The 72089-nt window shown below is 36.9% G+C and overlaps 1 protein-coding gene across 1 annotated transcript; it reads left to right on the top strand.

Moving 5' to 3' along the window:
* The first annotated feature begins 14340 nt into the window (after window positions 1–14340).
* Window positions 14341–70816, top strand: ACTR3 (actin related protein 3). The gene is made up of 12 exons (XM_007192024.3): window positions 14341–14608; window positions 35829–35884; window positions 37920–38044; window positions 42870–42980; window positions 46143–46238; window positions 47684–47791; window positions 51142–51285; window positions 53528–53701; window positions 63510–63602; window positions 63811–63936; window positions 67598–67681; window positions 69588–70816. The coding sequence occupies exons 1-12, from the start codon at window positions 14565–14567 to the stop codon at window positions 69681–69683; spliced, it is 1257 nt and encodes a 418-aa protein (XP_007192086.2). The 5' UTR covers window positions 14341–14564; the 3' UTR covers window positions 69684–70816.
* Window positions 70817–72089: the final 1273 nt, after the last annotated feature.

Raw genomic sequence — 72089 nt, 5'->3', positions numbered from 1 at the left:
AAACACAATCATAGATTTTCATGATAATTAGGCCATATTACGGGGATAGAAGGTCAACACACACAGGGTAGTAACAAGGGGTCAAATAGGCTTAGAGAGTTGCAATTCATTATCTGTATGTAGGAATCCATTCCAAATAACCAGTCTGAAAGGTAGACATTAGAATTCCAAACGGACTTTTCTTTTTGTCAATATCTTTGCCATTTTATATTTTCTGGTTATCTGAAGTTAACTCCTACATCTGCTTGGAAACTGCACTTTGAAATCATTGATATCAGCTTGACTACTTGCCATCGCTTTCTCAGGAGAGCCAATTATAAAGAGAAGTTGTAACTATTTGAGTTTTCTGTTGATTTCAAACTCTGTAAGTAGGATGTTCCTGTTAGGCACCCAGAAGGCACTTATCTGCAGTGAGGAAGGCAAAGATGATGGGGAATAAACAAAAAAGGAATCATCCAATCAATGAACAGAACGAAAGCTTAAACATGAAGAGTAATGTAACCAACAAGTTAAGTCTTACATTTTCTGTCCTTGTGTTATTTATCTTTCGTGGGCTTGAGTAAAGCTTTTCTTATTTATGGGACCATATGAGAAAAAGATAAATAGATACTTTAAAGCGATCATACTACTCTACTTAAAAATAATCTCTCTGGATCCACAAATGCTTATTTGGATAACTGAAATGAAAATTGTTCCTTGTCTTTAATTAATTAGATTGAAAGTTTAAAACAATTTTTTTTTATTAACCAAGCTCTTTTTGGTGGAATCTAAATTAATATCCATCGGAGATGCCTGGTTCACTGATTACACAGGCACCTTGCAATAATTAATATTTGGAAGAAAGCAGTGTATTTTGCATACTCTTATTCATCAAAAAATGTGCATTTTGGAAAACAATAAAGGAAGCATGTACAATTTTAGAAATACTAGTTTATATGATCACACACACACACACACACACGTGAGGCCCAAAGCCTATATAACGAGTCTGTTGTAGCTGTAATCTAGATAATTAATAAAATTCATTCACCCAGAAATGGAGGCATCAAATGTGTGCAGGCACAAGGCTAGGCTCTGAGAACATGTAGATACACATAATTCCTAGCTTCAGGAAGTTTATAAGCTAGAGAGGAAGTCTAAGAGGCTGCTATAGAAGCTATGAGAGGTGACTCTTGCCGGGGACCACAGGTGGCACAAAGCAGGGAGGGGTCCTTAGGCGAGGAGTCATCCACAGGTTTTCAACCTCAAGGTTTGCAAAGCTGAGGCTCTGGATCTTGGATAGCCCAGTCCCAAGCCTTGGCCTACTGCCCATGGCAAGCTCCAGCCTGGCCTCCACCTTGAGCTAACATCACACTGCTGTACACACAGCCACGCCTCCCGCCTACCTCTCGCTCCCAGTTCTCAAGGGCACCCTTTACAAACTTAATGCCACCTCCCCCTCCCCCGCCCCTCCCCCCCCCCACTTCACTTCCCACATCAAACAGACCGTCTAGTGCTGCCCATTACGTTTTGCAGAAGTACCTCTGAACATCTGCCTGTGCTGCAGTGCAGGTACCTGCCATTTCTTAATTTGTTCTTTCACAACGGTCTCCCATCGGGTCTCTCCATCCCCTGTTTTGATCTGCCCTACTGCAACTTTCCACTGGCAAAGAGCTATCTTTCTAAAACATGCTATTCTCTTTCCCAGCACCTTCTGATAGATCCCCACCGTCCACACACAGTGGCTCTCAGACTTGGATGTGCCCCATTATCACGCTAGGGAACTTTTCTTTCCAAAAGATTCCTCTTGAACCAAAATTTCCGGGAAGTGCAGCCTGGGCAATCTGTATTTTTAACAAGTTTTTCAGATGGCTCTTTACTGTCAGCCTGGTTCTAGTCGGGGGACCAGGGTTTTGGAACTGCAAGATGGAAGTCCAAACTTATCACACAAAGTCATTCACATTGACTCTTCCCCAGTACACATCCCATACCACGGCCACAGCTGTAATCCACTTCTGAAACTCTCAGGGTTCTCCTAAGCCTCTGTCACTGCACATGCTGTTCTCTCCAGAATTGCTTTTCACTCCTTTTCTACCCTGGAAAGCATTCCCTAAGCCTTCTTCTTTAAAGCTTTCCCTGATCTCTCAGCTGAGTGAGGACTTTTAAAAGTCCTCCTCTGCTTTTAAAAGCCCTGTGCAGGGCTTCCCTGGTGGCACAGTGGTTGAGAATCTGCCTGCCAATGCAGGGAACATGGGTTTGAGCCCTGGTCTGGGAGGATCCCACATGCCGCGGAGCAACTGGGCCCGTGAGCCACAACTACTGAGCCTGAGCGTCTGGAGCCTGTGCTCCGCAACAAGAGAGGCCACGATAATGAGAGGCCCGCGCACCGCGATGAAGAGTGGCCCCCACTTGCCGCAACTGGAGAAAGCCCTTGCACAGAAATGAAGACCCAACACAGCCAAAAGTAAATAAATTTTGAAAAAAAAAAAAAAAAAGCCCTGTGCAAATCACTGCTCATGGTGTACTTTATTTATTTATTTTTTAAAAAAATAAACATTTATTTATTTATGGCTGCATTGGGTTTTCGTTGCTGCACGCTGGCTTTCTCTAGTTGTGGCGAGCGGGGGCTACCCTTCGTTGCGGTGCGCGGGCTGCTCATTGCAGTGGCTTCTCTTGCTGTGGAGCACGGGCTCTAGGTGCACGTGGGCTTCAGCAGTTGTGGCACGTGGGCTCAGTAGTTGTGGCTCGCGGTCTCTAGAGCGCAGGCTCAGTAGTCGTGGCGCACGGGCTTAGTTGCTCCGTGGCATGTGGGATCTTCCCAGACCAGGGCTCGAACCCGTGTCCCCTGCATTGGCAGGCAGATTCTTAACCACTGCACCACCAGGGAAGCCAAGCCCTCATGGTGCACTTTAATGTTCACTTGTCTGTTTCCCTTCCTGTACTTGGACTTCTTCAAGGGGTGGGGCTGCAAATTACTCATCTCTTTAATCTTAGTGTCCAGTCTTGTTCCTGATTCATAACTGGCACGTAACATAAATAAATGAATGGATGGATAAAAGAATGAACAGAGTTCTAGTCACACTATGGTAAAAACTGGCTGTGTATATAGACCATTATCCTTTATGAACTAAATAATTATATATCTTCCAACAGAATACTATTAAGTGAAGCTAGCAGAAGTTCTTCAGCATTTGAGATGAAATGGAAACCAAAATAAATGCTACTGCAAAAATATAATTGCTTTCCCAGTGCAGGATTGAGGGAATCATTAAACATTTAGATTAATGTATTGTTTGGCAGATGGCCAACGTTTTTATTTTTCATTTGCCTTTGTGTTCATTTATGGGCTGGCAAGATACACACACACATGCAATGCATCTTTTTTTTTTTTTTTTTTTTTTTTGCAAAGTCAAAAATATTTTTCAGGGCTTCCCTGGTGGCACAGTGGTTGAGAATCTGCCTGCCAATGCAGGGGACACGGGTTCGAGCCCTGGTCTGGGAAGATCCCACATGCCACGGAGCAACTGGGACCGTGAGCCACAATTACTGAGCCTGCGCGTCTGGAGCCTGTGCTCCGCAATAAGAGAGGCCGCGATAGTGAGAGACCCGCGCACCGCGATGAAGAGTGGCCCCCGCTTGCCACAACTAGAGAAAGCCCTCCCACGGAAACGAAGACCCAACACAGCCATAAATAAATAAATAAATGAAAAAAAAAAAAGAAAAAAAAATTGTTCAGTGTATTTCTATTTTTTCTGCTTTTAGTGTTGGTAGTATTTTTGTTTCAATGAACGTATCATAAACCCTCAACCACTAAGCAAGAAATTAACACTTAGTTGTATCAGTTTATAATTTAATGTAAATGTAAATGGAATTTTTAATGGCTTTGGTTTGCTTTTGCTTAGATTCATTACCTCTCTTTGGGTACCATACACTTATTCTTCCCTTTGTGACTCCTCCTCCTCTTTCTGTCCATGTGGTTCTTTTCGGTGGGACTGCTTGGGGGAGGGGGGCATGTGACCCAGGCTTGCCCAACTGGAGTCACAGTGAAGTGCTCAGGGAAGACACCTAACCCAAGGCAGCCAATGAGAGTTCGTGCCAGTTCCTTTGTCGGGGCTATAGGGGAAGATGTACTCTGTGCACTGGGATTGATAAAGTATTAGAACATCAGCCATTTTTGCCGTGGAGTGAGTAAAGCTGCCTAAGAATGAAGCCAACACAGTGAGAAGCAAAGCCAAAAGACAAAGAGAGGCAATTTCTGATGATATTTTGAGCCTCTGCATATAGCTGTAAAGGACTGTAGACAGTTTACCCCTTGGGATTTATACTTATTTGAGCTCCACTCACTCTAAAGAAAAAAATTCCTTTTTATTCTTAAGCTGATTTGAGTTTGCTTTCTCTCATTTACTACCATAAGTGTCTTGACCATAAGACATTACGTCTGATTTTATAGCATCACTGAATTTGTTGTATTACACAAGAATTGTGTGAATTTTCAATAAAGCTCTTCTCTTCTATGAATCTCTAGAGATATACTTAAGTAGAAGTAATTTACTAGTTTGTTGTGAGATCTTAAATAAGTCACTTAATTTTCTGTACCCCAGTTTCCTCATTTGCTAAACTGGGGAGTTAATACTAAGTCCCTTCTGCAGAATTATTATTCTGTGGAAAAAACACTGATACTTTAGAGCAATTGATTGCTATTTAAGGATCATAATTCCCCAACCATAAAAGCTGTTATGGCACATAGTAAGTGTCAGGGGCTGGGGGTAGTGGGTAGGGTGGAAAAGCAGGAGGAGAAAGTTTGATAAACTTCATTTTGGATAAACCCCAAACAGCCAAATAATTTATTGGGTTGGCCTACTCAATATTATTTATCATATTATCATTATTAGCTTCTTCTGTAATTTGGAGATGAGTTCCAGAAATGTGAGAACCGTCACAGGTTGTCAGATTTACCAAAGGATGAAAATAGATGTGTCAGAAAAAAAAATGTATTCATAATTCAGTTTCTTCTCATCAAACTGGAACCAAATGCACAGTTTTAGATGGAGAGGAGAAGCCTAAACATTCGTCAGATATGTGGTTTAAAGAGATGGCAATGCCTGAGACAGAAGTAGGAAAAAGTAATGACTATTTAAAAATCTGGGCTGCTCTAAAACCAGAACCAGTTTTTTTTTTTTTGTTTTTTTTTTTTTTTTTTTTTTTTTTTTTTTTTTTTAGAACCAGTTTTAATAAAAACCAACATGATATGTTAAACTAAATGTAATTACACACTGGTCACATTGTAACTTCAAAGAACTCAGAATGCATTTCTTTTTATCTTTTACTTAAAAAATAATCATGGTTCCATTTCCTGAAACACTTTTTTTCTCTATTTTTTTTCTCCAACTGACACATATGTTTACATGACTTCCTGTTCATTGACACCTAACAAAAGTCACTGCTACCTACAATGTGTTTGTGTTTTCTCTCTCAAATTTGTATTGTCTAATTTTAGGTGTTAATACTTAATGACCTGCTCCTAAGACACACTGAATTTCCTCAGACTGAATCATCCTAAAAGTTTTCTATGACTATGTTGTGACAATTGCATTGGATTTCCAGTCTGGGTAACTTCTCAGCAATTTTTCTCCTACCTTATTAATTTTTTTTTAATTACAAAATTAATGTATATTCATTGTAATGAGACAGAAAATACAGAGTTATAACAAAAGTTATAATGAAAAAATTAACCTCCTTCCTTCAGTCTCATCTCTCTTAGGTCTCCATTGCTTTGTGTGCAACCTTCCATGTAGTTTCTATGTTTATACCACATAGAAACATATATGTATATAGGGCCCACCCTTCCTTCCTTTCCACCTCCCTTACTACTCCTTTTTTTCCATAGTTTTCCAAATATTAGATCACACTACAAATCAAAGATCACACAAACTGACGGCCCACAGTCAGGGAAAACATTTTGTTGGCAAAACGTTAAGGAAATTTAACATGAATGACCTAGACTCACATACCTACACGGTAATCATATTATTGATGTTGCACAGGCCTTCCAATTTAACATGGTCCTTTCCATTCCCTGTTATTCATACCTCCACTAATCCACCTTTTTATATTACTGGCCTAACATCCATAAGCATTTGAGTTTATATCCTCCTGATATTACTTAGCTACTTGCTTTTTGCATTTAACATTATGTCATGGTATTATCAATTAGAATTAACTTCAGCTGCATATAACCGAAAATGCCAAATTACAGTGGCTTAAACCCTAAGGGTATCTTTTTCTCACATGTAAAATAAGTCTGGAAGTGTGTGGTCCACAGCTTACATGGTACTTCGGAGTCACAAGGGACCTGAGCTCCCCCTATTTTTCTCCTCCACCTTCCTTGGGACGTGGATTCTAGTCTCAAGGTCAGTTAATCATCCTTAATGGCTAAGGAGCTCTAGTCTAGTCACTTGATCTGTGTTTCAGGCAGTAAAAAAAAGTGGAGGGCAAAAACAAAATGGTCAGCTTCTCCTGAGTCAGCCCTTCTTTAAAGATATTTCCCAGAATTCCCACTCAAATACTTCCACTTAGATCTCATTGGCCATAACTTTGTCATACAGCCACACCTAGCTTCACATGAGGTGGAGAAATGTTGTCTTTTGGCTGGGCACACAGGCACCAGAGTAAAATCCAGGTACTGTTACTAAGGAGAAGATACAGATTATCAGTCTCTGCTCCATATCCCTGCAGGTTAACACGGACATATGGAAGAGACTGTGAAGGCCCTCAATATCCAGGCTCCTCTTCTTCTGAGTTAAAAGAAACCTCAGATTTAACCTGGTCGCAGAGGCACTTGAACTGAAGGCTATGTTTCTAAATCTTCACATTTTTAAATAATTCTTCATGATCATAATCTTCTCTCCCTCCAACATCAGTACTTTTATTTTTTTAGGATTCACCAAATGGGATTCCTAGGACTAATGTAAACAAATTTTAAGTTTTAATAGATGCTGATGGTTAACTTTGTAGGAGGTTGTGACAATTCATTCTCAGGAACAGTGTTCAGTTGCATATTCATTTTCCTATACACTTCTCAGCGCTGGATATTTTTTTCTCCTTTTAAATGTTGTGAATCATGGGTGAAAAATGATATCTGTCATTGTTTAATTTGTGGTTCCCTTACTACCAGGAATGAAAAGCCTCTTTTCCTATGTTAATTGCCCACTTAAATTTCTTCTGTAGGGAGTTTGTGTTAATACCCTTTGCCAATGTTTCTGTTGGACTATTTGCCTTTTTCTTATCATTTTAACTATGAGAGATGTTAACCTCTGTCATATGTGATGTAAACATTTTCTTCTAATCTCTAAATTCTAAAAAAATCTCTAGCCATTGGAAATTTGTTTACGTAACCAAATCTTTCCATGAATGGCGATGGGTTTCTACTTTTACTTAAGTTTCTCCCACCTTGAGCTAATACAAAAATTCTCCTGAATTTTTTTCTAATTTTCTAATATACTTATAGTTTTTTTTTTTTTTAATTTATTTATTTTGGCTGTGTTGGGTTTTTTTTTTAACATTTTTATTGGAGTTTAACTGCTTTACAATGGCGTGTTAGTTCCTGCTTTATAACAAAGTGAATCAGTTACATATATACATATATCCCCATATCTCTTCCCTCTTGCGTCTCCCTCCCTCCCACCCTCCGTATCCCACGCTTCTATCTGGTCACAAAGCACTGAGCTGATCTCCGGCTGCTTCCCACTAGCTATCTATTTTACATTTAGTAGTGTATATATGTCCATATATACACTACCACTCTCTCACTTTGTCCCAGCTTACCCTTCCCCCTCCCTGTGTCCTCAAGTCCATTCTCTAGTAGGTCTGCATCTTATTCCCGTCTTGCCCCTAGGTTCTTCATGACCATTTTTTTTTTTTTTAGATTCCACATATATGTGTTAGCATACTGTATTTGTTTTTCTCTTTCTGACTTACTTCACTCTGTATGACAGACTCTAACCCCATCCACCTCACTACAAATAACTCAATTTCGTTCCTTTTTATGGCTGAGTAATATTCCATTGTATATATGTGCCACATCTTCTTTATCCATTCATCTGTCGATGGACACTTAGGTTGCTTCCATGTCCTGGCTATTGTAAACAGAGCTGCAATGAACATTGTGGTATATGACTCTTTTTGAATTATGGTTTTCTCAGGGTACATGCCCAGTAGTGGGATTGCTGGGTCATATGGTAGTTCTATTTCTAGTTTTTTAAGGAACCTCCATACTGTTCTCCATAGTGGCTGTATCAATTTACATTCCCACCAACAGTGTATGAGGGTTCCCTTTTCTCCACACCCTCTCCAGCATTTATTGTTTGTTATACTTATAGTTTTGTTTTTATTATTAGACTCATTCAGTCAACTATTTGTTGACCACTTATTATGTGCCAGGTCTTCTTCAAATTCTAGTGGGGAATGAATGCCTTCTAGTTAGGAAAGACGGACAATAATGCAATGAACCAATAAAAAAGTGAGGCATTTCACCAGAGAATTAAAACATGGTGACATGGTAGAGTGAGGCGGGCTATTTCAGATTGAGTGGTCAGGAAAAGCTTCTCTGAGGAGATGGGATTCAAACTGATTCAGGAATAACTACTGCTCTGGGGAGAAGTCCAGGGAGAAGATGCAGGTGGGAATGGCCTTGGGATGTGTGAAGGGCAGGAAGGCTGACGTGGCTAGTGCCTCAGGCTGAGGAGACGTGCTGGAGGGGGAGGCAGGTGCTGGCAGGCTTGGCGGGCCAACGAGGAGTTTGGATTTTATTCTACACTGAGGACTTGCAGTCCATCTGGACTTTGTTTTTATATGTAATATGGTATGTGTGTGGGGGGAGTCTAACTTTTATTTTCTTTCACATTGAGAGTTATCTTTTAAATAAACTATTCATCGTTTGCAGGTGGTGGGGTGGGGACTAGGGTGATATCCCACAGACCCTCACCTCATTTCAAACACTGTAAGGATATCATCATTATATGAACTATACGTTCAATTGAAATTAAACATATAATGAGTCTAATTTTTTTTTGTTTTTGTTTTTTTTTTGGCCGCGCAGCAAGGCATGTGGGATCCTAGTTCCCTGACCAGGGATCCAACCCGTGCCCCCTTCAGTGGAAGTGCAGAGTCTTAACCACTGGACCACCAGGGAAGTCCCCATAAGTATAATATTTCTATCCCAGGGATGTGACCATTCAATAAAATCCTTCTAGAACTACTTTTTAGAAACATGGTCAGGAAGTCTTCTCAAAACCCAGTTTTAGGGCTTCCCTGGTGGCGCAGTGGTTGAGAATCTGCCTGCCAATGCAGGGGACACGGGTTCGAGCCCTGGTCTGGGAAGATCCCACATGCCGCGGAGCAACTGGGCCCGTGAGCCACAATTACTGAGCCTGCGCGTCTGGAGCCTGTGCTCCGCAACAAGAGAGGCCACGATGGTGAGAGGCCCGCACACCACGATGAAGCGTGGCCCCCACTTGCCGCAACTAGAGAAAGCCCTCGCACAGAAACGAAGACTCAACACAGTCATAATTAAATAAATAAAAGAACGTGAATTTCTTTAAAAAAAAAAAAAACCCAGTTTTAATACTTTATAGCCACACAAAACTTTTGATCAAAAACCATAGCCCTGGGCTTCCCTGGTGGCGCAGTGGTTAAGAATCCACCTGCCAAGGCAGGGGACACGGGTTCAATCCCTGGTCCGGGAAGATACCACATGCTGCAGAGCAACTGAGCCCGTGCGCCACAACTACTGAGCCTGCGCTCTAGAACCCGCGAGCCACAACTACTGGAGCCCGCGTTCCTAGAGCCCGTGCTCCACAACAACAGAAGCCACCGCAATGAGAAGCCCGCGCACTGCAACGAAGAGTAGCCCCCGCTCGCCGCAACTAGAGAAAGCCCACGCGCAGCAACGAAGACCCAACGCAGCCAAAAATAAAAATAAACAAATAAATTTATGTAAAAAAAACCCCCACCATAGCCCTAGTTGACTGGCCATTTTATGCATTAGACTTGGTTCTGAAAAAATAATTTTGGGCCAATTCTAAAAATCAAACCTACCCACAAAGGGCCAAGATTTGTTACCAATGAAGATATTTAAAGGAATGTGCAACAGGCTCTGAAGGCAAGTCTGAAGGAAACCTTCCAAAAATATTTTGCATGATGATAGCGTTAAAAGAGTAAGCACACAGGCCCCAAGATAAATTCTGTGAAAAGGAGGACCAACTTTTGGATGTTTAGGTCTGTATAAGTAATAAGCAAAAGAGTCATTACTTTATAATTCAACCATATTCCTCTTGATCTGTTCATAAAATCATTATATAATTTGTAATATGCTTTTTTAAAAATTTAAGCTTTACAACAACCCTGTGGGTTAGGTATTCCTGCCATTTTTACTGATGAAGAAACAGATTAATTTAAAAAGCTCATACTCAACTCAAGTTTCTTGATTCCAAGTTCGTGTTCTCTCAACATACGAAGTTATCTAAGATCACACAACTTGAGAAAGGAGAAGCCACAGTTCACAGCCATCATCCCCTCTGACCACTAGGCTGCATGGACATCTTGACCATTTATCTATCTGCTTTAATCAATGCTCTCTGTAGATTTGACTGGTCTGCCAACTTGCAAATAGTCACCCGTGCAGCAAGTACCTAAGCTGAAATAATAATGTTTAAAAAAATAATAATGTTTAAAAAAATAACGTTTCCCACGTTAAAATAATGGAGATTGAGTGACATGTGAATTTCTTGGACATTTTAAGATTCAGAGACATGTGCTAAATTGGCCTTAAGACACAGGAATGACCTAGGAAATCTCATGGTAACTGGTAACCAGTATATCAGTCAAAATTAAACAATGCTTGTGGCATTATAACTAAAGAGCCCTGAAAAGGGGTCAGAACTGGGTTTTGGTCTGGACTCCGTTCCCTAGTTTGTCTAAGACACTGGGAAAATCACTTAAACTTTCTGGGCTTCTGTATCACTTAGGGTTCTTAAATTTGATGCAAGTAATGGGAACGGATTGCTGCTAACTTAGGCAAAAGGGGATTTATTGGAAGGATATTGTAAGACGCACAAACGCTTGAAAGGCTGGGAACTGGGCTTGGAAACTAACAAGAACAAAGCACCTGCTTGACCTGAACTAAAAGGGAAATTAGGGTGCTAGCAGGGAGTAATGGATTTAGGGCAGTCAAACAAACCCCACCCAACCACCACTGCTTTCCTTTCCACGTCTTACAAGATCATCTCCAAGAGGGCTTCTAGTTCAGACATCCTCTGCTTCTCTGTATTTGGAGAAGGGTGGGCAGGAAGCAGGGGGTGCATATGCAAACAGGGTGGTCAGGAACGCTTTGGCCAGATGTGCCTCCGAAGTACAGACGCTGACAGCGTGGCACGTAGGAAGCAGGAAGTAGAAGGGGTCTTGAGCAAGCAAAGCCTTTGGGTAGACGTTATGAGGAACCTCCACAAATGACACTTCTCATAAGTGTTGCAAGCTTCCAAACGCTGCTAACAGTCACAGCCTTATAGACAAAGGACAGTCCTGACTACGTGAAAGAAACCGTGGCAGGGTTCCTCACGCCTACGAAATGAGATACAGCACCTAGCACTGACGTGAACTTCATATTTGAGTGTAATACACAAGTAAACATTAAACAGCCTCTCAAATCAAACGTTGAAAACTGACAGACGACAGGTCAGATACAGCCTTCAAAGAATTAGTTACCAACAGATAAAAATACAGATTTCTGACTTTTCTTGAAAAAAGAGAGGTTTTGGCAACACCAGGCCTACATTCCCACATAGCAACAGTTTTCTACTGTCTTCTGTGGGCTCTCCGCGTTGCCATACCCTCCACATAGTCCTCTTCACTTATAATGTTGCCTGCCCGGGCTGTGGGAGCATTCTAGTTTCTGAACACTGATGTACCTACTTCCATGACAACCCACCCAAGGCCAGCATTTGCACAGCCATTCTGAGGATCTACCACTATGGGTTTCCCTGAGTGTGATAACTTCCCCGAGTTCAAGTTCCTAACCTCTGTCTTTGGGACCCCTTAGGTAAGATCCCTTTAGTCCTGACTTACCACCTGTGATGCTGGAAACAACCATTTGCTCTACTGCAAAACCAAGCCACATCTTCCTCCTCTGTCAGAGCCAATCTTTAGGCATCTGCTCTCCCAAATGACCTTAAATACCTGATGGTGGAAAAGGCAGCAATGAATCCCCATAGAACATCTTCTACATGTAGGGAAAAACAAAACAATGCATCTGAACGAAGAATCACTTCTGTCTGCCTTCTTGGAAGACAATCTCTGAGGAAAGCCTCCCCTGAGGATTATCTGTTTATTTATTTTCTATGAGTAGCTGGGGATGTGCTGGGCACCAGGTGATGGTAATGATGATGACGCCCCTTAGTAAGTCTCCTTTGCACGTATCCAATCCCATCTGGATGCTACTCCTCACACGTTTCTATCCCTGAATGCCAGCATCATGTATGATATATGGCCATTCACTTCACTCTTTACTCTGTGGGATCCACTCCCTACAAAGCAGCCAGAACATTTCCTTGCTTTAAGTCTCTTTGATGGCTTCCAAATAGCTTTCAGGCTAAATTTTACGACACTTAGAGAAGTCTACAAATCCTTGCATCATTTGATTCTTCCTTCTCTCTCAGGTTTCATCTCCCATTCTGTCTTCCCTGGCTCACTTCACTTTGATCACTTGCGTCTTCTTTCAATTTGTGGAAGAAGCCGAGCTCTTTCTCACCTCAGGGCCTTGACTCCTGCTGTTCCCACTTCCTGAAGGGCTCCCCTTCTTCCTCGTCCTCTCCTCTATTTCCTACTATCCTCCAGCCCTCAGCTTTTAAATGCCACTTTGTCCGAGAAGCCCCCCCTACCTTCTACCTCCCTCCGATTCTCCCACTCCTCCTCCCCATTTCTCAGAGTCCCCTGCTTTCTGACTTCTATAGCTCTTAACACAATTTGTATGTTTCCCCACTAAACTGTAAACTCTACAGCACAGAGACCTGATCTATTTTATGCCTACGGAATATTTAGGGTCAGCAGAGTCCCTGCCATAATAGAGTGGGTGAGCAATCCTTATCTGCCAAATGAATGAAAAACCTATACCCCATCCCCCGGGCTGGTCTAAATCTTCTGGAGTAATTAGACATTCTTTCTGAGGAAAAATATTTCTATTTCAGTCACATATAAGCACATCCACATGGTTTATCAGAAGGTAAGCCTGGTGGAGAAAAAAGCTATTCACTTTATAGTTTTCCCAGGTTGGGGGGCGGGCGGGTCCCAGACCATCACCTGGGAACTCGGTAGAAATGCACATTACCAGGGCCCCCTCCACACCAAATCATCAAGAGAATTCACGGCCCAGCATTCTGTGCTTTAACAAGCCTTCCACGTAATTCTCATGCACACTTTGAGAACTCTGAAAACCACTGTTCCAGGCTTTCCAGTTTTTAGCTTTTTTTTTTTTTAATTAAAATCTTTGGTCCTTAATCTTTGGTTTCATCCTGCAAAAGTAGAACAATAGCATCTTAAACTACTCCAGAGGGAAATCTTTGTCATCGCCCAAAGCCGTCAAAGATGTATTTGTGTAGAGTATGTTACGTAGACCATATTCTCGGGAGGTCTGCCTTCCTCGTGGGCACAGGCCTGCCCTCCGGAGGGCCTGCAATCTAAACCGTGTTGTAACGCTTGTAACACGCGAGGCTGTAACAAACGCACAAGTGTAACTGAAAAAAAAAAAAAGAACGCACAAAGGCAGAGGAGCTACGGCGCAAGCCTTTGTTCAACCCTCCACCGACTGCTCACCCTCGGTCTGATATCGCTCTTTTCCACGCGCAAAAGCAGCCACTCAAGTTAGCAAAAAAGGATGTGTGCCGCTGACAACGTTTTCCATTAGGCCGTTTTCCCCGGGGCACCGAAGAAGATATTCGCGGCTGCGATAGACGGTCCCACCCCTCCCTCAACCAAGCACAGAAGTAACTGAAACTATCAGCCCCTTCCAGCTTCAGAAGGAGACTTGGAGGCTCGGGCCGACTTCCCCGCCCCTACCTGGACGAACACCCGAAGTGGACTTCCTCACCGTCGGGACCGGAGCGGCGGCCGGAGGCGCACCTCACTGCGCATGCTCTCTCGCCCCGCCCGCCCGGAGCCGGAACGGGGAGCTCGCGGCCTGGGCCTGGCCTGGCCGGGGCGTCGGCACCGGCAGCCATCTTGGCTTTCCGGGGAAAGGCGGCGCGAGGGGAAGAAGTTGTAGGGTGGGGGCAGGAGCGAGGAGGAGGGGAGAAAGAGGGGGAGGAGGCCGCGGCGGGGCAGGGCGGGGACTGCCTGCCCGCCCGGGTTGCGGAAGTGGTAGCTGCTGACCGAGTCTGCTGCTCTCTTGCTACTGCTTTGGCTTCCCGGCTCCCCCGTGGACGGAGAGGGCGGCCTGGCCGTGGATGGTCAGATAGCCTCTACCTCTCGCCGCCCATCCCTGGCCCCAACCGGCACGGAGCAGACGGCGGCAGCGGCAGCAGCAGGCGAGGAGGAAGATGGCGGGACGGCTGCCGGCCTGTGTGGTGGACTGTGGCACGGGGTAAGGGGGCTAATGGGCGGGGGTGGGGAAACTGAGGCGGAGGGAGGAAAATGGCGGGGCCGGCAGGAGGCCGGGAGATGAACGATGCGGCGAGTTGCCGCTGCCGGCGGTGTCCACCCCGGCTCCGCCGGCTGGCGAGGGGTGGGGCCCGGAGCCAGGGCCTCCCTCTTCCCTCGCGTTTCACCTTCTGGGAGCCGGGCGGGTGCGCGGGGCCGAGAAGCCCCCGGGGAGCGGCCTCCTCCACCCGACCCCTCCCAGCCCTTCCCCCACCGCGGTGGGCAGCGCCGCCCGCGGAGCTGCGGGGACGGTCGCCTCCCCGGGGCCCGCGGTCGCGTTGGGGTGGTCGCGGAGCCCGGCGCGCCCGGCCCTCCTTTCCCCCTGTGCCGCCTCCTGCCCGTGGGTTTGGGGACCGCGGGGCATCGAGCGCGGAGACTGGCCTGGCAGAGGAGCGAGGAAGGAGAAGCGCTCCTGGTAGGTTTTGCAAGACTGCTGTGACAACACTCTGCCCGGGGTGTGGGTGGGGAAAGGGAAGAGTCGGACTCGGAAAATGGGAACCTAGAGCGGGGCTTTCATTTGACCACCCGCCTCCTCTTGCTTTTCGGGCCCCGGTCTTTTCCATCTCCCACGACGTTCTTACCGGTCAACCAAGTCACAGTTTAATTTGAGAGAAAGATGTCATGTGTTACTTCTCCTGCCTCGAAAAAGTCCCCCAGTGAGCAAGCGCGCTGCAACTTCCTTAGTTTTGTCAAAGCCGCTTCCTGCTTTCAGTCTTTTATACCCTTATAAGGTAGTTTTTCGTTTCCAACCTGAACACATCTTATTAGAATTTTCAAAATTAAACAGTTTTCACATAGGCTGAGTTACTGGTCCTGGGTGTCAGTTTATGGGAACCTAAAAAATGTATTTGTATTCCACGGAGAGAGAGGAAGGGAAGCACCCAGGAGGGTTAATTTAAGTTGTATACGTTCATTCTGTGACGGTATCTTAAGGCGCGAGGAAGGTGATAGAGTTGTAAAGGGATGTGCTTGCTTTGCAAGGAGTTGTTTATCATAGATCTGTAGTGTAGTTTACTCAAATACAGGATGGCGTGAAAGTGGTCGTTCCTTTTGTGTTCATAGGCATTTTAGAGAGTTACAGCACACCTTATACTTACGTAGAAAATATTGCCTGTATTTTAATGTAGAGTGACTGCTTTACGTTGCAGTATCGGAAGTGTTTTCTTTTGTCCGTGTGTATACCTTGCTGATATATTATTACTTCTCTCATTTCCCAAATACTCCACATTTTTTGTTTGGGGGGTTGTTGTGAGAAGTGGACTGCCAGCCTTTTCCCCCCCTTTTTTACTATTCAGCAAACTATTGTTACTTAAAGGATGGTCTGCTTCTCACTCTGTTTGCTCTCTGTTAACATTTCTCTGTAATCTTCATGCTCATACCTTTATGCAAGTGTGGCAGTTTCTAAAATCCCAGCCGTGCATAGGGAAACAACCGATTTATTAATATGTTAATATAATAATAATATAGGAAACACCGGCCTCGTTTAGCCTTGAAACTTCCATGTAGTTTTTCGATGGACAGCTAATTAAAGTTTTTTTTTCTTAATCCAATTTCATTTCCCTGAACCAGTATTTTTTTTTTTTCCCTCCCTTCTTAGTCCAGCTGGTGAGTAGTTTTATGTGTAGGGTGAGTTTTAAAATTAGATTTGGCAGCCTAACAAAGAATTTTCAAGTATGTTTTGTTAAAGTGAAAAATATTGCTACATAATTAATATTCTATGCTTTAGTAATCATTGCCTTGTCAGTAAAATTAGTGTAGGTAATTGTTGCTCTAATAAATAACATGGTAACATCTTAAGTAGGGTGTTAACTCTTTCTCACTTCATTTTTTTCCCTTTCACAATAGTTTTGGTTATTTTTGAATTAATGTGCTGGGTATTTCATTGAGGTTAACTATCCATAAGTGACCTCTTTCTGATAGGGCAGCCTTGAATTTAAGACACAGACTGAGTGAGCGGGAGGCCTGGGGGACAGGGGTTCAGGCTATGCTTAGGATATTTTTGTTTTAATATAGCAGTTATTCTTACATTATTACATTAGGTTAATCTCACCGGGAGAGGTTGTTAGCTGGACACATGATTTAAATGGAACTGATTAGGATACTTCTCATTTCCTTTTACCATCTGTCAGTCTCTGAAATTCCACCTTTAGAGATCCATTTATTTTGGTTTTCAAAAGGCATTTTGGTGTTTCCTGTTGCCTATTATGCAAATCCTGGAAAGTTACACCTTCAACTTTATTAGCACTTAGAGGAGATAGCTCATTGAAATTGGGCCTGTGATAAGCATCTCTAAATAAGGCCTTAATAGAGAGTTTCATGTTCCAGAATACTGAAAGTTCCCAGATGCAAATTGTGCACCTACAATCTGTGTGTTCCTTTGTGCTTTAGAGAATGCATTCGTCAATCACAGTTACCCACTTAATATAAGTGAAAAATTATAACTGGAATCAAGTTGCTCATTCCATTTCATTATATAAGTTAGGCAAACTGTGACTGAAAAAAGTGGCCATCTATGAAATTTGGTGGTCTTAGGTAAGAAAAGCTGTAAGAGTTTTGATACATGAAGCTTAATCCCTAAATTTAAAATTAGAGATCCTCCAGGAGAGATCTTTTATTTCAACATAAGATAAGGAATCACCGGCCCAGATCATAAAAGAGATAACTCCTTTTGAAAAGAATTTAGAAAAAAATACTCCTTTCATATTGATACCATGTCTACATACTTTTTTGGTGGGCGATCTGTATTGGAATAGTAATGTAGAATAAAATTTGTGGACAGAGATTCTTATTGATAGAGCTGGTTGCTTAAGAACTAAGGTACAGACTCAAACGGGCTACCCTTGGTGAGGAAAACTTTTTTTTTTAAAGCATTTTTTAAAACGTAGTAATTGTAAAGTTAAGATTATCCTAAATTATCTTTTGCATGTTTTCTCTCAGAATTCTTCAACATTCAAGCCATATAAAGGAACTCCTTATGTACTTTTATTATGTTGTAGCTTGTTTACAAAGCTTTGCATTGTGAGATTTCTCTTCCCTTTTATATCTTTCCTTTTTTTTTCCTAATAAATACTGCACTGGTAAATTATTTTCATTGATTATAATAGTTATTATAGCCTTATTGTAGAGCTCTTGGATATATTCAGATCTAGAATGAGTTAAGGAATTTCTCTGAGTTAAACTTCTTAGCAATCTTAAAATGTAAGGATAAATATTTTGTTGGAGTCAGTGGATGAGGAGCTTAAATTATTCATCCTGTCGTCACATTCTAGCTGTTAGTACAGGTAGGATGATCTTGTTTGAGAGCAGTGGGGAAGAGCTGAGTGGGTGGGAGAAAATATAAGTGGGAAGTTCACGTTTCTTACATGAATTTTGTACATAATATGTAATAATACTATTTCTCCAGTTGTCTGCAAGGGCAGAAACATTCACAGTATCTAGTTGTTACCAAAAACATTCATTAAAACTCTTATTCCGTCATGGGTCTTGTTTTTTTTGCATGCTGTTTGCAGTAAGTATAGCACACTTGCTCCTGTTGAGAAGTTAGATTCTTACTTAGTCTTGCCTAAAATATCTTTCTCCTTTCCTTTCCTGCCAATCTCTTCCTGCCTGCCAATTTTGTGTTGGAATATTGACTTTGGATTGGGTGCATATTGAATCTAATGAACTTTTCAGTCTTATTGTAAAAGAGTTTGGAAATTTTACTTTTAAGCACAGAAGGGAAAGATCCACTAGTGGAGGACCTGCTGGTCAGGCTTTTTATTTAACTTATTTAATCTTGTGACAGCTATTTTTGCCTCATATTACAAGTGAGAAAATAGGATCAGAGAATTTAAATTACTCTTTTAATGTCATGTAGGTGGGTTGTGAGAGTTGCTATTTGTATTTAAGATTTTTTTCTTTTTTTGTATTTAAGCCCTGTGTTCTTTCTGTTACACCATGGGCACTTCTTTTCAGACCTATGCACATTGCTTTATTTGTATTAGTGAGGTTAACTCTTTATTCTTTTTTTTTAAATTTTATTTATTTTTGGCTGCGTTGGGTCTTTGTTGCTGCGCTCGGGCTTTCTCTAGTTGCGGCGAGCGGGGGCTGCTCTTTGTTGCGGTGCGCGGGCTTCTCATTGCGGTGGCTTCTCTTGTTGCGGAGCACGGGCTCTAGGCGCGCGGGCTTAAGTAGTTGTGGCTCGCGGGCTCTAGGGCTCAGGCTCAGTAGTTGCGGTGCACAGGCTTAGTTGCTCCGCGGCATGTGGGATCCTCCCGGACCAGAGCTCGAATCCGTGTCCTCTGCATTGGCAGTTGAATTCTTTTTTTTTTAATTTTTTAATTTGTTTTATTTACTTATTATTTTTGGCTGCTTTGGGTCTTCGTTGCTGCGCGTGGGCCCTCCCTAGCTGTGGCGAGCTGGGGGCCGCTCCTCGCCGCGGTGCAAGGGCCTCTCATTGTGGCGGCCTCTCCCCTTGTGGAGCACGGGCTCCAGGCGTGCTGGCCTCAGCAGCTGTGGCACGCAGGCTCAGCAGCTGTGGCTCGCGGGCTCCAGAGTGCAGGCTCAGCAGCTGTGGCGCACTGGCCCAGCTGCCCTGCAGCATGTGGGATCTTTCCGGACCAGGGCTCGAACCCGCGTCCCCCGCATTGGCAGGCGGACTCCCAACCACTGCGCCACCAGGGAAGCTGTGCCAGGCAGATTCTTAAGCACTGCGTCACCAGGGAGGTCCTTCTTAGATGATTTTTAAGCAGTCCTCTCAGCACCTGTTATGCAGGAATTCTGAAATAGGGTGTTGGCAGTGGGAATGGAGCAGAAGAGATAAATTTGGGAAAGATTGCTTCTTTTGTTTGTACCTTTCTTCTGGCAATTATATTGTTTTGTATGGTTTATTTAGGGTTAGCAAGGGCTTTGTAGTCAGAGCTGTTTTTGAGTTCAAGCTCTACCATTTACTAGTTGTGTGACCTTGTACACTGCAAACTCTACAGGTCTTAATTTTGTAATTTGGAGATCATAGTATCTATCTTATGGGGTTTTGTTTTTTGTTTTTCGAGATAATGCATGAAGATGGTTCAGCACAGTGCTTGGTGCATAGTAAGAGCTCAGTACAATGTAATTATTACTGTTATCAGTTAGCTCCCTTTTTTATTGAATTGAAAAGTCCTTAAGGAAAGGAACACATTGTCTTATGCTTATTTTCTTATTTCCTGTGGGCTTTGTCTACCACAGTTCTTTGCTCAGTCAAAATGTTTTTGCTGATTTGAGAGATAGAGGTATAGCTAGGACTTGGCAGTTGTTTCTAGTGTATCGTAAATAGGAATCAATGAAGATTTCCGATTCTGAGTTTGAGTGGGACAATAAGGAGTTGGTTTTAAGAAGCTGAGTAAGATTGGAATTTGGATTAATGATCCATAATTGGAAATGTTCTAGGGGAAGTTAAAAATAGAGGAGCTTCAGAAGTGAAGGTGGGGGTTTGACAATAATCATTATAATTTTTAAATTGAAGCTAATAAAATGACAATTTAAAGAGAGAACAAAAAGACTGAATATTAATCTTCCTTAAAAAATCTTGGTTATGTGATCTGGCTTCTTGAGCATCACAAAGAGAAGAATGAGTGAGCACTGTGGCTTGAAGTGGTGAGTGATTTCATCCCACTCTTTAGGAGGCACAGTCCTTAGGAGAGTTTAGCTCAAGGTAGGGCTCAGTTTCCCTCCACAGTGTTCCTCCTTGTCCAGAATGCGCCCCCTCCTCCAACATGTGGAAACGGCTAAACGCCTGGATGAGGAGCGGAAGTCTGGGATGGTTGAAGTGTACCTGTAGGCAGTACGTTTTCTGAAACAAAATTCCCCTGTAAGAAAAGCATTTGAGTGCCCACCTGTAATTCTTTTGGAACTTGTAGCCTCTTTTATGACACTGTGGATCTGTGATAGCCACTAGCATAAAGAGGTAAGAGCAAAATAATAATGCTACATTAACATGCTTTATAGCTTACCAAGCACTTATAAATTCATGAATTATTAAGTAATGGTGCAACATAAGGTGATGTTATTGGATAAATATTTTAAATTTGGTTCTTCAAAATAGGATACTGATTAATACTGTTTTTTGTGTTGCTTGTTTTATATCTTTATGTGGGCCTTTATATCATAAAATGTATAAAAGGTACCTGCATAACTGATTAATACCAGAGCAGAAAGACAAATAGTATCTTAATTTTTCCAAAGGACTACTTTGTGGAATTTTAATAATTTTCTTTCAAAAAAATTTTCAAAACCTTTCCAAACTGTTCATTTAAACACAAGTCATTCTTACATACTCCTTGCAACCAGGAAAGGAACAGCCTTGAATTTGTGTGGTCACATATATTCTTTTTCCCTGCTTCTCCTCCTCTCCTCCCTACCCCTAACCCATACCTCAAAGACTATTTTCTTCATCTGTTCTGATGCTTAGCATTCCATCTTTAAACATTCTCCTTTAAGGCTTCTTGCCCTTTGTGAAAATGCCATACTCTTGCGAAGGATGTCTTTAACACTTTTTCAGTTACAGGGTTTAGTGTGAATGAGGGGTTGCTACAAGGAGGGTAAAAGTCTTAAGAAGGGGAACTAGGATGCAAAATACCTTACAGTTTAGGGTTGGGTTGGAAACTGTAAAAATATAAACTATGTTTTTAGTATTGGTCTATGATAAAACCCAAGTGTTTGCTTAAAGTTCTAGAGTTTAGTATAATTAAAATACAGTGCGCTTTTCTTCTGCTTATAAGCATTTAAAAAATTCGGTTACTTTGAGGCTATTAAAAATAGCGTTTAATGTGTATTTGTGACACACTTCAGTGAATTAAGAGAAGTGCCTAATTACTCACACAGAATTAATGGAGCTGAAAAAGAATTTGAGAAATAATTTAATCCACTCTTTATTTACAGATTAAACAGAGGTCCAGGGTTGAGAAATGTCTTTCAGGAGTGTTTTTTACGTGTCAGTTGACAGCATTCTTGAATTCTTTTAAGTTTTCTTAGGAGTTCATGTTTATGAGTTATAGTAATTGAAATTTCTTCTTAATAGTCGAAGTAACATGTATGTTTTTTGTAGTTAAAGTAGTCTTGTTTGAGATGTGGTGCAACACATGCATCAGAATTCTTTAGTGTTTCTGTTGTAATAAAAATGCGCAGTGTAAGGCACAGATGAAAACCTGTGATTTTATGTTCCCCAACGTAACGTTCAAGACCGTTTTCATAAAATTGATGATCTTTTCACAGAAATGTGCTTCTTTATTGTTTTAGGCATTTAAATCTTAGATACATCTATTTTAGGTTTTGGATTTCAGTTATTTAAAGACTTATTACGTGGAATGTATACAAATCAGCCTTTTCAAGGCCTTTTAAGAGTTTAACAGTTTCAGAAACCCTGCAAAGTGGGTATGTACTGTTGTATAATTACCATTTTAAAGATGAGGAAAGTGAGGTATGGTGAGCTTAAGTAACTTGCTTATGTAAATAGTTAAGTAGTAGATATAGAAATTGAGCCCTGAGGCAGTCTGACTCCTGGGCCCACTACTATACTACCCCAACTTGGGATATTATTCAATAAGGGTGGTTAAATTGTTAAACCCAGGTTTTGAAGAGTGTTCAAATTTTAAGCTACATATTTAGAAAAATAAATTTCTACTTTTAGAACTGTTAATTTTTAACAAATATGAACTATATAGGGAGGTCTTTGTAACCAATTCTTTGATTTTATTAACTTGAAACACATGTAAGTTAAATGACATAGAATTATTTATTTAGTCCTTTGAATATTATAAAGACATATATTGTGTCTAGCGTGGTAAAACTGACAATAGCTGGTTAATTCAGGACAGCTCAATTAAGGAAATGATGTTTAATTACATATAACTTTAAAATGCAGGTGTACATATTCATTAAGCTGCAATTTGAAAATAAATAATCGATGCATTAAAAGTCATTCCTCACTAATGATTGCATAAAACATAGAGATGAAACAGTTGAACCTAAGAATAAAAATACCTTAAGAATATAGGACTATAAAAAATAATTTTTATGTTAGACTCAGAGGACTTAGTACATATTTGACCTTTGACTCTGCAAATAATGAATATATAGATTAAAGGAAACACATGGTTATTAGAAAGCAGATTTTTTTTTTTCTAAACGAGAATGAACAAAATTGTTATTTCTGGAGTATATGATGAATTTGGATACATTTTATTGAAAAAGCACAGGTAAGAGCTTGTATGTTTCCTGTTTGAAGGTATTTCTTTTAAAACTTTGTTTCATAATGGTCAAAAAAGGTAGCGGTAACAGCAAAAGAAAGAGACTTGGGGGGAGCTTTTTTTCCTACCTTTTCTTGATGAATTTGTTATTTGTATAAAAGACTAGTTGAGAATTTTATTGCTTCCATAATGCCTTTCAAAGGGATGTGCCTTGCTTGTTTAAGTTGCCTTACTGTCAGGAAAGTTATTTTAGAAACGAAACTTTGATTTTTTTAATAAAATGAAACAGGATTTAAAATTGAGAGCAAACTCTTGAGAAGTAGAAATGAGAGATGTAACTTGTGGTTATATCAGTGAGAAATTAGCTGCAAACAACAAAATAACTTTAGCTAACATAAGCAAAAAAAGGGATTATTGAAGGGATATGATGTAGATCACAAAATTGATGAGAAGGCTGAAGAACCAGGTCCAGAAAAGCAGAGAAAAAGGAAGGTCAGGTATCAAGAGTCTGCTACCAGTCATGCTGCAGGAGGTCTGCAGAATGCTGCAGCTAGACACTAGCAATACCAAGTCTAAACCATTTCTTCATCTTTTGGTTATTCAGTCAAGATTGAAAGTTCTGACCTAGGCTCAGATGGGCTAGACATAGATCATGTGATACACAGAAGCTGACAGGAGTGGGATGGGCCAGCGTCAGTTCCCTCCTTCTGTTAAGTGATGTGGGGTTTTGCCTCCTGTGGGTCCCTCAGGATAGGAATGGTGATTCAATTCTGGCAGAAAAAATGAGTGTTCACTGTAGGGGAAAAGATGGGTATGGAGAAGTCAGTTGCCCATTTTTCTTTATGTTGCCTTAAATTCCTTATTATTTCATTTTGATAACTGCATTATCCATTACTGACTAGCAATTTGAATTAAAATTTTTTCCAAAAAATTCAGCCTGAACGTGTTGAAAGAGCAGTTTTGTTTTTTTTTAAGAATAATGGATGATGGTGTGAATAGTATGGGATTTTTCATTAGAACAGAGGTATAATAGTCTAGCAATTTGGCATTATGGAGTATTTTGGAAAACAGGACCTATTTGATAATGACAGGCTATTTCTTTAAATTTTTTTTTTTTGAAATTGTAAACCAGGATTATAATTTAAAGAATTTGAGCTACACTTTTTTTTTCCCCAAGAGGCAATGGGATGTGTATGTATATGTGTGTGTGTGTGTGTGTGTATACACACACACATATATATAAAACTTGGAAGGGAGGAAATAGCTTATGCATTTCATTTGTTTATAGTTGGAGAAATTGGTCTTCAGTGAATAGTAAGCATCATCTATGCAAATGAACACTTTTGCAGGACTTTCGTTGTGGGGAACGTAAAGATGAATAGGAAATGCTGCTTGCCTTTAGGAAGCTCGCATGTACACAAATGATTATGACAGTATGGTAAATGCTCTGGTAGGTATAAAATGAAATTTTTTGGAATCATAGGTGAAGGAACATGTACATTTTCTAGGGAACATGAAAAAAAATTTTCCTGATAGAGATAATAATTGAAGTAGGCCTTTAAGGATAAGTAAAATATTGATAGGCAGAAATAAGACTAGTGTACCAGGTGAGAGAACAGTGGGAGGAAATAGTGAGGTGGGAAGTGTAAAGGTAGAATTTGGGTGTGTTAGGTTTGATATAGTACAAGGAAGTAGTAATGTTTGAGATGGTACAGAGAAGTAGTGAAATGTTTGATACGATACAGGGAAATAGTGAAAGAGTCTGACATGTGGAAGGTGCTCAGTAAGTGCTTCTTGGGTTGAATTAAAGTAGAAAGATGTTGGAGCTGGATTATGGAAGGCTGGAAGGCCTTGAATTCTGTACTAACTTGGTTCATGTTGTAGGTAGTATGAGGCCACAATCTGTTTTAAACCAGGTTTATGAGAGTAGGAAGTAGATTTGATGACTTCGTTATGGTGATTTATGATGATAAAAAAATAACAGCCAACAGTCATATAGTGTATACTGTGTGCCCTACACTGTTCATTTGATTGCATTACATATGTTAATTCATTTGATACCTGATCCTATGAGATAGTTACTGTTATTCTCTTTTACAGATGAAACTGTGACACAGTGTAAATTACTTGCCAGAGATCACATAGGTAGCATGATAAACTGTACTGTTAGTTCTTTCTGTGGTTTTATTGTGTATGTAATTGCTCATGCTTTAGGGAGACAGTACAAACCAGCATTGACTGGAGGCTGATAGATACTTAAGTTCAAATCTAGCTTTGCTATTTCTCTGAAGTGGTTTCTTCTCTGAGTTGCAGTTTCCCAGTATGTAAAAAGAGATAAAACATCCAGGGTAATGATAAATATTAGGGATAATGTAAAGTGCACAGCAAAATAATTGGCATACAGTAAATAATGGCGGCTCTAGTTATTATTAAGGGTGTTGAAAGTAATTAATTACTTATTTCACTGTTACAGTGTTCTCAGTTCTATGCTGAACACTTTGGTATGTACAGAAAGCTGTGGCATGGTTTTATACTGGAAGCTTGCAGTTAAGTTACAGAGATGAAACTAATGTATGTGAAATAATTAAGGATGGAATTTTATTTTATTTATTTATTAAAATATCTTACAATTTTATTTGTCAGTAAAGCTGGGGAGAAAAGTCAATGGGTAATTATAATAACCTAATTGAGGCAGAACATCTAATGGTCAAAGCATTCAAGAATGAATGTTGAGTCATCTCCTCAGGCAAAGAACCATGAAGAGCTGAGTGTTGGGTGAGGACAAGGGTGTGGAAAGAAGGTGATTATAAATACCAGCAATGTGACCTGCTGCACAAACCAGGACTGAAATAGTTTTTTTTTTTTTTTCTGGTTATGTAGGCATTGCCAACATTTTTTTAAAATGAATTTTTATTGGTGTATAGTTGCTTTACAATGTTGTGTTAGTTTCTACTGTACAGCAAAATGAATCGGCTATACATATATCCCCTCTTTTTTGGATTTCCATCCCATTTAGGTCACCACAGAGCATTGAATAGAGTTCCCTGTGCTAAAAGAGTAGGTTCTCATTAGTAAGGATGGCATTTTAGTATTTAGTTGTTCAGGGAGATTAATAAGGGCTGTAGTATTTGGAGGTTGGTTTATGAATTTGATCAAATCCTTGGAAAAGTGTAAATAGGATATGATAGATGGAAGGGTAGGAAGACTTTGTCAGGGTAAGATGTGTAAGCTAAGTTGAAAGCTTTATGATGGCAGGATGTCTTTTGTTCAGTCTCCAAGTTATGGCCTCATGCATAGTATTTAATAATGCCCAGCAAATATTTTATTGATGAAGGGAAGTCAAGAAGGAGTTTCAGAATATTTGAGGGAGAGATCAGTTAGGAGATTGCCCTACCGGGAATTGAGGTATTCCTATTGGGAGCTTTGGGACAGCAAGTATTTTATTTATTTATTATCCTGCCTTATTTCAGAAGGAGCTTAAATGGGACACAATTGTTTGGAATGATTTGATGGGCAGTTGATTGTGTAGATCATTAAGCAGAAGACTGATAAAAGTTAAATTTATGCAGTATTAGTCTGAGTCTAGTATTTTATTTTGTTTTTAACAGCTCTATTGAAATATAATTCACATGCCATAAAATTAACCCTTTTAAAGTGTATAATTGAGTGATTTATAGTATATCACCAGGTTGTGCAACCATCTCCACAGTCAATTTTAGAACATTGTTATCACCCCAAAAAGAAACTTCATACCCATTTGCAGAAACTCTCCATTCTCGTCACCCTCAACCCTTGGCAACCACTAATTTACTTTCTATCTTTGTGGATTTGCCTATTTGGCTATTTCATATAAATGGAGTTATACAACTTGTGGCCATTTGTGACTGGCTTCTGTCGTGGGGCGAGTATTGACTGCTGTAGTCTACATGTTTAGTGGTGGACGCTTGGACTGGTTAGTAGCAAAGAGGTTGGGAAAACATCGCCAAGAGTCTTTGAAAGAATAATTATGGGAGTGGATAGAGGGGAAAAAAAGGAGGACTATGGATAAAGGAAAATGATCTGGGGAAGGAAATGTTTACTGAATACTTAGTGAGTGCCATCCACTGTTATCTTAATTGTCATGACTGCCTTGCAAATTTGGTTTTATTCCTTATGAATAAAGTCTATAATCACAAGACAGTAAATGGTGGAACAGACATTTCACTCATAATTTTCTGATTCTGTGGTCCATGTTCTTTCCTCCCTAAGATTGAAAAGGAATTATTAGATTTTAAGTTTTAGATCTGGAAGAACTGGGAGAATATTTCTGTTGACATTTAAGAATCTGGGTTCTTCCACTCAACAGTCTTGTCAGTCTTTTTGTGTTAAATAGTGACTTTCATGTAATGAGAAGAACATTGGAGGGAACTGGAAATGGAAATGCTTTTTTAAAAATTGCTAGTTATCTTTATAGCTAACATTCCCTTTGAATTAGCCGTTACATTCTTGTGCTAAAAGTTCCTCACACTACAAGTACGAAGAGAACTATATAGCTAAGCTGAGAATTGAGGTATCATGAAAGTTGGCATTGGGATTCATTTGTAGACCTACGTTTTCACTTAAAATTTGAAAATTATATGCTTGTTATGTAAAAATCTCTATGTGTGCTTTACTTTGTTTTTATAATATGTTCAGGGTGGAAGCTGGTCATTCATACTGAGATAAAATTCTTTCAACTTTAAATTAGTGGTTCTCAATACCAAGAAATTTTGGAAAATGGGTTGTACTAAATTATTAAGGTTGTATCCACCCTAAAGTTCTAGGGTCTTATATTCATTTTGTTGCATGGTTTAAAATTGTTGAAACATTGAAAGTTAAAACTCTACTGCTGTTTCTCCCTTAGGTAGTCTGTAGAGTCACACACTATATTTAGCGTAATAGCTTTGGTACATGTTTGTTCTTTTCTGGAATGATTTTTGTCCTAGCTTTTTATTCCAGTTCATTTTTGAAATGTAATTTTTTTTAAAGATTCTGTTCTCATTTAGTGGTTCAATATCCATAATTTATTGGGATCTTCAAGTAGATTTTGCTGTGATAAGTTTTTTCAAAGCAAAAAGAAGTGAACCATCGTATTAAATAAAAAAGTACTCTGTCAAATCAACTACATGCTTTCAATAAATAAACATGAATTTGCAGAATTAAAAATAATATCCAACATGAGGGATGCTACTGCTTTTAACTGGTTTTACTACTTAAAAATATTCTTTCCATAAATAAATTTCTTCCTTTTAGAAAGGTATACTGAATAATATAACATATACCCCTGTTTATCAGAATCATTACCTGGTAATGATTCATCTCTTTTTGTTTTTTAAAAATGAAAGAACATTATAAATGGCTCTCCTCAAATCCACTTTCCCCCTGCACAGAGGCAGTTAAGACCACAATAAAGTAACCATTTCTTGTATAAAATTCTTTTTTTTTTTTTTTTGCTGTTCATTTCTATCAATCTGAGCTTTCCCTCTCTCCTAACTTTATTACATTTCCACTACTGTTCTTCTAATCACTTTGATAACTTCAAAAGTGCTTTTGAATTCTCTCCTTTACTGTATTCCTTTCTCAAAGCAATTTCCAACTTTGCTGACCAAAGCCAGCATTGTAGATCTTTTCTCATTGCTACCACAGTCCAGGGAGATTTTCTGTATATTTAACCTGCTTGCCTGGGCCACAAAGAAAAAATTTGGTTTAGTTTTTCAAAGTATTATATTGCCCTTATGAACTTCATAAACTTAGGATAGCTTTGTCTTTTTCATTTTATGGTCTCTTTTTAAAGACCACTTAGAAAATGGCACTTTCTTATTTAAGTATAAGAAAGCATAAAGAAGTGACATAGATTCATGATTTCACTACCTGGATAACCCAATGACATGTTTTAAATTAAAGTAACATACATGCCTCTCTATGCATGAATTATCTCTGGAATACATAAGTGATTGCCTCTTGGGTTAGCAGTGGGGTGGCTAGGAGATAGGCCTGGTAGGGAAACTTACTTTAGTACTTTTTATGTGGTAGGGAAACTTACTTTAGTACTGCTTCTTGTTTTATTTGTTAAAATTTTTATCACGGGCTAATGTTACCTATTCAAAAATTCTTTTAAAAAATAATTTAGTGCATGGTTAGACCATTTGAGATAAGTGTTAATTTGAAAAACAAAATTCTCCCATCCTGCTATCTGTAGATAATCAGAATTTACTATTTCTTGTGTAGACTTCCAGAAGGCAAAGTGTATGTATATGCTAGCATTATATAATAGAATTATTCTTGTGTAGTTTTATTTTTTCTCTACATATATATGTAAATTTTTGTTTACAAGTGACATAAAAATATTTGATATGAAAGTATCAAGGTATTCACAAAATGTATTTTCCCTGTTTAGGACTAGATTTGAAAGTATTCTCGAGATATTTCAAAGTAATAAAGTGTAGTGTAATTAATATTAAAAATAGACACACGTGTACATAGGCAGGAAAACACATACACACACACCATTTATTAAGGAACAGCAAGTTGGAAGGTATTAGGACTGTACTAATTTTGCCTGGGAATCATACTATGAAAATCAGATGTGTCCAAAAGGACTGATGAAAATGGAAGACTTGAAAAGGGCCTTTGAGGAAAAAAAGGATTAGGATAAAATAAAACAAAAGCAACAATGAAAAGAAGGATGGAGCATTTATATTTTGTAAGAGCTAGGATTTATGTTTTTTCTTCCTAAATATAATTATCAAGGTTTTGTAAAAGTGATTCTTTCTACTTCAGACATAACAGAGTATATTGCAGGGGTTGAGGATTATGAAAGTGAATTGTGGGTACTTAGATGAGTCTGGGAAGGGAAATAGGGATCAGACCATACATAGCATGTTGAGGAGTAGTCTTCCAACCAGTGAAATTCATTGAGGTGTTCTAAAAAGTAGAGCCTTGATTTTTGTACTATTAAACCATGCTTGACGTTAAACTGTAAATAGGCACATGTACATTTAAGATTGTTATGTCTTCTTGATGAATTTATCCTTTTATTATTATAAAATTTCTCTTTATCTCTGGTGTTAACTCTTTTTCTTAAAGAAGTTTCATCTGATATCAATACAGCCACTTCAGACTTACATTTACTATTTGCCTTCCATCCATCTTTCTTCATTCTCCATCTCTAAAGTGCATATCATGCAGACAATATATAGTTGGGGCTTTCTTCCTTTCTTTTTCTTCCTTTCTCTTTCTTCTTCTCTCTCTCTCTCTTCCTTCCTTCCTCCCTTTTAATTGGAGACTGTAGTGTATTACATTTAATGTAGAAATTGGTATAGTTGAATTTTGGTGTACCATTTTATTTATTTTTTTACTTAGAGTTAATAATTTAAAACTTTATGCAGAGTAGAAACCATGCATCTCTGTAGATCTGTTAACTCTCTTGCCACTCCCTCTACCCTACTGTCCTTGTATGCTATAGTTATCATAGGTATTACATCTGCACATATTATAACCCCACAAGATAATTTGATTTTTGCTTTAAATAGTCAAAAGTATGTTAAAAAATTAAGCAGAAAAAAGTCTCATTTACCTAGCTGAATATTTCTGATGTTCTTCATTAATACCAGTTTCCCTCTGGTATCGTTTCCCCTCAGCCTGAAGAACTTTATTTAGCTCAGGTTTGATGGCAGTGAGTTTTCTTTTCTTTTTTCCTTTTTTTTAATAGATCTTTATTGGAGTATAATTGTTTCACAATACCGTGTTAGTTTCTGTTGCACAACAAAGCGAATCAGCCATATGCATACACATGTCCCCATATCTCCTCCCTCTTGAGTCTCCCTCCCATCCTTCCTATCTCACCCCTCTAGGTCATCGCAAAGCACCAAGCTGATCTCTCGGCTGTGCTGTACTGCTGCTTCCCACCAGCCAACTGTTTTACATTTGGTAGTGTATATATGTCGATGCTACTCTCACTTCGCCCTCCCACCCCATGTCATTGAGTCCATTCTCTATGTCTGCCTCTTTATTCCTGCTCTGCAACTAGGTTCATCAGTAGCATTTATTTATTTATTTATTTTTAGATTCCATGTATATAATCCTTTGTATTTCTGCAGTGTCAGTTGTGATTTCTCCTTTTTCATTTCTAATTTTATTGATTTGCGTCCTCTCCCTTTTTTTCTTGATGAGTCTGGTTGAGGGTTTATCAATTTTGTTTATATTCTCAAAGAACCAGCTTTTAGTTTTATTGATCTTTGCTTTCTTTGTTTCTATTTCATTTATTTCTGCTCTGATCTTTATGATTTCTTTCCTTCTACTGACTTTGGGTTTTCTTTGTTCTTCTTTCTCTAGTTGTTTTAAGTGTATGGTTAGATTGTTTATTTGAGATTTTTCTTGTTTCTTGAGGTGAGATTGAATTGCCATAAATTTCCCTCTTAGAACTGCTTTTGCTGCGTCCCATAGGTTTTGGGTCATCGTGTTTTCATTGTTATTTGTTTCTATGTAGTTTTTTATTTCTTCTTTGATTTTTTCAGTGATCTCTTGGTTGTTTAGTAGTGCACCGTTTAGCCTCCATGTATTTGTGTTTTTTACCGTTTTTTTCCTGTAATTGATTTCCAGTCTCATAGCATTGTGGCCAGAAAAAATGCTTGGTAGGATTTCAGTTTTCTTAAATTTTCCGAGGCTTGATTTGTGACCCAAGATGTGATCTATCCTGGAGAATGAGTTTTCTTTTATTTGAAAAATGTCTTTATTGCACTTTCATTTTTGAAGGATATTTTTGCTCTTCAGAGATTTCTGGGCTGACTATATTTGCACCACCTTCAGACTTAAAAAATGTTATTCCACTGTCTTTTGGCCTCCATAGTTTCTCATAAGAAGGTGCTAGTAATTTGAATTTTTGTTTCCTGTTAATGAGCCATTTTTCTCCGGCTGCTTTCAAGATTTTTCTTTATCTTTGATTTTCAGTAGTTTGATTATGATGTGCCTAGGTATGGTTTTCTTTGGATTTATTCTGCATCTCTCTCTCTGTCCCCTCCTTCTGGAACCTATGTCACCTTTCAGATATTGTTCCCCAAGTCTCTGAGGATCTATTCTTTTCACTTTGTGTCTCTCTTTTTAATATTTTTCCCCTCTCTTGTCAGACTGAATGATTTTTACTGATCTGCCTTCAAGTTCACTGATTATTTCCTCTGTTCTGCTGTTTAGCTCATCCAGAGAAGTTTTTATACCTGACATTGCATTTTTCAGTTCTGTAATTTCCATTTGTTCTTTTTGATAGTTTTAGAGTTTCTGTGATATTTACTATTAGTCATTACTATTTCATTGTGATAGTCACAGCTGCTTTCAAGTCTTTATTTGATAATTCCAACATTGTGTCATTTCGTCTTCTGTTGAGTGTCTTTGCCTTGGAGAATGGGTTACATTTTCCTGATTCTTCATAGATGGAATAATTTTGGTTTGTATGAATATATCAAGCCTTGCATATCTGTTTTCTTGATGAATATACGCTGTGCTTCCAGTTTTGGGCCATTATGAATAATGCTTTTGTGAACAAATGTTTACCCTTCTTTATGGGGACATATTTTCTTCGGTATATACCTAGAAGTAGAGTTGCTGGGTCATATGGTAAGTGAATGTTTAAGTGTTTTCCAAAGTGGCTGTTTTATTTACAAATGATTTTGATTTTTTTCTATCATTCCAACTAGGAATGTATGAAATTTACCTCAGGGTACTTTTTTTTTTTTTAATTATTAGCACCTTTAATTATTATTTATTTATTTTGGCTGTGTTGGGTCTTCGTTTCTGTGCGAGGGCTTCCTCTAGTTGCAGCAAGCGGGGGCCACTCTTCATCGCGGTGCGCGGGCCTCTCACTATCGCGGCCTCTCTTGTTGCGGAGCACAGGCTCCAGATGCGCAGGCTCAGTAGTTGTGGCTCATGGGCCCAGTTGCTCCGCGGCATGTGGGATCTTCCCAGACCAGGGCTCGAACCCGTGTCCCCTGCATTGGCAGGCGGATTCTTAACCACTGCGCCACCAGGGAAGCCCCCTCAGTGTACTTTTAATTTGCCCTTTTTTTTCTTTTTTTACCCCACAGAGTTGAGCATCTTTTCATTTATAGCCATTTATATTTCTCTTTCTTTGAATGGTTATTGTCTTTTACCTTTCACTCTTCCTTTCTTCCCTCCTTATTTCCCTCCTTTGTTGACATCACCTTCTAGATATCCTTTATATATTAAGGTGATTAACTCTTTGTCTCTGAGTGCAGATAATTATTCTCTTTTGGTCATTTTTCTTTTGGCTACTTTTGGTATGTTTTTGTGAAGAAGTTTTAAATTTTCACATAATTTGAGTATCAGTCTTTTCTTAATGTCTGGATTTTGAATTATAGTTACTAAGACTCCCCTATTACAGGGTTATAAAGAAGTTATCCTGCATTACCTTTTAAAGTTTATGATTTATTTCCCTACCCTGTTTTAATATTTCATCCATTTAGATATATTTTGTTTTAACATGTACGATATGTACAGAATTTACTTATTTTCCCCAGTAGCTGTCAAGTTTGCGTAGCTTTTTAAGAAAATTGTTGTAAAATATACACAACATAAAACTGACAGTTTTAACCATTTTTAAGTGTACAGTTTAGTGGCATTAAGTACATTCACAACTATCACCTTCAGAACTTTTTCATCTTCCCAAACTGAAACTCTGTACCCATAAAACAGTAACAACCATACCCCACCTCCATCCCTGGCAGCTACCATCCTGCTTCTGTCTCTGTGAATTTGACTATTTCAGGTACCTCATGTAAGTGGAATCATATAGTATTTGACCTTTTGTGATTGGCTTATTTCACTTAGGATGATGTCCTCAAGTTTCATTCATGTTGTATGTAGCATGTGTCAGAATTTCCTTCCTTTTGAAGGCTAACTAATATTCCATTGTATGTATATACCACATTTGTTTATCCATTCATCTGTCAGTGGACCCTTGCATTGCTTCCACCTTTTGTCTATTATGCATAATGTTGCTGTGGACATTGGTGTACAAAAATCCGTTGAAGCCCCTGCTTTCTTTTTTGTTTGTTTGTTTTTGGGTATATACCCAGAAACAGCTTTGCTGGATTGTGTGGTAATTCTGTGATTAATTTTTTGAGGAATTGCCATATTGTTTTTTGTAGCAGCTACACCATTTTACATTCCTATCAGCAGTGTACAAGGGTTCTGGTTTCTCCATATCCTCACTGATATTTTTGTTTGTTTGGTTTTGTTTTTGATGTTTTGGTAATAGCCATCCTAATGGATGTGAAGTGGTATCTCATTTTGGTTTTGATTTGAATTTTCTTAATTATTAATAATATTGAGCATCTTTTCATGTGCTTGTTGACCTTTTGTATATCTCCTTTGGAGAAATGTCTATTCAAGTCCTTTGCCTGTTTTAAAAACTGGGTGGTTTATTTTGTTGAGTTGTAGGAGTTCTTTATATATTCTGGATATTAACTCCTTATGAGATATATGATTTGTAACTCTTTTCTTCCATTTTGTGGGTTGCCTTTCACACTATTGATAGTGTCCTTTGGTACACAAGAGTTATTAATTTTGATGATGTTCAATTTATTTTTTATGGTGTTGTTGCCTCCTTGTCGTGTCATGTCCAAGAAATCTTTGCCAAATTTAATGTCATAAAGCTTTGTCCCCTATATTTTCCTCAAAGAGTTTTATAGTTTTAGATCTTATATGTAGGTCTTTGATCCATTTTGAGTTAAATTTTGTATGTGGTGTAAGATAAAAGTCCATGTTCATTAATTAACGGATATCCAGTTTTCCCAGCACCCTTTCTCGAAAAGACTATCCTCTCCCTGATTGAATGGTAATGGCACCCTTGTCAAAAATTATTTGACCGTATATGGGAGGATGTATTTCTGGGCTCTGTTCTGTTCCATCAGTCTGTGTGTTTCTGTGTCAGTGCCACGCAGCTTTCGTTACTGTAACTTTGTACTAAGTTTTGAAATCAGGAAGTGTGAGACCTCCAACTTTGTTCTTTTCCAAGATTGTTTTGGCTATTCATAGTCCCTTGAGATTCCATATGAATTTTAGGATAGATTTTCTCTTTCTCCCAAAAAACATTGTTGGGATTTTGATAGCAATTGCATGGATCTGTAGATCAATCTGAGTAAGTAACTTCCAAATGTGAACGTTTGTCCCATGTCTGACTCCTATACTAAATAATCCAATTATCCAAATGGCAGATTTAAGAAAAATCCAAGCTGTTTAATCCCATGTTTAAAGCTTAAGGAGAGGAAAAGTTATCAAAGTGTCTACTAGCTATCTGAAGGAAGAGTTTTTCTGAAGGTGCTACTGAACAATGAGGCCAAAAAAACTGAAACATCGGAGTTTGGAGCAGAGAAAGGTTTATTGCAGGGCCGTGCAAGGAGATGAGCAGCTTGTGTTTTACATGGTTTACCCCTACCCTTTACTTTTATACAGATATCACATAGTTGACCATTGTTCTGTACCTTGCTTTTGTTCAGTTAACAATACGTTTTGGAGATTGTTCCATATCTGTACATAAGGAGGTTCTTCCATCTATTTTTTAATAACTGCATAATATTCTATAGTATAAATGAAGCATATTTAACTAGTTTGATGGCTATTTATTTCCGGTCTTTTACTATTATAAGCAAGATTGTCGCAAAAGGCCCTGTTGTATGTTATTTTGTACATGTATGAATATTCCTGTAGGATCAATTTCTAGAAGTGCAGTTCCTGGTTAAAAGCTATGGGTATTTATAATTTTGATATAATTTTGAAAGCAGAGATGTTTAAATGAACTGAAACGATGGAATTTTGTATACTATTTACCCAGAGTGGAATCTCACTTTATAACAAATGGAAATCTAAGAATTAAATTCATAATTGCTGAGATACTTGTGAAATCCTTATGAAATTCTTTTTGTTTTTCAGGTATACAAAACTAGGATATGCTGGAAATACAGAACCACAGTTTATCATCCCTTCCTGTAAGTATTTCTTTTAAGTCACAAATAAGCTGATTTAATATCTTTTCTTAATAAAGTAAAATAAATAATCATTTTTGACGCTCTGTAAGATTTAGTCCTTTAAAAACATGGTTTGCCAAGTTCTAAGCATGGCCTCATTTCTGTGCCTCTGACCATTCATTTCAGATCTCTGTTTAGCTCTTCATTTACCAGATCTGCCAAATATCTTTTTAAAGACAAAAATGAATGAGCTGATAATTAAACAGTTTTCTGCTTTGAGGGTATTGCTGTTAATAATGTGTGTGTGTTACTATTAAGTAATGCATTACCCATCACACGCCTACAAAGGCTATCCTTTGGTTTGTGGATGTGGTTGTTTGCAGGGCTCGTGCTTGTTGACATCCCTGACAAGAGTTCATGTTTCAAAATAAGGATGGCATCTCATCTTTCGAGATGCGGACTTCAGCTGTTTTCTAACATCTTTTTTTTTTTTTTTTTTTTTTTGGCTGTGTTGGGTCTTCGTTTCTGTGTGAGGGCTCTCTCCAGTTGCGGCAAGCGGGGGCCACTCTTCGTCGTGGTGCGCGGGCCTCTCTTGTTGCGGAGCACAGGCTCCAGACGCGCAGGCTCAGTAGTTGTGGCTCACGGGCCCAGTTGCTCCGCGGCATGTGGGATCCTCCCAGACCAGGGCTCGAACCCGTGTCCCCCGCACTGGCAGGCAGATTCCCAACCACTGCGCCACCAGGGAAGCCAATTTTGAACTTTTGAACCTTGGGTTCTCATCACCATTGTATCCTTTCTCTATTTCACCTTTCTGCCAAAATTTGCAGTTTTAGTTTTCATTGTCTTATGAGAAGCTGTGGCATGTTAAAAATCCATTGCGTATGAAAGAAGGTTTTTGATTTTGGGGTTTTTTTTTTCACCCAGCCAGTTTTAATGCTGCAGGTGTAGTTTTATAATGAGCAGATATAATCACTGCCACTGATGAGCACTGACATTTTATCTGGAAAACCTGTGGATATGGTTCAAAGTTATTTTCATAATCTTTGTTTTTTAGGAAGTTTATAGTGAGCCATCTAATGTCTGTGTACATTGTAAATAAATTGCTAGAGAAGCTCTCTAACATTTAGAAGTAGATTGGATTTAGAATTTCCTTCAGTATTTTCTACCCACCTTATTAAGGATATAAATTGTTATTAAATGAAAGTGTAACAGTTGGGTGCCATATCAGCTTAAGTGCATGCAGACTTTTTGTTTTTTTTTAATTTTTGGCCGTGCCGTGCATCATGCAGGATCTTAGTTCCCTGATCAGGGATGGAACCCGGACCCCCTTCAGTGGAAGCATAGACTCTTAACCAATGGACCGCCAGGGAAGTCCCCAGGCAGATATTTTGAATGAAGAACTGTTTAACTTGAAGGATTCAGAAATTTATAACTTAATTAAGAAATATACAATTTTTAGGTCTAGAACTGTATGCTGGATTTCTGAAATTATATAAGGAGATTGTTGTGGGTTTTACCTAAATGATTTGCAATTTCCTTTTGTATATGTGATTTAAGTTTAACAGGTCTTTATGCCAGTGTTATACCTAAATTACTAGTTCATAATAATGCAAATAGGATAGAAATATGAAGAAAGCTTTAAAAAAAATTCCCCCGTGCAATTTTCCTACTTTTATAACTGTTTTTCAGTTTTTTCTTTCTGGTTGTCCATCAAGCATAGGTTGACTTGGTGAAATTATAATTTTACTCAGATCAAAATAGATCTCACATAGTTTTTAAAAACATAACTGAAACATTCCCACAGCAGTACTTTGGTTTTTTTTGGGCTTTTTACACTTGAGGCCTTGTCTCTGGGTGGAAGTTGAGATTTCATTGTGTTAAATGAATTTTGTCTTTTTTTTTTTAAATGACCTTTTTGCTTTAATTTGACACTTTAAATATACTAGATCATGTTCTATTTAGTAACACTTTATTACGGAAGAAATACAAGTGAAAAATTCGTCTCACTTGAAAAAAATACAATTTTTGACATATATAAATAACTTCTATTTTAAAGGTATTGCTATTAAGGAGTCAGCAAAAGTGGGTGATCAAGCTCAAAGGAGGGTGATGAAAGGTGTTGATGACCTAGACTTCTTCATTGGTGATGAAGCAATAGAAAAACCTACATATGCAACAAAGGTATATTTTTATGATTTGTATAAATACAAATAACATTTTCTTTCAAAAAATTAGTTTGTTCTATAATTGTGCCACTTGGAATTTCAGTCAATTACAAGCCTAATACCCTCAGCCTCTTCACAATAGAAATTTCTTCTTCTCTGTGGCTCCTCCCAGCCTTGCTTTGACTGTACTGGTTTTTTTCCCCAAGAGGAAGATTTTAGCCCCTTCAGGTGAGCAGTATTTACTTTTCCACCTCAGAATCATCAGTGTGATTGGCTTTCTCTTGCCTCCACATTGCCACACCTAGAGATATTTCCCTCCCGTCTTTATTCAGACCCACACTTTCTGCCCTTTTGAAGCCTATGTCATCTGGAAGTGCCACTCTCTTTTCTCCTTTTTATCTTTTTCCCTTTCTTGTTTGTTCCCTACCATTCTTCCTCCTTCTCCCTTATTATTGAGGTATAATTTATATACAGTAAAATAGGTAAGGCTTAGTTACACAGTTTAAAAATTTTTGTGACTGTAATCCTAAAAGTTCAGGACATAGAACAAGTCTAGTAACCCAGATGCTTTCCTTGTGTCTGCTCCCACAGTCACTACCCCACCTGCACCAAAAGGGAAACACTATTCAAATTGACTTTACCTAGTTTGCACATTTCTTCCTTGGTCCCTCTTTTCTTCCGTTTTAGTAATTTATTCATTAACAAACAACTACCATGTATAAACAACTTTACTAAGTGCTGAGATTAAATAAGAAAAATGGCTTTCCTGACTTCAAGTCTATTATAATTGGTGGGAAGGAAGCCATTGAAGAAATAATTATAAGTGGCTTGTAGTTATACAAATATTTGGCTCTTGGAGCTTAGAAACAAAACAGAACTGGAGATAAATATTTAGAAGGTATTAGTTACCTTTGGAAGGGATAAGATTCCCAGGGGTAGGCCTAGGACAGAGCCTGATCAATGCATCATTTAGGTTTGGATGGAGGAGGAAAGCCTACAAAGGAGACTGAGAAGGCATAGTTAGAGAGACTGGGTAAACAGGAAGGAGCGATAAAGAGTGTGGAATGCTGCGATCAAGTAAGCTAGAGCCTATAGGTTATTTGCTGTCTTTAGCTACAAGGATGTCATTTATAACCTTAATAAGAATAGTTTTAGAAGAGCAGTGAGGCTGGATTAAAGTAGATTGGATTATGAATGACAAGGAAAAATGACAGTAATATTCAGTGAGGTTTAGCTTTGGGAAGGAGAGATGAAGAGACAAGTTGTGGGCTTAAAATGGAAGAGATGCTTAAATGCTACTGTGAAAGAGTCATTAGAAAAAGAGATTAAAGTAACAGGAAAGACGGAGTATAATACAGGGTTCTTGACAAAGCTAAAGGGATGGAATCCAGATGATCTAATTGATATATGGAGGATCTCTTACATTATAAAAAGTGAAAAAGAAAAAAGAGGTAAGTATGGAATCAGTTTTATAGATTTGGTGAAGAAAAGTTGGATTCCTGACTGTGGCTTCTGCTTTCCTTGTGAAATACATGGTGATGTTATCTCTGCTGCCCAGGAAATAGGGGGGAGAAAGTGAAATCTGAGTGATAGGGAGAACATTTAAAATCATCACTGTGGATAACAGAGTAGGGAAACAAAGCCTTGCCAGGTAAATTTAGGTCCATTTGGGAATAGTAATTATGAATTCTTAGTTTTATCAACCAGTTCTGTGTGATTTGTGTGATCAGCATTCTGGGTATAGGCAAGTTTAGGGTAGGACTGTTCTGAGTTGGGTTTTGGTAGATGGAATGACAAAAGGAAGTATGAATAGTCAAAGTGATGGGGCCTAAAATCTAAACTGTGTGTGTGTTTGTGTGTGTTGTGAGGGGGATGATTTTTGGCGAGGGAAGAATTACAACAGCCAGTGGACTGCAAGTCTAATTGTGATCCAGAGAGATACAGTGAGGTGCTGGAGTATGCTAGAAGGATAAGAAGTTGTGATCAGAGAGGGGTGTACTTGCATTTCAGGGACTTAGAGATGATAGTGATGATCTAAACTGTGGCCAAAATGGAAAAGACACCTTTGAACGTCATGAAGTCAGTGAGCTCAGAGGCCACAGTTCCTCTGCATTGATTCTGTTCTTTTAAACACATTTTCATGTCTTCCAAATGCAACAAACACACCCAAATGACAAAAATTCTTTCAATCCTACCTTCTTTCCTTAGCATTTTAGCTATTGTTTTATTTTCCTCTTTTAAAACCAAACTTCTTATTTAGTCTCATTATTTGGTAAGCTCTTTGTTAAATCCAATTATATGTAACAATTTTCATCCTTCTTGATTTGTCTTTCTTTCACAAGACTACTCTGCTGGTTCTCTTCCTAATGTGGACTATTCTTTTTATTTGTTACTTGTTTATTTTTTTCCCCTACTGTCACTGGTTCTTTCTCCTTTGCCTACTACTCAAAGGTCAGTATTTCCTAGGTACTGTCCTTGATTCTCTTTTATTTCTTTATTAGAGACTTTCTCTAGGTGATCTCATCCACACCTTCGTCAACAACCACAGCCTACATCTCTACTTCCAATTCCTTGACCCCATTTCCAAGTACCTACTGTCACCTACCTACTACCTGGCTCTTGAGGTTAATATACTCAAAACAAAATTTATTACATATACTCTACCCTTGCTTATTCGAAGATAAGACAAAACACAACTTTCATGTCTTGATTAATAGATCCTTTCCATCCTGACTTCAGAGCTAGAAACCTAGTGATGATATCTTTGAGTTTTTCCTCGTAGTGACAGAAATCTTGAATCTGGCCTAGCGTTATTTACACCAAAACTGGGGCTCTTAGTCTTTCTTGCTTGGTTCTTTTAAGATTCATTTCAGCTTTCCCAATGCTGCTATAATAATCTTATTAAAAATTGAAGCTATTCTTGTTTATACCCTGCTTGAAAATTTCTACTGATGTTCTGTTTCTTATAGAATAAAACCCAAATACAAGGCAAGTAATCGTTTTTGAGAACCTGGTCCCCTTCGTGTAGAACTGATCTATCTGTCTACACCTCTTTCCCTAAAGGCACACGTGTTTTTCATTGATCACTGTTGTGTTTGTATATTATTGCGGTGTTTGTATATATTTTTTTCTATTCTCTATTTACCCCACCCCCTGAAAACAAAATTAACAAGGTTGCTCCTTTAAGACCCAGCTTAGATACGACCTCCTCAGTCATAGAGGAATAGGAGCCTTCCCATTTTCCCTCTGAAGCCAAGTTGATCATCTTGTCCTAGGTACTTTATTTCCTTAAAAACTTACAATGTTATGTTTGTATCTATTTCTTTCACTGGACAGCTTCTTATGGCAGGATGTTCATGTCCTTAGCATTTGTGCCAATGGTTATAGTAGGTGCACAATAATAAATGAGGAATAAATGAATAAATAGCACTTAGAACATTAAAATATGTCAGTTCCAGTAATGTTATAAAATGAATGATGTAGTACATTTTTTACTTCCCTAAAGCAAAGTGGGGAGTAAAAGTTATTTTTTAAGTATAATGACTTAGAAAGTATCTAGAAGGCTGTGGTGAAATGTGGATATTAGGAATTAATAGATAAGAGGTTTAATGATTGAGTAGATGACTGTAGGATATTTATTTCACTAATGCATTCAGCCTTAAGTACTGGGTGTGTATTTGTACTATGTGCATGGAACTATATTTTTTTGTTTATTTTTCTTTTGTATATTTTTTGAAGTTTTATGCCTACGTTTTTACTTTGCTTAAGGAAGTCTTCATATATTCAGAATACTAATCTTTAGTCACATGTGTTGTGAAACTATTTTATTGCAGAGATTCACAAACTTTCTCAGTGGCCTTAGTGTCTCAGTAAAATTTTTTACAGTGTCACTTAGAAAGAAATTCCTAACAGTTGTTTGTTAAGTAGCAACTTAGTAGCCACTTGAAAAAAATAAGACACATATTTGAAAGGAAAATATTTTTATTGTTAAATAATCACAGTTACTAGTAGGATGCATGTGCCTGTCGGGCACTTCACAGTTTCTTACACCTGGAATCAGATTGCACATCACCATCCTCATTTCTTATTGTACATGGGTTTTTTGGGGGAGGTATTTAGTTTTCATCATAGCAACTGCTGGCAACCCAGCTTTTCTAAGAAGTGATATTACTTGAAGGGAATCTAGTATGATCTGATGTTGAAACTGAACTACTTTAAAGTAGTAGGTATGCAGTGCCAAACTGATTCTGAGTATCACCAAGTTTCCCTGGAAAATGTAAAATATTTGCGGTGTCTTTGAGAATTTGCTGTAGTACCCTGGGGCTCAGTTTTGGAACCATGGTTCTATAACAAATACATATGACTTGTCTTATAAAATTTTGCTTGCTTGATTTATGGTTATTCTTGCTCTATACTTACCAACTGTGTTTTATATATTAGGCACACAACAAATACTTGTGAAAGAGCTAATAAAGATTAAGCAAATTGTCATAACCTGTAATTTTCACAGACTAAATTTTAATAGGTTCCGTTTCCATTATTACAAAATTTTCAGCAATCTATAAAGACCGGTGCAATGACCTTCCATCTAGATTGTACAGGTTTTAACATTTTGACATATTTGCATTGTGTTTTTTAATTGAAACATCTGAAAATATGTTGTAGAAATAATTTCTTTTATCTCTAAATAGTTAAGTATGCATCTTCTAATGATCTCTGTGTCATTAGCACACCTAAGAAAAGCTATCCTCATCTAATACTCACTAGTGATCTGTTTTATATTTGATTTTTTTCTGATATTAGTAAAGATTTAATTCCTGTTTTATTTTTTGTTTTAATAGTGGCCAATCCGCCATGGTATAGTTGAAGATTGGGACTTGATGGAAAGGTTTATGGAGCAAGTGATCTTTAAATATTTAAGGGCGGAACCTGAAGACCATTATTTTCTTTTGGTAAGTACAAATTTTAATTTCTGTGAGGAAATTTTTGAAGAAATTTAATGAGAATGTTTTCATCACATCTGTACTCATAGGACATACGTTCTTGTTTATTAAATTGTCATGTATCTAAAGACTTTGTTATAAAGCTGTATCATCTTTAGTATCTTCAACAGTAAGTTTCAGGGGAAAAAGTTGGAAACATGGCACTTTATTTTTAAAAAAATGACTGGTCTGATTATTATTTCATTTGTAATTCTTGGTAACAAACTACAATATAATTTAATTTTTAAACTTTTTTCTTTCTTTTTTTACCAAAGCAATGCATGTTCATAATGTTAAAAAATCAAGTGCTATAATATCAGATTTAAATTAAAATTTTCCTTCCTCACCTCCCCCTACCCTTGAACCCTTGATTCCCCCTGGGCAGACACTTTAAACTTTTAAAGAGTTTTTCTTGATAGTTATATCATGTATTTCTTGTATTTTTGTTTGTTTATTTATTTATTTTAGTTTTTTTCGCTGCGTTGGGTCTTCGTTGCGGTGTGCGGGCTTCTCATTGTCGTGGCGTCTCTTGTTGCGGAGCACGGGCTCTAGGTGCGTGGGCTTCAGTAGTCGTGGCACATGGGCTCAGTAGTTGTGGCTTGCGGTCTCTAGAGCTCAGGCTCAGTAGTTGCGGCACACGGGCTTAGTTGCTCTGCGGCATGGGGAATCATCCTGGACCAGGGCTCGAAGCCATGTCCCCTGCATTGGCAGGCGGATTCTTAACCACTGTGCCACCAGGGAAGCCCGTATTTTTGGTTTTTTTAAATATTAGACAGTCTATTAACTTCCTGCTAGGTAAGATGAGTATTTCGTTCTTTTCCTTTTATCCCCTCCTTTACCCAAAATCCTTACCTTCTCCTTCTTTCTGTGACATTAATTTTGGGTTAAATTAATATTTTAATATTTTTAATATTTTATATTTTATTGTGATTGTGAATATTGTTTATAGTTGGACCATAAACATAAAGTTGAAAAGAACCTTGCAGTGAATGCCCAATATACCCACAACCTAGACTCAGCAATTAATTTTACTATAATTGTTTTAGGACATCTATCTATTGGGTTATCCTTCTATCACTCCATCTTATTTTTTTAATCACTTCAAAATGAGTTGCAGATGGAGTCATTTCACCCCTAAATACTTTAGCATACATTATCATCAACTAGAGTTTGTTATTGTTTACATTTTTTCTTTTATATAAAACTTACATTCTGTAAAATCACACATCTTAACCCTACCATTTTATGGGTTTGACTGGGCATTGGCAGACTTTCTCTAAAGCTAGTTAGCAAATATTTTTGGCTTTGTGGACCATGTGGTCTCTTTTGCAGCTGCTTAATTAGCTCTGCTGTTGTTGTGGGAAGCAGCCATAGGCAATACTTAAATGAGTGGCTGTATCTGTGTTCCAATAAAATTCTATTTACAGAAAGAAGTGGTGGACTAGATTTGGCCTGCAGGATGCATGATGTAGTTTGCCCATCCCCTGGGTTTGACAGATGCATACATCTGTGTAACCTAAACCCTTATCAAGATAACAGAGCATTACTGTTAACCTGGAAAGTTATCTCATGCCCTTTTCTAGTTAATCCCTGCCCCTATGCCCTGGAGGCAACCCTTGTTCAGATTTTTTCCAGTGCATACATGTTTTGCTTATATTTGAGTTTCATGTAAATGGAATTGTACAAGATGTGCTCTTTGGTAAGACTTCACTCATCATAATCTTAAGATTCATCCATGTTGTTGCATATACACGTAATTTGTTGCTTTTTGTTGCTGGGTCGTACTCCATTGTATGCCTCCCTGTCCATTTTCCTGTTGATAATCACCTGGGCTGTTCCCAGTTTTTGACGACTGTGAATATTTTTTGTGTATCGTGAACATTCTTAAACAAGTCTTTTTGTGGACATGTTTTTATTTTTCTTTTGTAAATACCTAGATATGGAATTGCTGTTTCACAGGATAGATGCATGATTAATTTTATAGGAAACTTTCAGAACTTTTTCCAAGGGATTGTACCTTTTTGCACACCCACCAACTATGTGTTAGTGATCTGGTTACCCTATGTATCCAGATCCAGCATTTGATGTGTCAGTCTTTTTAATTTTAGCCATTCTGGTTGGGTGGGTAAACTTTCTCATTTTGGTTTTAATTTGCATTTTTCTGATGACTGATGATGTTGAGTACTTTTTCATGTGCTTATTAGCTATTTGTATATTTTCCTTGTGAGGTCTTCTGATTATATTTTATTTTGTATAGAATTTCTGCTTTTCTTGGAGTTTATAATTTAACTGCCTTGGTTTTTTAGTTTTCTTAATTTTATATGTAACTCTTACTGAATTATCTTCAAACTCTTGAACATAGTCCAAAACCCTCTTAAGTTTAAACATATCAAGTAGTTTAGAAGTTAAAGGTTTTACATATGGAAAAAGTCTAATCCTCATTAATTTTCTAAAAAAAATTTTATAGTGTCTTTTAAAATTAAAAAAAATGATTTTATTTGTAATGAATTTAAGTTTTATCTGTCTTTCCTTTTGCAGTTTATGTTCATTAAATTTAAGCAATCATTCCTTACCTCAAGGTCAAAAACATAATTCTTCTGTATTTCTTAAGTTTAAACTTTTGCCTTTCAAGTTTAAATATTTGAGATAACAGGAAGGATTGGATAGTCAAATCAGATTCATAAGAATGATGTCTTATGTAGTTTCAAGCTTTGGTAATATGAAATGATTTAGGTATTCCTGAGGCATAAGTGAAACATTAAGTCCAGGATTTTGAGGGCTGTTCCTTAGGTCCTTTCTTCGCTCACTGGGATGTGTTGTGGCCCAGACTTAACCCGCAGGTTTCTAAGTGATGTGATGTATGTATGCAGTCACATAACTTAAACTGAAGAAACATCTTAAACTGTGTAAACATCTCCGTTTTATACTCTAGCAGTTATATAAACATACAGATCTGTTTGAGTTCTCTACTGTTTTTTTTTTTTTGGTCTGTGTGTCTTTATTTTTGTACCTCTGAGTTTAATGACTTTTAAATACAGTGTTTGAAATACATTATTTCTTACGTAAAAATTATCTATAAATTTATCAAAATAATTTGATATTGCGTACTTAAAATCTTATTCAATTTAATAGACTGAACCTCCACTGAATACTCCAGAAAACAGGGAATATACTGCTGAAATAATGTTTGAGTCCTTCAATGTTCCAGGCTTGTACATTGCTGTACAGGTAAGCAAGTTTATAAGTCAAAATAAGCTTGACTCTTAAATTTTAATCTGGTTTAATTCACTCTTAAAATATATGTATATTTTTCTTAACCTCAAAGCATATCATAGTTCTACTGAACTGATAATTTAGAAATTGTATTAGAGGAATGGAGCTATTTAGTCAGTAAAAGAGAAATGTTAAAGGAAGTAAGTTAATGTTTTTTGGATAAATCAAGACCTTTTATAGAACAGAAATAAGGGAACTGATAGTTATTGAGAATTTACTCTATGTCAAGAATTTTCTGTACACATTCATTTACCCTTGTAACATTCACTGTCCTTTTTTTGTAGTCTGTTTTGAATGACTTACCACTACATATATTTGACCACTGCCTCCTTTGTGCCCCCCTGTATCCTGTATATCACAAATCCCCATAGTATTTTATTGCATTTAATTTGTGTATGTATCTGTATGGAACAGCTTCTCTCCCATCCCTCAGGATCAGAGCTTACTTCTTACTTGTTTTTTAACGCTGTAGCAAATGTGATACGTGGCATATCACAAATGCTTAAAAAGTATATAAATTACTGTGTAGTTTTGTTAGCCCACGGTTATTATGGTGTGATCCTGTGTTAAAATAGGAGGATGGCCTAGTTACCTTTCTAGGTCCCTTTCAGCTAGTATATTGCAAGTAGGTAAAATAAAGCCAGCTTAGTTGTTTTTAATTAATTAATTATTTATCTCGTTCGAGGCTTGGATTTGTATGAAATTTAGGTAATTTTTTTAAAATGAACTAGCTTCATTAATTTCTTAATTTGCAAACTTTTAATAGAAAAAATTATACTTTATTGCCTATGCCAAGATTTTTTGTAGAAGTACATTATTTCATCAACTTTGCTTTCCTCATTAAATCATAGTATTTGGAAGTGTGCAGTGGCCTTTTCTGGTTAAATAGCTTGTTACATATTCCTAAATGCATGTTGCACTTAGAAAATTTGGAGCTAATCTTGTGAGTGATACTTAGTATAGCCATCTATGTACTGAATAACTCTGATGATTGGTGGCTGTGTGCGTCTCTCTACCTTACTTTGTGGTATGTTCCAGGCTAGGCCATATAAACATACTTTTAAGTCCTGTACTGTATTATCTCATGTTAGTCTTCCATATGTTAGTACTGTACTATCTCATGTTAGTCTTCCACATTTTTGGGGGGTATAGGAGGAAAACGGCCCTCACTAAAATATCGAAAATTTATAAACATGCCCCTAAAGACTAATGTAAGCCTGTAAGTTGTCTTAATAATATGTAGGCTGTGAACAATTTTATTGTATAATATAAATTAATTTTGTGTGTTCTCTTTCCAAAGATACTACATTTAAAATTGCATAAAGTACTCCAGTAAAAAATTTTTTTCTAATAACTCTTTGTTTTTATTTTTTTGCCTGTCATATTTCTTTTTGTTCAAGGCTGTTCTTGCCTTAGCTGCATCGTGGACCTCCAGACAAGTAGGAGAACGGACATTGACCGGTACGGTAATAGACAGTGGAGATGGTGTCACTCATGTCATCCCTGTGGTAAGGATATTTTAAAATTACTGAACAAGATATCAGATAACACCTGGAAAAGTTAAATTATATGAATTAATGCCACCTTTTAAAAACTTTGAATATTACACTTAAAAATTTACTGTAGGGCTTCCCTGGTGGCACAGTGGTTGAGAGTCTGCCTGCTAATGCAGGGGACACGGGTTCGAGCCCTGGTCTGGGAAGATCCCACATGCCACGGAGCAGCTGGGCCCGTGAGCCACAATTGCTGAGCCTGCGCGTCTGGAGCCTGTGCCCCGCGACGGGAGGGGCCGCGATAGAGAAAGGCCCGCGCACCGCGATGAAGAGCGGTCCCCGCACCGCGATGAAGAGTGGCCCCCGCTTGCCGCAACTGGAGAAAGCCCTCGCACGAACCGAAGACCCAACACAGCCAAAAATAAATAAATAAATAAATAAATAAATAAATAAAATTAAAAAAAAAAATTTACTGTAATTTGACCATTGTTCAGCTATAGCTGTGTTTTGCTCAAATTATTATTAGAACTTTGTAAACAAATTCCAGATTTTTTTTTTTTTGCTATAGGTTTTTACTACAGTTAAAAATAATTAGAAAATTATTAGAAAGAGTTTCTAATTCATAATTAAGAAATGATGAATTAGAGTATCTGGAATGGAAATATGCCTTTCTTGTCTTAAACGTGGAACTCAGTTTTCCAGTTTGGATGCGTCTGATTGTGTGTTAGCCAGTTGATAGTTTTTCTTATCCTTAATTAACAGATTTCGTACTGGTCATACGTTATCTACTAAATAGGAGTTAGTCGAAAGTGCATGACCATTAATGACTTTTGGGGAATTACGTTTTTGAATTAAAAGGCTCAAGTTGTGATTGTGCTTTATGGTTTGGATTTAATCAAGCATGTTAAGAAAAATGCATCAGATTGGAGTATTTGTGAGAGATAGCATTTTTCTGCCAAAGCCTTTCTGCTTCCAATTTTTAATGACAAATTAGATTTTTTATTGTGTTTAATAGATTCAAAATGACTACTTAAATTCATACTAATTATTATTGGGTGCGTATATGTAGAAAGGTTTATCTTTTAAAGTAATTTTTATGTTATATTGAATAACATGTAAGGAATGAAATTATTTAGAACTTTTATTTTTTCATTATTCTTATTCCTCTTTTTAATGCATCAGGCAACCTCTGTTGAAGATTACATCCTCCGAGTGACTACTTTTGGATTAGATGTCATAATTTATTCTTCTGATGTCATAATAGTAATAATTGCCCTTCTTTAAAAAAATTAAAACTTCCTCGTGATATAATTCACACACCATACAATTCACTCATTTAGAGTGTACCATTCAGTGTTTTATTGTATATTCATAAAGTGCATCCATTACCAGAGTCAATTTTAAAACATTTTTATCACTCTAAAAAGAAACCCTGTATCTTTTAGCATTCACTGTCCCCCCATAACTTTAGCCCCTGGCAACCACTAATCTACTTTCTGTCTCTGTAGATTTGCCTGTTCTGGATATTTCATATAAATGGAGTCACTCTTTTTTTCTTTTTTTTAAAACATTTGTCACCAGGTTTTTGTTTGTTTGTTTGTTTTTATTTTTGTCTGTGTTGGGTCCTCGTTGCTGTGCTTGGGCTTTCTCTAGTTGTGGTGCGTGGGCTTCCCATTGACGTGGCTTCTCTTGTTGCAGAGCATGGGCTCTAGGCACGCGGGCTTCAGTAGTTGTGGCTCACGGGCTCTAGAGCGCAGACTCAGTAGTTGTGGCACTCTGGCTTAGTTGCTCCTCAGCATGTGGGATCTTCCCAGACCAGGGCTCAAACCCGTGTCCCCTGCATTGGCAGGTGGATTCCTAACCACTGCACCACGAGGGAAGTCCTAGAGTCACTCTTTTGTGACTGTCCTCTTTCACATAGCCCCTTGTTTCAAGATTTATCCATGTTGTAGCATGTATAGTACTTCATTTCTTATTATTGCCAAATAATATTTCATTGTATGGATATTCTACATTTTATTTTATTGCCATTGGGGGATATTTTAATATCTCGGAAATTAGGATGTGTCCAACATTTTGATGGCTTTTTATAATTTAGTTGGCATATTTTTCTTTCTTAGTGCTACATATTCTTTCCCCTTTTTTTTCCAAAATGGGACAATAATAGTGACCTATGTCATAAAACTGTTTTGAGGATTAAATAATGCATATATGTATGTTGCTTAGAGATACATAAAGATTTTTAAAATGTTCATTTATAATTCTCATTTAAACCTCAAGATCTATGCTGTAGATTATATTATCCTTTGAGGACTTCAGTTTACTCATTTATAAAATGCAAATAACTGAGTTGCTTAAGATCACCAAATCATAGGTCATGGGGCTAGGATCTGAACTTGTTCTTCCTGACCACAGTCTTTTCTTAACATCTACACAATTAAACAGTAATATTATTATCTTGAAAATTAATATTAGAGTAGGTAATTTGCAAAAAGAAGTTACCAACTTGGAAAAGAAAGAGTTTTAGTAAGAATATTAAGAATTGGGTATTCCTGTGATTTTCCTGCCTTCTTTTGAATTAATGGACTGTTTTTTATAATTTCAGTTTATCTTTTTTTATTGACTTATTAACTATGCTATATATTTCTTTGTTGTCATTTATTTTTTGGTGGTTTTTGCTCTAGGGCTCATAGTAAACATCTCTAATTTATTATAGTCTAATTACAAATAATATTTTACCATTTCATAAACAAGAATGTTATGTCGTTAATGAAATTTAATTTTGCTACATTATTTTTGTACTTCTGAGTTGTATTAGTAAGTTTATGAGTTCATTCTGCAGAATTAAATTATTTGGAATTTTGATGGTACATGGACTGCCTCAGGCTTCTGAAGTTGGTACCTACTTCATTAGGAAAATGATAGCCAGCTTGTGGGTTAATGATCAAATTTCTTACAATGCGCTCTAAATTTTTTGCTGAAATTATAGAAGATTTTAAACTAATATCCTATTTGAAGTCTGTTATCTAAAATCTTTAATACTTCTGAAACTCACTATTTCTTTGTTGTTGAGTCATTTCAGTCTTGGTTGTAAACTCTTATCAGTAGGAGAATAAATCTAAGCTTTGTTCATAAGTTTTGTTCATTCTTGTTCATAATATCTGTACAGTATTATAAATTTTATGCTAAGTTAACTTTGAGGAATACAGTTGAGGAATAAAGACTAGAAGAATTCTCATGGGATAAAGCAATACTTAAGGATACAAATACAGTAATCTGAGAAATTGGTCTTTAATGATTAATTTAGGTGATACTGATTTTTGAAAACCTTGAAAGTAAATTTGACACTTTTTTTTTCCATCTAGGCTGAAGGGTATGTGATTGGCAGCTGTATTAAGCACATTCCCATCGCAGGACGAGATATAACATATTTTATTCAGCAATTGCTGAGAGACCGAGAAGTAGGAATTCCTCCAGAGCAATCCTTGGAAACTGCTAAGGCAGTAAAGGTAAAAAAAAAAAAAAGTTAAGAATATAATTCAGTTAAAAATTAAAATCACGTTTATAATAGGAACATGAAAAATTCTTAAGTCAAGAACAGTAGTTTAAAAAAAACTTTTGTTAGCCAGTTACAAACCACTACTCTTAATTACATGTGTTTTTTCTCTGTATTTCTTGTAGGAAATTTTGGGAGATTATCAACCCTTTGCTTACTCTCACCACATTTCACATTTGAGAGGACTAACATATAAGAACATTTATACCAACTGACTTCAACATACATTTCTGTGATTATTCTCTTTAGTAAAAATAAATGTAGCATGCCTTGGAGGTACTGTGGGTTCTGTTCCAGACCACTGCAATAAAGCGAATATCACAGTAAAGCGAGTCACACAAATTTTTTGGTTTCCCAGTGTGTTTAAAAGTTATATTTACACTATACTGTAGTCTATTAAGTGGCAATAGCATTATGTCTATAAAAAATGTACATACCTTAATTAAAAAATACTTGTTGCTGAAAAATGCTAACCATCATCTGATAATGCAGAGATGCCAGAAAAGTTCAGTTTGTAAAAAACACATTATTGGTGAAGCACAGTAAAACGGGGTATGCCTGTAATTAGTTCACTTCAGAGTCCTCACATCTTAATTTTCACTGACTTCTTTATTTTTAATTCTAGCAGTTTTCTGTTACAATAAAATTTTGATGTCATTGATTCATTTGGCTGTAGAATAGAGGCAATGGTTGGCTCAAGTGATATGGCCCATAGAAGAAAAATGTGAAGGTATTTTAATAATTTGTATGCTACACCAGGGCTTCATGCAAAATACCAAAGTATTTAACATTGCTTTTTAAATTTATCGTTTGTCAACATACCTAAAAAATTTCATTGGGTCTCACATATGTTTTGAATATGTCAAAGCAAACTTCCCAGGTAAAAATAACTCCATATATTTGACAGTCTGCATGATTATAGTGTTTTCCTTGCTTATCGAAGGATAGGAATGAAAAGGAATTTACTACTTCCTAGGTAGTAAAGGAATTTGTAAATGGTTGCCAGAAGTCACCTCAGGTAGGTGGCATCAAAATTAAATATGTAAAAAATTAATATGAACACTACTGTTTCAACATCTTTGGGAAATCTCTGGAGTTTAAAAATTAACAAAAACACCAGGGATTTGTTCTAGAGCATACTAGTGCTCAGTCTTAGTGTCTTTTAAGGATCATCATTTCCATGTAATTCCTACTTCCAAGATTTGGAGAAAGAAGACCTAATATGACATACTCAAATTATCTTCTGTTTTCCAGTATTCTTTCCCATTATGTGTGTTGATTATCAGTAATAATATTTGTACCTATCTTGGATAGAATCCTTGATGTATACAAATATGTGAAATGTGTGTTTTTCTTCAAAAAAAAAAAAAGAAATAGACTGGCAATCAGGAGTCCACAAATTGCAGATAGAAAGTTATAACATGTTTGAACTGCATTTTTGATGAAAACTTTTACTGAGGACGTATATCCAAATATGCAGCGATTCAGCCTTGCAGGTGATATAGTAAAAAAGAATAGTTTATATTTTCAGTTTTTTTTCTTTTGCTCACTTAGCCCATAATGTTTTGTTCCAGATAGGAATTGAAGATCGATATATGTAAAAAAAAAAAAAAAAAAAATTTTTTTAACTGAAGTTTAGTTGCTGTATAATATTATATAAGTTATAGGTGTACAATACAGTGATTCACAATTTTTAAAGGTTGTATTTCATTTAAAATATTGACTATATTCCCCATGTCATACAATATATCCTTGAAGCTTATTTTATACCTAATAACTTGTACCTCTTACTATATTAATTTGTGTGGTTATGTCAACTATTTATTCTCCAGTTCTTCGTGTATTTTATGTTTTCTTTTTTCTAAAATGTGAACTCCTTTAATTATTGAAACAGCATAAAATTTTGGATGACATTAATGAGTGCTTTCATGAAACAGCACTGAAATATTAGAAATTGGCTCTTTGGTTTACGTCTTATTCTCTTCATCTGTGAACCCTTCGCTTATGTACAGGAGATGAGCTGTTTATTTTGCTACACGCACGATAACATCCGAGCATAAAAGTTTCTTCAGCTTCATTTGCTCATTTTATTTTCTGAAGACTTTTATTCATTTGATTTCAGTTTACTGAAAATATGCCATTCTGTTTTGCTTTTCCTAAAGCAAGAGGAAAAAATTACTCATTTCTTTTTCTAGGAGCGCTATAGTTATGTTTGCCCAGATTTAGTAAAAGAATTTAACAAGTATGATACAGATGGATCGAAGTGGATTAAACAGTATACTGGAATCAATGCTATCTCAAAGAAAGAATTTTCCATTGATGTTGGATATGAGAGATTCTTGGGACCTGAAATATTTTTTCATCCAGAGGTAAGTTTTTTTTTAGATGGAATTGTTTTGAAATATTCAGCAGAAAAAAAATCAGTCAACTATATCAGAGGACTTAATCTCAGGAACTTTCTTTTGTATACTAAAATACTATAGTGAGTCATATTTTTCAAGAAAAAAATTGCCTTTGTGTTAAAACTGGGTAAACAGTTACTATATTTCATACATTTAGAAAAATGAAACTTTTGTCTAATATTTGTGGCTTACTTGGGGTCATGGAAGATGGGGAGCCCTTAAATTCATGGTCATTTAAATAAAATATTTTAGGAGATGTTCTAGAACTCTCTCCTCCTCCTCCCATATAAAATAACCATTATACAAAGAACCCTCAATTGACTATCATAACAAAATATTTAACTATTAGCAAAATAGTCTTCTCTCTTTATGAAGTGTTAGCCACATACAGGCTATATTAAATTAATGAAATATGTGCTTTTAATAATGAAAAATTCTTCTAGTAAGTTAATATAAGAACTTTTTGTATTAGAATTAGTAACATTAAATGCCTATTCTTCTTGTTCAGCAGTAAGAATAGTTTGTTTAATATTGTTTACTCAGTCAGCAAGTGGTAAGTGAATACAGTTTTCATGATATCAGTTTAAGCATTGTGTATTTAAGATGAAGAATTATTTATCTTGCTCTTATCAAGCTGAAAGAATGAGAGATGAATATCTAAAAAATGGTATAGTTGCTTAATGAATGCATGTATCTGGTGAGGGCATGGGAAGAAAGAGCATCTAAGTCTGCTTGGGAGAATCAGAGAAACTTCTTAGAGGAGATAGCAGTTGAACTGAGAAAGGATGAATGGGTATTTCTCAGGCAGGTATGTTAGGGGAGTACATTTCTGGCAGAGAACTATATATATATATATATATATATATATATAAGCTGGGTAGAGGTCTGGGGTGTAAGAGAGCTAGATAATAAAGTATAAAGGAAGAGAGTGGTAGAAGATGGATCCAGATAGGTGTTAATGAGAGACTAAAATGCTATGCAAAGGAGTTTACTGGATTCTGTGCTTGTGCAGAAATGTTCAGCGTGGAAATGACACAGATTTATGTATGGTATGGGAAAGGTCACTGGTTGCACTGGGTTGGATAGATAGGAACAGAATGAATTGTGTTGGAAACAGGTGAGTTTATTGCAGTTTCCCAGATGAAAAAAAGTCAGTAGGTCAATGAGAATGAGAAAGGAGGTGAGAGAAAGAATAGAATCGACATGATTTACCGATTGCTTAGATGTGAGGGGAGTAAGAATATGAAGAATCTGTGATGATTCCCAGGTTTGTAACTTGAGCAACTCAATGTTTTGCCATCACTGAAGTTAGGAAAATGGAAGGAGAAGATAGATAAGGTAGAAAGAGGTGAGTTTACTATGCATCTTTTAAAAAGTTTGAAAACGAACACTTGGGTTCTAAGGGTTTTGAACTGGGGCATGTGTCCTGGAGTGAGGATAGATGTCAAGTCATCACCATATATGGTGCAAAGGAAGAGACTGGCCAGGCAGAGAATGTGGAGTGGGAAGGACGGGGCCTTAGTGCACACTAACACTTTATAGACAGGCAGAGTAAGAGGAGCCTGCAGAGGATACTGAAAAATACAGAAAGGAAGGAGACAAGCCAAGGGATTGCGGGGCTGACATTGAAAGAAGTGAATGTTTCAGGGAAGGAGGAGGTTAAATAGTGCCAGTTGCTACAGTGAGGTGATAGAGGAAATTTGAGAAATACCCATGGGTTTTTAGCATCCAGATTAGTGGTGATCCTAGGGGAGCAGTTTCAATGGAATTGTGTGATAGAGGCAGTGTGTCGCATCAGTGAGAGGTAAAGCTCTGGGAATTGTCAGTGTGGGCATCATGTGTGAGAGGCGGCTGTAAAAGAAAAGCTTAGTGGCTACAGGGAACTGGTAAGAAGTCAGTTGTAAGAAGGCTGAGGTTAGTTTTATTTTTAAGAGGGGTTACTCCAGGGACAGAGGTAAGGGGTTAAGTATGGGTGCTGGAAAGGGTTAGAGGAGCAGGCAGATAGCTGAAGAAGTTTATCATCATAGTTCATAGCTTTAATTATTTTTCATGAACTGGAATCAAGCTGTTGTCTTGGAGAAGGGATCAGACAGAAGGTTGAGGGCTGGGAGATAATAGTGACTTGGAATCACTCTTGAGGAGAATTGAGAAGGTGACTGTAGTACTAGTCGTGGGGCACCACTGAAATTAGATACTCAGAACTTGTAGTCATAGAATGGTGTCGTCCCCGCCCCCCGTCCCACCCCACCAGGCCGTTTTGGGAAAGGAGCAAAGGGCTTTGCCAAGGCAGAGGTTAAAGTGGTGCAGCCCAGAGAAGAGAGGGAATCCGGAAGGCTGAATTACTTAGAGATAGTGAGGGATACCGGCAAGGATTGGAGGTCATGATGAATTGGCATGTAGTTGGAAATGGGGAGCAAAGGAGTGAGCACCAGAAGGGTAGGGCACTGTTGTCAGACAAGTGTACAAGAGTTTTCAGATTTTAGACAGCACGTTTTCTTTGTAGTTCTTTAAATAAAAAAGGATATGTGCGCGTGGTTTTGAAAGTCGGATAACACTGACAGTGCTGTGCAGGGCAGGCACTAGCTCTTACTTAGCCATTACTCTTGGTAATTACTCCAGATTTCAAAATACAGTGCTTGTACTGCTGTTGCTTGATATATCAATGTAAGTAGTTTATCTAGTAACCTCCTTTCAGCTGATTTTGTTTCTAGAACCTCTTTTCTCTTAGCCTGTCTGTTATGTTATGTTATTGGCTGTTATGTTAAATCAATAGTATGACAGTATTTATAATATTATACCCGTGAATGTTGTTTGTTTTTGAGGCAGTAATGTAATGTGATTTTTTTTCTCTTAAAATTTAGTTTTTCCTAAATTTTTGCCTCATTTCTTCATTTGTGTCATTTTGTTTGTTCGTATATTCTTTCTTTCATTTATTCATGGACATTGTAGTTAACTACCTGGTTATACCAGGTCTGGAAAGGAACCTGGGGGTGTCACTATTCCATGTAGAGAATTTTAACAATTTCTTTCTTTATTTTCCACCTAGCATTTTTTTTTAATTGAAGTAGAGTTGATTTACAATATCATGTTAGTTTCAAGTGTACAGCACAGTGATTCAGTTATTTATATATATATATGTATATATATATTCTTTTTTCAGATTCTTTTCCCTTATAGGTTATTACGAAATATTGAGTAGTTCCCTGTGCTATATAGTAGGTCCTTGTTCGTTCTCTATAATAATTTCTTTCCTTAAATAGTTTCTTATACCTTCAATTTCTGGGAATTTTGAAGGTGCTACAGGGTGCTCTGGAAACACTTAGGATGTAAGGTCCCTTTTCTGTTTTCCAAACAGGGTTGGATTATTTTATTGTTTCCTTACCTCCTTTTTTCATCCTTGAGCATTTAAGTTTCCTTGTACTTTCCCTCTGTCCTTGTATTGGGGATTCCAGAGGATGCAGAGAGAGAACCACATGTAGCTGGAAATCAGGGCAGATTTTCCAGTGGGGCCATGTATATGTGAGTGGCTGAAGTAGAAGTGGATTAAAGGTCACTTGAGTTAAGGAACATCAGTTGAAGTTGAAATGTTGGAGAGAGATGTTAAAACCCTAAGTTGAGGACAGGAATTAGAGTATTATGGAAGATTCTGAACCAGAGTCTTAGATGAATAGGATCCACAAGATAGATAATAGCATGGAAGATAGGAGATACCCTGGATTTCAAAAGAAGAAGCGTTTGAGTGAAATACTCTTTACAGGTATCTTTAGCTAACATCTTGACTGTCTTAAAAACCTTGAAACATTAGATATGTAAATAAAGGTGTTTTGGTTGTGTCATATTGCTTAGAAAAGGGATAGTTGTCTGGATGAAAATATATCTTGCTGTTTAAGGTTTCATATATAATTTTTTAAATTAATTTAAGTAATCTTTATTGTTTGATAGATTGTTTTCTTCATTGTTTTTTAAAACTTTGAAACATCTTTTCGTCTCCATAGCTTTTATTCTCTTTGAAATTTCTTCTATGAGAAATCTGTTTTCTTTTCCCTTTTTTAAAGTTTAAAAAAAAAATTAGTTATGTATGCGCACATTGTTTAAAAGTCTTAGTTGTTTAAATTCTAGCAAAAAGTAGGAGTGCCCTGTATATATTTTCCCAATTTTTTTCTAGAGGTATACTCTTACTAGTTGATTCTTTTGGTGATTGCATCCATAGCTGCGAATAGCTTTGGTTATATTGCAACTCCAAGTTTTTTCAGTTTTAGACATTTTTGTCAACTTCTAGCTATGGAAGAGGAGGATTGCCTTTTCTTTCCTCCCTTTGTCTCCACCACAAACAGTACCTTTTCATAATCTTTTGTCCCAATAGTTAGATTGTAATTTCAGTTAGGTAAAAATCCAGTGCTTATATGTTGGTGAACACAAATTTTATTTAGATGTGAGCCATGTAGTTTACCATGAAATATTTTCCTGTCTAGTATTTTGTTTTCCCACAGAGTCATTAATAAGTTGTCCACTTAGTTTTAAAATAATTGTCATTAATTCACTTTGCATCTGTCTTCTCAGCATACTCAGATGCATAGGGTTTTTTCATCAGTTTAATTTTCCAGAGCATCTGATATGTCCCAATCTGAACTTGTTTCCTTCTGCACCTGATAGAGAGTTCACCATCATTCTGGGGATTCCCTTTGCCTCTCTCTTGTGTTAGAGTTAGATCCCTCTTTCCTCTGTCCTGTGTCTTTCCCTTTCTTACTGTCCACTTCTTTATTTTGGTGGAGATCATCTGCCAATAGAGTTCCTGATAAAAAGGGTACATGGGAAATGAAAACTTTAAGACCTTGCATGTCTGAAAATGTATTCATTTTATCTTCACACTTGTTTGGTAGTTTGGGTGTAGAATTCTAGATTGGAAATTATTTTGCTTCAGCATTTTGAAGCTACTGCTTGATTGCTTTCCATTATAACTTGAAGTGAAAAACTGCTCTGATTTCTAAACCTTGCATAGGATCTTTTTTTTTTCCTCTCCAGATAGATACTTGTAGATCTTCGCTTTGTTGTTCCTTAGCATTCTGCTGTGCTATTTTTCTCTTCTAGTTGCTCTTTGTGCTTTTGTTCTGATCTCTAGATGATTTCTCCAACTTTGCTTTCTGAACCCTCTGTTGAATTTTTTATTTCTGGTAACATACTTAATTTTCAAGAACTTCCCCTACCTCTGCTTTTGATACTCCTTTTTTATGCTACCGTGTACTTGTTTCATGGTTGCATATCTTTTGGCTCTCTGAGGATACTAGTCAGAGGTTTTTTTTTTTTAAGTTTTCTTCTTTCTGCTTTCTTCCAAGTTGCCTTTCTCTTTGTTTTGATTCCTATATTTTACATGCTCAAGACTCTAGGGGATCACTTATTTAGGAGGGCGACACTCAGCCTGTTGGAAATCTAAGCTTTGTGAGTGGGACTTGTTGACTATGGCTTTTTCTTTGGAGGATAGCCCTATGTGTGTTTCTTCAGATCATTTCGGGTAATCCAGTTCCCAGAGAAGACTCCTGCCTAGAGAGTAAAGGTTGGCAGCCAAATTGAGGAAGAGGGTTGGTATTTATGTGTTAGCAGTAGGCTGCATGAATACCTTCACTTAAAATCCTGCTGCTTTCATTCCTTTCAGTTGTGTGTAAAGAGTCCTGGCACTCTGCTTTATTCCCTTTAGAGAATAGGTTAGCCAGTTTTCTCCTTGGATGATGAGGAGGCATTTGATAGACTTCTTTGGAGGGGATCTGGGGCTTTAACTGCTCCTCAGAGACACTTTCTGCCAGTCTTCCTCCCTGCCCTCCTTCTAACTTAATTTCAGCGCTGACAGGTACAGCTAGTTCTTTGGGGGATTTGTGATACAGCTTGATTCGTGGCTTTTCCTGCTGATGACTTATTAAGTGCTTTAGGGGGAGTGCATGGTCTTATCCATCTGCTTTTCAGATTCTGTTTTACCAAATTTTGTTGCTGTTTCTTCCTGTTCTGTTCTCTCCATACTTTGGGGATTATGCCTTAAAAAATTCTCTTTATTGGTGCTTTTAATAGAGAAAGAGCAAGATTAGATATGTGTGTGTTCAGTTCACCACGTTTTCCAAGAATAGACCTGTTTTTTGTATCGTTTGAACTGTCACTTCCCAAGTTAATTTTAAGATTCTTCTGTAATTTTAGATATTTCTGTCATTTGAAGGATTTGCTCAGTTTTTTTTGTTTTGTTTTGTTTTGGTTAGATGAAACTGTGGGCATTTGAGCTTGATTGAACACTGAAGATAAAATGTGTGAAAGAATAAGGGGATATTTATTACTGAACTGCTAAATTTATCATAAATAGTAGAAAGACCTGTTTTTTAGAAGGAATGGGTTTAGCACTTCATTTTTTTTTTTAAAGGAAGGTTTTTTTCACAAACCTCTTTGGGCTGCTGTGCTTTAGTTGGGTACCTTCCCTATAAATTTTTCAGAAGAGAAAAAAAGATATGTCTTCCTTGAGAGCTACTTGCAGTAATCCTAAGACCTGATCAAGGAGCAGTTAGGCAAGACTAATCCTTTTGCTGAAAGTGAAAGAAAAGGCCTACAGATATTAATAGGGACCCTAGGTTGAGCCTATTAGTATTAAAGTAGTGAATAAATCTCCAACACTTTATTGTTAATTTATTGTTAATTTTTTCTTTTTTCCTAAATTTTTTTAAGAAATATTCATTGCTTGCTTCTTTACTGTATATTATTCTACTCGTTCTCACCTGGGGTTCTGCAGCACAGTAGTCCGTGAGCTTTTTCAAAAGATATTTTCAAATCAGACTCCATTTCTTTCTAAATGAGAATTTCTGTGGGTAGATCCCAGGGTATGTGAATACTTAAAGGTTTATAAATATTTTCTTTTGCATATTCCTGATTAAAAATTACTGTGAGAAGGGCACACAGGTACATAGCACAGGAATGAATGACCCTATCCCTGCCTTCTGCTTGCTCATGGTATAGCAGACAAACTGTCTTAAAGGTAGAAAAGTAATTCCAGGAAGGTTAATCTCATGTGCACGTGTGTGTGTGTGTGTGTGTGTGTGTGTGTGTGTGTGTGTGTGTGTGTGTGTGTGTGTGTGTGTGTGTGTGTGTGTGTATTACTGTTTTAGGTAAGTACTGAAGAAATGGCTAACAAAGAACCAGCAGAGAATTTGGAGGTTTTCTATCAGCAAGTTGATAAGATAACATTTTCGGGATTCCTGTTCTGCTGCTCATTCCCTGCCTGTAACCTGAGCTTGTCTATGAATGGCATAGGAAGGCAGCCAAGTTGAGCTGTATTCTCCCGTTGTTCCACAGAATACAATACAGACCACCTCGGACAGACGAAACATTCCCTAGTCTGTAGGTTGGGTTCTTGAGACTCAGTAGGAGCCGCATTTTTATACCCACTCTATATCCCTGTTAGGGTTTCTTACACTCATCAGCATGTTTCAGAAAAGTAGATTTTGGCTGCCAGTTTCTTTTCTCTTACTGTGGTAGTAGAGGTCAGTAGAACCTTTGTTAGTGGTATTTTACTTTATGTAAATTAAAATATTTTCTGTCATTATGCTTCATTACTCAGGTAACATTAAATCTCTCCATTGTGTGCCCACCCTCTAAATAACTTAAAACTAATTTTAAAAATTGTGAAAAATCGACACATGCCTGATAATTATCAGTCAAGTTATGGAATCAGTTTAATGAACAAAGGAATGTTGTCTCTCCCATTAGGACAACCTAATTCTAAAAATGAGAGGCCAAGAGAGGTTGCTGGCAGCTCATTTTCTAGACAATATTTTAAATTGTATTCATTTTAATAAAGTATACCTATTTATTTTTGACAAATTAGAGCTAGATTCTGACCTTTTATTTTAATCTAGGAAAAATCCCTTCTAGCATTTCCTTTCCAATTTTAATGACATGGCAGCTTACACATATTTTTGAAAAAATTTGGTAAAATGAAATCTTTGTTTCAGAATACAAGTTTAATTCTGAGATCCAGCATTTGAAAACTTCTTTATGTTTCTCTTTTTTGTGGTTCCTCTCAGGAAATATATGGCCTGATTTAGGAGGGCTATAGGCATGCATATAAAAATAAATGATGGGTAAAAAGGAAGCTTTCCCTAATATTGTTTCTCCTTGTGTCAGACCTCTTTGTTATATATAAAAATTAAATTTTAAATTATTTATTATCTTTAACCTCATTCCATTTCTGTAATAGTTTAAATTGTCAAACAACTTTCCATCTCAAGCCTACCCATCTAGCCAGTCTGTTAAAAAAATATTCTGAAAAGTGTATTGTATAATGCACATGTACTTAACCACCCCAAATAAACACATAACTAATATTTTAACATTTTTCATACATTTTTTTAATGAAATTAACTACAGAAAGAATACCTTCCTCAGACCCTTTCCTTTCTCTACTTCCTTTTCATCCTTTCTTCCTCCTGAGGTAATCACAGTCATGAATTTAGTGTGTTTCCAGTCTATGTTTTTAAATGTACATGTATCCATAAAAAATATATATTTAAAAAAATTTGTATATATGGAATCATTCAAGTTTAAAAAAACGAGTGTCACTATTTGGAAATTGTTTATTTTGACTATGAATATATCATCCTGTGAATACTACAGTTCATTCTTGTTATTCACAGTAGATGTTATATAAAGTTGCTGTAAACACTGAATTAGTGAATGCTGAGCCACTGCTCCTAAGGGAAATGCGGAGTTAGGTTCCTGTGAGGCTCAGGCTACAACATTTTTGTCACTGAAACACGTAACCTTGTTTTATGTGTGTTTCTGTTTAAAGACACATTTTAAAATAGATATTATTGATTTATTAACATTGAGCTCAGGGTCAACAGCACTGTAATTCGTGCCTAAATGAAACTTATCTAACACTGTATTTTCTCCATAAGACACATCACGGCCTTCTTGTGCTTTAGGAGCAGCAGACAGTACTTCACACTATCCTTGGGGGTCATTTTAAACAGCAAAATCACCGACAAAAATGGGAAAACTGTGGCACTAAGAGATCATGAAAAGGACACTTATTTGTAGTATAAAAGCTGAAACAAGAAGGCAGAGCGTTGCCTTGTTCCACCTGAGCTGTGAATGTGAATGTCAGTCAGCTCCAATTTTCACAGCTCTGCACATGCGCATGTCCATGTGAAAGCACCGCAGATACTGATTTCAGGGTTACAGATAACTTTAGTAAGTAGGCAAATTTGCAGATAACCAAATCCATGAATAATGAGGATTGACGGCACAGCATTTTATTTATTTCATACCCTGCTGGTGGACTTCTGGGTTGTTTTTACTCTTAGAAGCAAAGCTGCTATAATTTTATGCCTTTATGTAATAGCACATGTGTGGGAGTTTCTTTGGGGTTTGTTATAGGAAGTGGAGTTAGTAGTGGTACATTTTAAATTTTATTAGATGTTGCCAAATTGTTCTCCAAAGTGTTTATATCAATGTATATTCTCATCAGCATTGTAAAGTGTTGCACAGATTTTTGCCAGCTCATAGTATATGTTTGGCTTTACATTTTTGCTGTTCTGGTGGTTATGAAATGGTATATATGATCATTATTTTAATTTGATTTCTTCTGAAATCTCTGATTTCAGTGTCTTTAATTTGAATCAGAGACCAGAATTTATGGTTTTTAGAAGTCCTTTTATTTTTGAACTGAAAACTTTCTTAATTTTTCATTGTGATATTTAAGTCAGTAGTGGTCTAATCTCTGTCATATGTCCAATTTACTTTTCAGTTTGCTAATCCAGACTTTACTCAGCCTATCTCAGAAGTTGTAGATGAAGTAATTCAGAATTGTCCTATTGACGTCAGACGTCCTCTCTACAAGGTCAGTATTTACAGCAAAATTGTTATTCTAGGTCATACTTTTTAAAAAACTTCTTTGTTTTCTCTCTGTTGGTGAATGTAAATTTAAAAACACCTGTCTTCAAAGGGGTATAATAGGATTTTAGTACCATTTCTTGTATCTTTAAACTTTTTCTTCTTTCTCTTACATAAAAGTTGTATTTATTTATTTATTTTGTCCACTAATACAGAATATTGTCCTCTCTGGAGGTTCAACCATGTTCAGGGACTTCGGACGTCGCTTGCAAAGAGATTTGAAAAGAACTGTAGATGCCAGGCTGAAATTAAGTGAGGAATTGAGTGGTGGTAGATTGAAGGTTGGTTTTCTCAGTTATTGGTGGGAAGGTTGAGGGTGCCTTGATTATTATATTGGGAATGCAAAATGTCTGTCAACTTTCTTTTATTTAGAAAGGTAAGAGGAACCTGAGGTATTCTAATGGAAAGGGGTTAATTTTATAGATTCATATCCATGATATTCTCGGTCATTCCATTCCTCTAGGATATTACCTACATTTCTGGAAAATATTCTTGGTTATAGCCATGAGAGAGATTTTTTTTGATATCTGTCTCAAACAGATAATTTATATATAGTGGATTCCTTGCATATTCCAGCGATAATATTCTTTATGGGTCCACAAAATTTTAAATACCTTTTACAGCAGGACAGCAAAGCAGAGTTGAGAGAGAAAGGCTGTTGTGTGGTCAAGCCTGCTTTCACAGACTCTAGCCTCTAGCCTCTCCCATAGCAGCCTCATAGTGTGAAATCAAATTGGTGGTTCAGCAAAACAACCTTTCTATTACGTGTCCTGTAATTTTGGGCTTGCTGGCAAAAAGTCAGAATTAGCCTTAAATTCTCAGATGACTGCTTTATGTATTTATAAGACAAATTTTCAGTAAATTTTGTTCCATTTTCGTTAAATGGTGGGATATTGAAGCAAAACATTGATTCAGAGGATATGTTGCTAAGTAAAACACATTTTATTCAACTTGGAAAACTACCAAGAATGAGGGCTCCATCTGAGACTACCACAGTCATTCAAAATTACTTAAAAGTAAACTACAACACTCTTGTATTGCTGCTTGTTGAGAAATTGCATGACAGCTGACTGTTTTCAGCCCCTAAATTTTGATTATCTTAAACTTATCCCTTGGAGTACAGTAAAAAGTAGTTGTTTAGTTCGTAATGACTCATTACAGATACATGAAATGAAAAAAGAAATGCTGTTTTTGAAAACAATATTTCAGTAAAGTAAAAATGTTTAAAATATTTTTAAGCTTCTTGTATATTTCTAAATAAGAAATGAGATTTTTTTCCCTCAGTGATGTCAGCACTATGCTGACATATCTAATTATACAGGAAAAACCTGTATACTAGAGTACTCCGCCTCCTTCCCTTTTATTTTACTCAGTAGTCATTTTTATAGATCTTCATAACATCTTTATGTATTTGTATTTAAATCTGGCTTTATTTCTTGTCAATCCAATTTTAAATGGCAGCCAAACAGCTTTTTTTTTAAACAAAAAAAGCCAGATCTTTTTATGACATGTAAGTTTAAAAATTTTTTATTTTGACATAATTTCATGCTTTAAAAAACTTGGCAAAATCTAGTAGAAGATTCCTATATGTTGTTCTCCTAGGTTCCCCAAATTTTAGCATTTTATATTAGTTTTTTTTTTTTTTTTAATTTATTTATTTATTTATTTATTTTTTTGGCTGTGTTGGGTCTTCGTTTCTGTGCGAGGGCTTTCTCTAGTTGTGGCAACCGGGGATCACACTTCATCGCGGTGCGCGGGCCTCTCACTATCGCGGCCTCTCTTGTTGCGGAGCACAGGCTCCAGACGCGCAGGCCCAGTAGTTGTGGCTCACGGGCCTAGCTGCTCCGTGGCATGTGGGATCTTCCCAGACCAGGGCCCGAACCTGTGTCCCCTGCATTAGCAGGCAGATTCTCAACCACTGCGCCACCAGGGAAGCCCTATATTAGTTTTATTATGTTTTTATAAATATATGTCTGTATGCAAATACACACATATACCTTTTTCTGAACTATTTGAGAATGAGTTGCAGATATGATGGCCCATTACCCCTAAATATTCTAGTGTATATTTCCTAAAAATAGACCATTACAGTTATCAACAAAATTAACCTTGATACACAATATTTTATCTAGTTGTAGACCTGGTTCAAATTTCTCCCATTATTGTTCTTTATAGCAAAAGGAAAAAAATACATTTATTTATTTATTTTTCCTGGTCTAGGATTCAATCCAGGATCACATGTTTGAATTCGGTATCATTTCCCTTTAATCTGGAAAAAGTACTCGTGTTTTTTATCTTTTATAACCTTAATATTTTTGAAGAGTACAGGCAACTTATTTTGCAGAATCTTTCTCAGTTTGGGGTTCTCTGATGTTTCGTTATGATTAGGTTCAGATTTTGCATTTTTGGCAGTAATACCGCAGAAGTGATGTTGTATTCTTTTTAGTGCATTGTATCACTAGACACGTGATATGATTTGTCCCATATGCTAACTTTGATCACCTGGTTAAGTGTCTGTCAGGTTCCTCTATTATAAAGTTATTTTTTCCTTTATATTTAATAAGAATATTATGGGGAGATACTTTCAGACTATGTAACTATCCTGTTTTTCATCAAACTCTCACCCACTGGTTTTAACATCCATTTTTCTTTCCTAAAATAGTCATTACTGTGGTAGTGGCCAAATGGTATTTTGCAAATTCCGTCATTTCTTCTATGTTTTATAGTCTCATTTTACTGTAAGGAAGAGTATTTCCTTCCACTTCGTTCATTCATTCATTAAGTAGTATCTATGAACTCCTGATTTCTCAGTTATTCTATAGGCTGTATCATTAATATCATTGTGATATAATATCAACATATCATCATACTATTATTAATTTTGATGTTCAAATTTTCTCAGCTTTGGCCAGTAGGAATCATTCAGAGGTGGTTTTTATTCCTTTTGTTGTGGCCCCAGTATTCTTCAGGTACTTCCTTACTTTCTGGAACAGCAAGATATTGCAGGTTCATCTTGTACTTTCTCTTCTCCAGTCTTGTAATCAGCCATTTTGTTTCAACGTACCCTTGTTCCTTTTACTGGGGAATGCTATTAAGAAACAAAGTTTTATGCTATACATAAAATAGATAAGCAAAAAGGATTTACTGTATAGCATGGGGAACTATATTCAATATCTTATAATAACTTCTAGTGGAAAATAATCTGAAAAAATATATGTATGAATCACTTTGCTGTACACCTGAAACTAACACAATATCGTAAATCAACTGTACTTCAATTTAAAAAAAAAAACAACCAAGATTTGGACACTAGGTATATTCATTGCTACTGAGGGGTCACTGCTTTTAGGCCTTGTTGGCAGTCAGAGCTAGGATGTGTGTGAGTACCCATCTATATCTAGTTGGCTCTATTTATATAAATTAAAAACTATGGATTCATAATGATAATGCATACTGATAATGCAAGTTCCAGAACACCATAAGGTGTTCTGGCCTTCTACCTTCCCGTATTTGTAATGTTCTTCCCTGACAGTAAGAAACCTGGCTTCTATTTTCTATAGTACATTTGTTTGTGCTCAATCCTGGAATACATATATAGTAGTTTCAGAATTATTAATCCATACCACTGTGAGAAATAGACCCACTAACTGGAGTTCAGTGTTTGCTTAGTTTTTTCCTTAGGCCTGAGGACACAGCCATAATATTGTGTTCACAGGTTACCTGCGTTAGTTCCTTTCCCTCACTTCAGTGTGGTTATGTTTTTAAAAAAAATAATAAAATTAGCTTAATTTGTTTTTGTTGTATTCTGTTTTGCCGTGTTTACCCCTCCCCCCGCATCTTTTAAAGTTTTATTTATTTTTGAGTACGTACATCTAAGGTTAAATGATACAGAAATTGTTGTATGAATTTACCATTGAACTGATCTTACTATGCCTTTTATAGCCAAAACCTATTGATGTACAAGTCATTACACACCACATGCAGCGATATGCAGTTTGGTTTGGAGGATCCATGCTGGCTTCCACGGTAAGTGAGATGAAGCTTACTTTAAAATTTGATTTTTTTTTTAAGATAAAAGAACTTATCAGTACTTATACAATTTAAAAGAACAAGAGGAATTTCTTAAATTTTGATATAATATTGTACAGGGAAGTTACTGAATAGAAATGTACACAGTATTTTAAAAAGTGGAATTCATTTGCATTTTTTTGGTTTTTTGTTTGTTTGTTTGTTTGTTTGTTTTTTTAGAGTGAGCCTTTAAAGTTTTAAAATTTATCTGTAGGGAAAAATCTTTTAACCCTGTGGTAATATGGATATCAGAAGGTCATTGTTTTTTCTGTGCAAATATTTAAAAGCATTAAGAGTTATGTTTCATCACATAGGAAGTATGATGTTCTAAACTGAATAAAGGGAATTACTAAGATCCCTCTCCCCAAACCAAAACATCTTAAAACCCCTTTAAAAGATATTTTAACATTGTTAGCCTACGAAATAATGGTGCTTTATCCTGTAGTGCACAGAGTATTAAATAAAATGTAAGAACTTTTATCTGAATTATTGAAAACTATACAACCTTGGATTGAAAACCATTTAAAAATAAGAGGTGAAAGTTATTTTCTTCCTTAATTTGAATTGTCTTCAGTTGTGCCGTATAACCTAGTTGAGTGTGTAACTTTGCCCTTTGAGAACCCTCCTGCACTGTTGGTGGGAATGTAAACTGATACAGACACTATGGAGAACAGTATGGAGGTTCCTTAAAAAGCTAAAAATAGAACTACCATGTGACCCAGCAATCCCACTCCTGGGCATATACCCTGAGAAAACCATAATTCAAAAAGACACATGCACCCCAGTGTTCATTGCAGCACTATTTACAATAGCCAGGACATGGAAGCAACCTAAGTGTCCACTGACAGATGAATGGATAAAGAAGATGTGGTATATATATACAATGGAATATTACTCAGCCATGAAAAGGAATGAAACTGAGTTATTTGTAATGAGGTGGATGGACCTAGAGTCTGTCATACAGAGCGAAATAAGTCAGAAAAGAGGAAAACAAATACCAGATGCTAACGCACATATATGGAATCTAAAAAAAAATGGTACTGACGAACCTAGTGGCAAAGCAGGAATAAAGATGCAGAAGTAGAGAACAGACTTGAGGACACAGAGGGGGAAGGGTAAGCTGGGATGAAGTGAGAGAGTAGCATTGACATATACACACTACCCAATGTAAAATGCATGGCTAGTGGGAAGCAGCCGCATAGCACAGGGAGCAGTTCAATGCTTTGTGATGACCTAGAGGGGTGGGACAGGGAGGGTGGGAGGGAGGCTCAAGAGGGAGGGGGTATGGGGATATATGTATATGTATAGCTGATTCACTTTGTTATACAGCAGAAACTAACACAACATTGGAAAGCAATTGTACTCCAATAAAGATATAAAAAAGAAAAAAAAAACTTTGCCCTTTGAGAAATGAGATAACAGAGCATGGAATAGTCTCTCCATACCAGACCATGAGTGAGGAAAACAGGTTAATCTAGAAGTTTTTGTAGCATGACTAGGAGTAGTTTATCTGTAATTTAGATTAATGCTGCTGCTTTTCTTGATTCACTGTACAGTGTGGCAAAGCCTCAACAGAATGGTCTGGGCATTTGAGATTCAACCTTCCATTCCTCAGAATTTCAAAATCCCAGGAGAAACAGGTGTTGAGGAGGGGGATGGAGGGACTCGAGTTAAGTGCTTCTTTTCAGTTTTGGTTATAGACTTAAAGCTGATTTTGAGTCATGATTGCTAGAATTTCTGAGCTTTGTTCAAGTACCATGAATGGACTAGTAATAAACATTTTAGATTTAACAAATCTATTTCAAAGCATGTGTAAAAGTGGTAAATTTTTGACCTTTACAAAAATATATGTTTTCATTTGCAGCCTGAGTTCTACCAAGTATGCCACACCAAAAAGGATTACGAAGAAATTGGACCTAGCATTTGTCGTCACAATCCAGTGTTTGGAGTCATGTCGTAAAATTGGCTTCATAGTTATTGGGGTTAGGGAGGTGGGGAAGAAATAATCTTTCTGATTACCTGTTTTGTCTGGATGGCTGGTTTTGAGGTTGTAAACCTGACTTGAAATAGTAAGACCAAACGTAATTATACAGGAATATTTTAATAAGTATATCAACATGCGAATGTAGAGGAGAGCCAAAATGATTAAGTGTTTTTCTTTAGATTGAATATTTGAATCTTACGTGTAACAAAAAGAAGTGGGTTTTAGTTCTTTCTGTGCCCTGCTATTTTGTATATTATTGAATTATCCAAGATTTGATGGGATTTATCGGTATGTAGATAGCTCTATAATGCTTGAATTGTACACTCTGAAGTGTGCAATGCAAGAGCTTGTTTATATTTCATACTTTTTATACTTTGAGGAAAAAAAGTCAAAGAAAAACTAGTATTTGAGGGAAAAAAAGTGACCAAGTAAAGGATAAATACACAATATAGCCTGTGAGACTTGGCATACACACACACTCATGGGATTCCAGTTATTAGGAAGTGCTTCCATACCCTATGCCCCCCAATGGTTTTCTTTGCAAGTGCTTTTGGAACTAAGAAGCTAGTATCTTGGATTAACTGATGCCTGCTAGTGCTTTCTGATTACTCGCATTCTGTTTCTCGCTTTAAAGGAAAAGTAAAGACAAGACTGTTGGACCAGTATTGCAGTTCTGCAGTGTCATTTCTTATTAAAAAATGAATAATTTGATTACCCAAATTGGTATATTTAAAGCCTAACACCATTCTAATAAAGGCACAAATTTCTTTTTAATACTTGTTTCAAGCTCTTTAATCTCTTTATAAGTTAACTAATAAATCTATTTTCTTCAAACCTCTGCAGTAGTTCTTTAAAAATCACAACAGTTGGTTAGCAAGCTGACTTTTTTATGTGCTCTAAACAAATAATTGTGAACTTTTAATATGTTGAGTGCTTTCATTTTGATAACTGGATCTCCATTTGGTATTTTCGTTTGTATAACTCATTTGCAGTCTGAAAATTTTTTTAGTGCCAGTCCCTGACATATCATGGAAAGTTAATTTTCATTGCATTTTAAAATATCTGGATCATGAAGAACAAGTGATGAAAATAAATTAAAACTGAATTACCTTTTCTGTTTTTTTTTTTAGAAGCAGTGTCATTCTACTTTGTGTTTATATATTTACATACTTTTTTATTTCTGTTGAGATAGTAGGATTCATTGAAATCTCTATAATGTATATGGTAGAAAATTTCTTATGAACTTGAAATTTTACCAGTTATTTATAGAAGACTAAAATGGGAGATGTTTTATAGGCTTTTAGAACTTAAGCAGTAATACCAGTGAACACTTGAACTTCATTGTCCGTGAAAATAACACACAGGGTTAATATATATACCTCTGTCCAAAAGTTGAAGAACAATTTAATTGTTTTTGTTGTTTGTTTTTAATATAAAGATAGAATTGGGGAGTAAGCTTTAGTTTTTATTTAGAGTGAATCTGGACATTTAAAATTATATTGATCATTTATGTGACTCTTAATCCTTTGGGGGAGTGAAGAACATACTGTATGTCTTGTAGTGGTAATAGTATCAGGGTCAAAGATCTTCTTTTACTTGAAAAAGTATTTCATGAATGTTGTAAAAAAAACTGTTCAAACAGTACCAAGGAGTACATAGTGAAAGTAGATTTCTTTCCCACACTAGCCTGTCTCATTTTCTCATCATTACACTGTTAGAATGTCTTACGTGTCCTTGTAATTTTCTGTGCATATAGAAGTGACCATAGCTCCCTTATTTAACACAAATAGGAGCTTACTATATATGCTGTTTTGCACTTTGTTTTTTCAAAGATCTTCTGATACAAAACTAAATTGATAAGCATTGAAGATTTCATCCTCCTGGCCCAACAAAGTATTATTAGTATTGTCATAAATGTCTTTTCCATCTAGGATGGTTGAATAGTAAATAAGCAAGCTTGAAAGACATGTTTACAAAGCTGCAGATTACAGTCTCATGCATACTTTAATAAAGATGTTCTTAACTATTTGATATGAAAATGTGAAGCTCAGAAATTTTGCTTTAAGCTTAAACTTATTTGGGGAAACAGGAAGACTCTAAACTTTTCCTGTATGTTTCCTGATGTATAATATGATAGAAACAGTGCTCTTTATTTCTTTACATCTCTCCTGTCATTATATATCATTTCTTCTTTATATAGCACCTTTGGTTATATATGTGTAGAGGTTGGCCAAGTGAATTAAAATCTGTAACACTGATTTGATGTCAGACTGCATGAGCATGCTACATTGGAAGAACACTAGACTGAGGCCAGAGGTTGAAATTTTTATTCTGGTTCTACAAATCGATAATACAATTCCTCCAACTTTTTTTGTTGTTATT

This window comes from Balaenoptera acutorostrata, chromosome 8 (genome assembly GCF_949987535.1).
Source record: "Balaenoptera acutorostrata chromosome 8, mBalAcu1.1, whole genome shotgun sequence".
NCBI classification, from domain to species: Eukaryota; Metazoa; Chordata; class Mammalia; order Artiodactyla; family Balaenopteridae; genus Balaenoptera; species Balaenoptera acutorostrata.
The sequence above is the reverse complement of the archived record's forward strand: the minus strand, read 5'-3'. Positions and strand labels throughout refer to the sequence as shown.

Coding starts and splice junctions, on each gene's coding strand:
- ACTR3 (XM_007192024.3), top strand. CDS start 14,565: ATGGCGGGACGGCTGCCGGCCTGTGTGGTGGACTGTGGCACGGG. Junction 14,609..35,828: donor GTGGTGGACTGTGGCACGGG/GTAAGGGGGCTA, acceptor TTTGTTTTTCAG/GTATACAAAACTAGGATATG. Junction 51,286..53,527: donor AAACTGCTAAGGCAGTAAAG/GTAAAAAAAAAA, acceptor TTCTTTTTCTAG/GAGCGCTATAGTTATGTTTG.